Source organism: Phodopus roborovskii, unplaced genomic scaffold (assembly GCF_943737965.1).
Source record: "Phodopus roborovskii unplaced genomic scaffold, PHOROB, whole genome shotgun sequence".
In the NCBI taxonomy this organism is placed as follows: Eukaryota; Metazoa; Chordata; class Mammalia; order Rodentia; family Cricetidae; genus Phodopus; species Phodopus roborovskii.
Genome location: NW_026126433.1, coordinates 8,977,808 through 9,049,896, shown reverse-complemented (window position 1 = coordinate 9,049,896; position 72,089 = coordinate 8,977,808).

Here is a 72,089-nt window from a genome sequence, read left to right as displayed (position 1 = left end):
TAATAAGGCACCACAATCTAAGCTGCTTAAAGCGGAAGAAATGTATTGTCTTGCAGTTCTGCAGAGCAGAGATCTAAAATCAAGTTGCTAGTAGGACTGTGCTGTCTTGGAGTACATCCATATTCAAACTAATGACAATGACACACTCCCCATAAAGTTAGTCACAGGTACCCAGGGCTATGACTTTAATATACCATTTTGGGAGGATATAGATCAACTCACAGCAATAATTATAATTGTCAGGGTTTGTTTTATTTTAAAATGTTATTTTTATTTTTATGTGTATGTCTATGGTTTTGTGCAGATACCTGCAGAGGCCAGAAGAGAGAGGGTATTGGATCCTTTGGAGCAGAAGTTTTAGGCGGCTGTGAGCCACTGGCCTGAGTACTGGAAACCAAGCGCTAAAGAGCAGCAAGCATTCCTAACCACTGAGCCATCTTCTTCTCAAATCAGCACATTTTAGAATAGATACCCAATGCTTGTAAAAGTGTCAGTTTTTGTCCTGGACAGACCATCAGAGCTGGTCTGTATTAATTTCTGACAGAAACTAGTTTGGATGCCAGGCTTAAAGAAACATAAAATCTGCCAGAGTAAAAGATGGAGAAAGGATTTAATTTGTGAAGAAATTGCAAAATTAACAAATTCTGCTCTCTTGTTTCCATTATGGAAGCTGTAAGAGAAAGGGTCTGTCAGTAGGATGGCTTGACTGTTTATTTCTGAGTACTCTGCATTTGTACGGTCTAGCCCTTCAAAACCTTCTTAAGGGTGAGGTAACAGAACCGGAGTAAAACCAGAACTGCTGCAGCTCCATGTCATTAGGCTGCAGCTGAGACTCTCTAGGACTATTTCTCTTCATAGTATATTCAGAAGAAGCTAGGATGAGTAGAATGCACACATATGTACCTAAGGCCACAAATGTAAGACATGCACACATTTATGCAAAGGATGAGTCCTTATCAGGATCCTGAATTGACATCTCAGTGTCATTGGTAATATAAATATAGGTAGACAAATGATTATTTGTTCAAGAAAAATGAGGTCCTGACTTTCTTTTATACTTCCTTAATGAAAACAAGAGAGTGGCATTGTTGGGTTGATTTTGTAATTGCTTCACAAATTAAAAAGAAAATTTGATTAGAAACCACCTCGTTCTGATGTATATGAAGTTCTTTCCCATTGGCTCCCCCAAATTAGTCATTTCTCTGCCTGTTGTCCTTGTCATAACTATCCTAAGATCACAATGATTTCCATGGCAACCAGAAATCTTGTTACATCACTGCCATCAATGACTGATAGGGTCTTCCTTTCAAGCCTGTGAGGTTTGGGCTGCTGATTATTCCCCTGTGAGGCATCTCGAACACTATGATGCTGCCAGGATCTCAAATAATAGTGCTTTTCTCTGCTGTTATTCAGCCTCTTGCACATGGAGGGCAGATTCTAGATCTAATTGAGTTAATGTAATAAGTGCACTTTCCATGAAAGCAATCTCCCTGGCGGCTCGCTGCTTTCCTTCTGAGCAAGAATCACAGGATATGAAATCTATAAATAACAAAACAAAATTTCTTACGCATCTGCAGGAGGAAAAATACTTTGTTATGTCTTATTTCAGATTCAAACTGCCTGTAGTGAAAGTAAGATATGTTTTTAATTGTTTTCTTTCTTAAAATTTGTTTTTGTTTATGTGTGTAGGTGTTCTTGGAGACTAGAGAAGGTGTTGGATTCCCTGACACTGAAATCACAGGTGATTGTCAGCCACCTAACGTGGGTGTTGGGAACTGAACTCAGGTCTTCTGGAATAGCAGCCAACACTCTTAACCACTGAGATCTCACCATCCTCTATTTTCCAAATTAAATTTAAAAAAGGGGGGGTGTTATTAGTTTATGGTGGAGAGTGAGCAGGCTCTGGAGGTCAGAGGACAGTGGGATCCACCCTTGGGTCTGAGGCTCCAACTCAAGTCACCAGGCTTTCAGTGAAAATGCTTCTCACCGGCTGAGCCATCTCCTGGGCCCTTAATCTTTTTTTTTTTTTTTTTTTTAATTATTAAATAGTGTATTTTTCTCATACTGTGTTGAGGTTAAAAATAAGACAAGTCAACAACAACCAAGTCCCAATCAGATAGCAAGAGGTAGTTCTGGGTGCCATCCAGCTTTGGGGAGATTATACAGGAGTTTTCATCAGAGCATTTCACACTAAGCTTCTCCTATTTTCTTTCTTTTTTGATGGTAATGGTTTACCCCTTTCTGGTCTTTCTCCTTAAACTGAAGCAGCGGCAGTGACTGGCAGGATGATTCCATTCCCCCTTTGTCTCCTGAAATACCTTCTAGTCATTCTCGCCCCTGTTCTGCCTGTGCTTGTGTTGAGTTGAGAGGGTGGGCTGCCCCCCTGTCCCAGAGTCTAGGGGAGCCAGGCATTCTGATCCCACCTGTGGTACTTTACAGGCTCCCCAAAGATGACACCCAGCTTTCCCTATCCTTCCCAGGTGCCTGAAGACCCTGCAATTAATTGTGTTCATCCCAGACCCTGCTTTAGATGACAAGTCCCAAATGTGCTGCTCTTATCCTTACCTCCTAACTCTTGCAGTAAACCCCTAACATCCCAGTAAGCCAACTGTGGTCCCACGGAATTGAATCTGAAGGGACTGTTTTAGTCAGATGTCTGTCTTCACAATTGGTTTTATATAACTACCCAAAAAGTCAAGGGTGAAAAACTATGGCTCTGATTAGCTCCTTTCCATAATTTATAACCAACCCTTTCTGTGGATACAATAATTCTTTTTCTTTTTATAAAAATGAATTTAGTTTTTTTTTTGTCATACAATATATTCTGATCATGGTTTCCCCTCCCTCATCTCCTAGAAGATCCTCCCTCTCTCCCCATGCCATCCACTCAATCCCATGCCTTCTTTGTCTCTCTCCTTAGGAAACTAATAGGATTATAAAGTCAGTGGGGATGGAAGATAGCAAGGAAACAAAGCCTTTCAGACACAGTAGAACTGAGCAAGTACAAGCCAGATCAAGTCCCAGCACTAAAAGGGAGATGTGGACATGAGCTCTCATTCCTAACCAAGAAGCTGTCTCCAACTGACAACTAACACATTGGGTATGCAAGCCTCACTCAAGGGTAGCAGTAGATAGTCAATTCAGTGGTGATTGGGGAGATTTTCTTTTTAATCTCATAAGTCTTTTTTGTTTGTTCCTTTTGTTTTTGTTTGGGTTTTGTTGTTTTGAGTCAGGGTTTTTCTGTGTAGCCCTGGCTATCCTAGACCTCACTCTGTAGACCAGCCTGGCCTCAAACTCAACAGAGATCCACCTGCCTCTGCCTCCCAAGTACTGGGATTAAAGAAATGTACCACTATACCACTATGCCTGGTTTACCTCTAGGCTTTTTTTTTTTTTTTATGGTTTCTAATTTTGTGTTTGTATGGGTTTTCTGTGTGGGCATGTGTCTCTGGGTGTGTATGTGCTTCTCTTGCCACTTTGTTTCTTTTATCTTTTTTCTTTTTGACACTGCTCAAGGACCTGGGAATAGATTGGTCACAGACCTAGGAGAAAACCCAGTACTACCCTTCTGCCAAAGAAATGTAGCAATACAATGACTCCTAATGACATTCTGCTGTACCTACCCATAGATCAGTGTACTCCACCACCATCAGAGAAACTTCTCCAGCAGTTGATGGGAGCAAATACAGAGAACCTAAATAGGATGTCTCCATCAACCCTCCTACCTCAGGGTTCAAGGAACTTTGCAGAAGAGGAGGCAGAATGATTATAAGGACATAGTAGTTTTTGAGAGTGGCTGATGCCACCTAGAACCTGAGCTCTGTATTTTGCTCTGTACACTTAATCCCTCCCCAGCTGTGCCATTAGCAGAAAGAGGAGTAGCCTGTGACTCTACAAAACCAGGAGTGGTGGTATGTGCCTGTATTTCAGTGCTTGAGAGGTGAAGGCAAGTTGCTACATAGTAGATTCCAGGCCAGCACAGGATACATGAGATCTTTTTTTTCAACCATTTCTCCCAATAATAAGTAAGTAAGTAAGTAAATAACTCAGTCAAGTCATTCACTAAATGACTCCGAGATGGTCCAGCAGTTAAGAGCACTGACTGCTCTTGAGGAGGACCTGGTTTGGTTTCCAGTACCCAAGTGGTGGCTCACAACCATCTGTTATTCAAGTTCCAGGTAATCTGACTCTTGTGGCCTCTTCAAACTCCTACACACACACACACACACACACACACACACACACACACACACCGCACGCACACGCACACGCACGCACGCACGCACACGCACACACACTGCACATAAACTCATGCAGGCACATACACATTAAAAAAAAAAAAAAAGACCCTACTATTATGTGCTAGGGTGGGCACAGAAAGCTGACTTAGAAGGTATTTGGAGTTGAAGTGTTATAAGAGCAAAGTCTCAGCAAACCCTCTGAAATCCCTTCTCTTTAAGTACGAGTAATTGACCTTCTACTCCAACTATTTTCCAATTCTCCTCCTTCCTCCCCACATTTTCCTGGAGGATGCAGGTAGTCTTAATTGGTACCACACCCTGAGTGACTGACATGGCATGGGAGGAGGAACAGCCTTCCTCATAACATTTCCCAGCTGCCATTTATAAAGCAAAGCAAACAAATCCATGGGCCAGGCCTTGCATGTTAGTTACAACGTAGACTGTAGCCAGGCAAGGCTGGACCCAAATCCAGGCTTTCCTACTGGCCAGGGCATGTGGCTTTGGGGAAGGGTTAGGTCTTTCCTGTTGGTGGAATATTCTGTGCCACAAGCCAGATGCCAAACAACCACATGGATACTTCTTATTAATTATAAATGCGTGGCTAGTAGCTTACGCTTGTTACTAACTAGCTCTTACAACTTAAATTAATCCATTTTTCTCAATCTACAAGTTGCCACATAACTCATGGCATTTACCCATCTTGTATATTTTGCTCCCTCTCCATCTGGCTGGTGACTCTTTCTTCTTCCCAGAATTCTGTCTGGCTCTCCTGCCAGTATTGCCTCCTGCCTAGCTATTGGCCATTTAGCTCTTAAATTAAACCAATGAGAGAGAGCAGCATATCTTCACAGCGTACAAAAAGATTTTCCATATACTTTCCTTACAGTTTTAAGTTCATTTCCTACCCTATGACTAACAATAGGGCTTACAGTTGTTTACTATGCAAATTAATGCAAGCATGTGGCAAGGAGCCAAAGAGAAAACTTCTCCAACAGCACTCCAACAGGGACACTAGTTTCTCAGGCTCCTGGGACCCATGTGGGCCTTTCTGATTCAGGGCTAGAATTCTTGATTTCAATCGTTTTCCTCACTTGGCATCCCCTGTCACATGCTTTGTCACCTACCGACCACATCATGAGAGTATGCTCCGCTAGGACCTAGCCAGAAGTGCTTGCTCTTGGAACAATCCACACCTTTCCAACATGGGCAGAAGCCTTTGTGGGGAGAGCTGAGACTCGTTCAGTGCCAGTCTCCTTCAAGTTCCTCCCAGCTGGCCACAGGCACTTTGCAGCCCACACAATAAGGTATCATTTTATTGATTACAATTTTAAATGTATTTCAGTTTCATAAATATTAAGAATGATGTGTAGAAATGGCATGGTGGCTCAGGCCTGTCAACCCAGCACTCAGGAAGCTGAGGCATACAGATTACAAGTTGAAGAGCAGCCTACACTTTTTGCTGAGTTTGAAATGGACAGCCCCAGCAGCATAGTGAACTCTGTCCTAACTATACAAAAGGCAAAACAAACTGTGTCATAATCACAAGCATTATGGCTTGTGTTATTTAAGTACCCGATTTGATGAAAATAATTCAAGTGAGCACTGCTAGGTTGCAGTGTTTCCTTCCCTTTAAAAGGATATGTTTGGTTTTTCAATTTGCAAAAAGTCGTTTTTTTAAGAAGCCAAAGTTTGGGCTGAAGAGGTGGTTCAGTGGGTAAAGCACCTGGCATGAGGATCTGAGTTTGAGTCCCACAACCCACACAAAAGCCTGCCATAGTGACACATATCTGTAGGTTATAACCATGGCACTCCCAGAAGAGATGGGAGGCAGAAGCAGGAGGACCTCCTGCAGCGCCAGGACCAGACAGCTTGTTATGCAGCAGTGAACAGCAAGAGGCTGCTTCAAACAGGCTAGGCAACGCACACCAAAGGTTGCCCCTGTGGCATGCAGATGTCCATGCTCACATGTAAACACACATACACACTCTCACACACAGAATGATGTGAGGGCTTTGTTGGTCTTTTCAAGACAGGGCTTCTCTGGCTATGGCTGTCCTAGAACAAGCTTTGAAGATCAGGGTTTGAAGCTTCAAACTCAGAGATTAAAGGTATGCACCACCACATCCGGGGGAAAATGATTTTTTTGAAAAAGAATTAAAGTTCTACTTCAAATCTTGTTTACAAAATGTGTTGCACATGAAGTTGTACTATATCAATATTTATGCAATTACTTTATTGGATTATTTTGAACAGAAATGAGATTATAATTGTTTACATTTTATTTTTACTGATATTTTTGTACATAGTGTTGAATTCAAAATAAACTTCAAGTGTATCGTGTACTTTGCTCATATGGATAACCCATATCCACCTTCCTTCTCTCTCTTCCCTTTCCTCTAGTTTTAACATACACATATGTACATGTAAATATACATATATATGTAATCATACACCATACATAAGTACCATATATTTTAAAATTAAGATATATATGCAGGTGTAATAGTTTCATGTATCTATATAAGTCCAGGATGCATAAATGATAGAAAATATGATTTTTTTAAAAAAAATATAGCTTATTTCATATAATATGAGCATGTACATGTTCCAGAAAATACTATAATTTCTTTCTTCCTTCTAGGAAAATCCTGCTAGGTAGTAGAATATGATTTCTGTCTTCAGTTGTCTGTGAATAGCACCAAGGCTGATTCTATAACTCAGCTCTTTTGAATGGGACCATGACATACACAAATACCAGTGTCTCTCTGGTATATTGGCTTGGAGTCCTTGGGTTATGTGCCCAGGTCTGGAATAGCTGGGTCATGTGATAGTGCTATTTTTAGTTTTTTGGAGGCATCTTCATGTTAATTTGCATATTGGCTACACCAGTTTAACTCCATGATACCCATGGTGCTTTGAGTTGAAGCTGTAGATTCTAGCCCATAGCTATCCATCTTACTGTGCTGTTCAGGGCCCAGGACAAACAAATCAGATGACCTATGATGCACTCAGACTCCAGGACTCATGCTTCCTGACAGCCAACAGTTCTTAATGATAAGAGCATTCTGGGGGGAATAGTAGAGTTGCCAATCTTGGAATATTTGTACATGTTTTATGATCAGATTATAGACAGTTTCAATTATGGTTTACCAAAGGGAAGACATGTTATGCCTTATCCCCATAATTGACCATGAAGTGATACAGGTGAGGTGTCCTCACCAGAACTGAGCCAACACCTTCTAAAACAGCTATCTAAATAAGCCTCTTCAAAAAAAAAACTCTGCCTCAAGTATTTTGTTATAGTAACATAACACTAACTAGTAAAAATCAATGCAAAAACATCCAGGATCCCATTAGATGAAATTATCAATGTCTGGCTTCTAATAAATTATACATCATACTTCTTTCTCAATTCATGTTCTCAGCTCTAGTCCATTTACTATGCATTACTATTTCCAGGTACACTGTAGACATCAATGTACTTCATTAACCTCTGCCAAGTCCCGAGTTTTCAGTTGCTTCCACTAGGTCATGAAGTTACTTTCCTGACACTTGGAGACTCTGAGACAGTATCTACACCTTCCTTCTTCCCTCCCTCCCTCCTTCCCTCTCTCCCTCCCTCCTTTCCTCCCTCCCTCTCTCCCTCCTTCCCTCCCTCCCTCCTTCCCTCCCTCCCTCCCTTCCTCCCTCCCTTCCTTCCTCCCTCTTTCTTGCCTGCTTCAAGACCTGAAACCACCATTTTAAAAAGCAGCAAAATATCACATCTCTCACTAGGCTTCCAGATAGTTCCTTTTAAATTTTTTGAGAGGTGCTAAATACTCATTGTTTGATATTATCCATAAACCAAACTAAACTTCCTTTCAGAAATAAAAGGTAGTGTCCTTTGACATAAGGGATTAAGGGATTCTTCTTCTGGTTTTTTTTTTTTTTTTTTTTTTTTTTTTTGAGCCAGGGTTTCTCTGTGTAGCTTTGGAGCCTATCCTGGCACTCACTCTCTAGCTCAGGCTGTCCTTGAACTCACAAAGATCTACCTGCCAGGATTAAAGGCAAAAGCCACCACACCACCACCGCCAGGCCACATAGGGATTCTAATTAAGTTGGCATCATCAAGAACAGACAGTTGCTTCCTGATGTTTAATCATCACCTGTAATGGGCCAAGGAATACAAGTTCAAATACAGATGTCTTCTGTTTGGTTCTGAAACAGCCTTTGAGGTGCTTTATTGTAGAATATTAGATGAAGATGTTTTACATTTGTTTATTTGGTGGAACTGTGAAACTGTGCAATTTCGCCTGCATAAAACACCTGATTGGTCTAATAAAGAGCTGAACAGCCAGTAGCTAGGCAAGAGAAAGGATAGGCAGGGCTGTCAGGCAGAGAAAATAGATAGAAGGAGAAGAGCTAAGAGGGGGGAGCAGAAAGGAACAAGGAAAGGAGGAGAGGAGGGTGCCAGGGGTGGCCACCCAGCCACACAGCCAGACAGGGAATAAGAAGGAAGGAAAAGATATACAGAAAGAGAAAAAGGTAAAAGCCAAAAAGCAAAAGGTAGATGGGATAATTTACGTTAGGAAAAGCTGGCTGGAAACAAGCTAAGGCTGGTCACAAGAAAGAATAGGACACCTTGTGATTGTTTGGGAGCTGGGTGGTGGGCCCCAAAGAGTAAAGAGTAAAAAAACAGACAAACCAACAACAGTGGCACCATCATCTCTATGGAAAGTCGACCATTGCTAATTAAGTGTAATGAAGTCTTTCCTATCTCAAGCAATGGGAAGCAGCAGCAGCAGTACCTACAGGAACCAGAGATGTTAACATGCAAAGATCTTCCCAATGCAATAAACCAGTTTTACTGAAACCAGTAATCTCCAACAATAACATCGCTGGGCGTCTGTGATCTGAATTCTTGCATATGAATCAAATCATGGTTCACACTAAAAGCTATGAGACGCTATTTTGTAACAAGTAGGGCAAACACTATTTACTCGCTAGGTGCCCTTTCTCCAGTCTTAATGCCATCAAAGATCATTTTGTTCTAGGATGTGATTGTTGGAATTCCCTGCCAGTGTGTTCTCTCCCCAGGCGATGCCCTTGTTCTGTTGGCTTCTCTGTCCAGAGGCCTGACCCTTCTTTCACCCAAGGAGACCATGGAGATCTGATCCAATAGTGCCCTTGCCTCCCTGCCACATTTTATCTTCTTGCCTTTCTCAATAGCACCCATTTTATTTTGCTCTTTCGATGCCCACACTTTGAATGTTGTGTATTGAAGCTAGACACACTGATGCCTTCCTTATATAGTCTTCTTAAAAAATTATAATTGTGTGTGTGTGTGTGTGTGTTGTGTAACACAACATGCCATTGTGTGCATGTGGAGCTTTATGGACTTTGTTCTTTTCTTTACACAGGTTCAAAGAATTGAACTCAGGTCTTGAGATATGCATAGCAAGCATCCTCACCTGATGAACTGTCTCCCCAACTCTCTTAGATGTTTCCTCATGATTCAGTTACTCAAAGCTGTTTCTTTGGGAAAGGGTGCTAAGGTTTCTCTGACAACTTTTTGATACTATGATGTCACTCAAACAAACCCCCACCAGTTGAATAACAAAATTTGCATTCTGGGTGGTCTTTGAGCAAATGTCTTCAAAGACACAGGGAGCTTAAGGTTCAAATACAGAAAGATAAAAAAAAAATGTGTCTCAGTCAGAGGTAAGCAGGATCAAAAACATATAGTTCAAAACATAAGCTCTAAAAACACTCACACCCTCACATGAAGTGTTTTCTTCTTGTGTAGTTAAACCATGCATTGTAGGTGTGTTTCAGAAATCCTCTTGGTTTATCCTTGAGGAAAAGCTATCCAGTTCTAAGATCTGTGTTCCCTTCTCTCAAATTCCTCTGCAGCAGTTTCAACCCCTGAGCCTTAGAATGTGGCCTAATTGGAGTAGAGGCTGTTTGAATGTAGCCAAATTAAAATAAAGCCACTAAAGTGGCTCACACAGTGACTGGTGACATCACCCAAAGAGGAACATGTAGACAGAGATGTAGAAGGTGGACACTGTGAGCAGACATAGAGACAAAGCTCTGACAATCAATGCACAAAGTCCCTCCCACCCCTCAAAAGGGGGCCTGTGTCACAGCCCCACCTCCTGTTTCCAGCTTCTAGAACTGTTTCTGCAGTTTCCTTTTCCCATTTCCTTGTGTGTGCATGAGCATGCGTATTTGTGTGCTCGATTTCATGTTAGTAATCATCCTCCATTGGTTTTCTACCTTATCTACTTAGGCATGGTCTCTCAGTTGAACCCAGGGCTCACCAACGTGACTAGTCTTGCTTGCCAGATTGCTTTAGGTTTCCTGTCTCCCTGATTCCAAAGCTGGAACTACAGCCGGGTAGCCACGCCCACTCAGCATATATTTGAGACAGGGTCTCATTCTGTGACACCAGCTGGCCTAGAACTTGCTACGTAGACCAGGCTAGCCTCAGATTTACAGAGATCTGCCTGCCTCTGCATCCACAATGCTGGAGTTAAAGGTGTGTGACACTAGGCACAGGGCATCCAACATCTACGTGTGTCCCAAGGATCTGAACTCTGGTCCTTCCACTTGGGCTTTAACCCCTGGTCCATCTCTCCAGCCCAAGTGCAGATCACTGCACTGGCCTCTGTGTCTGTTCAGTTGTGTGTTTCAGTCTATCTGTTCCTTCAATCCATTTTTATACCCCACTTCCCTCCCTCCCACCCTTCCACTCTCCCTCCCTCTCTTCCTCCTTCCCTTCTTCCTTCCTACTACTCTATAAGCTAATTAAAAATACTCTTAAGAGTTTGAATGGAGACATGCTACCTGAAGATAATACCTGTCTCAGATGTCATGGGTGATCAAACAAAACTCCCAGTGCTGCTCCAGGACACCTCTCTATGAGTTGTAAATCAGGAAGTCTCCAGCAGCTCTGAAAACAAGACAAAACCATTGCCATTGCTCTTGGTTGCCTACCAAGAGTGGATGGTAAGATCCTGTTTCTGAAGGTACCACAAACCTTAGCTACAGGAGAAGTCATGCTGAAACTGAACTGGAAACTCCCTGCTGTCTAGTGTATGTAGTACCAGGAGGTGCTTAATGAGCTGCTAGAGATGGAGGAGAGGTGAAGGGTCTGTGAATCCTACCATCTATAACACCAACCGTCAGACAACATGTGCCCCCTGGAACAATAGTGGCATGACTGTATGGAGGTAACCAACTCCTCACCTCTACAACAGGAAATCATGCTTGTTACTCTTTCCCCCCCCACATTTCTTTACTTTTATTGAAAACAATTTAATTGAGGTATACACTTCCCCCACTCCCCTTCCCTCCTCCCCTCTCCACTTCCAGCCTCGCTGTCCCAACACTCTCAATATACTGAGGCGATCTTGTCTTTTTCCCCTTCCCTAGGTAGATCCATGTTTGTCTCTCAGGATCCTCTTTGTTACCTAGGTTCTCTGGGGCTGTGGCCTGTGGGCTGGTTGTCCTTTGCCTTATGTCTAATAATCATTTATGAGTGAGTATATACTATATTTGTCTCTCTGGGTTACCTCACTCAGGATGGCATCCTCTAGTTCAGTCCATTTGCCTGCAAATTGCAAGATGTTATTGTTATGCTTGTTACTCTTAACTTGGGCAAAACCCATGGCTGGGGAGGTCATAAGCCCAGGTAGGAACTTCACTGTTGTTTCGCTATATTTATATCATATACAATTATAAACATATATATGTACATATATATATGTTTATAATCATAGACAAATAGTTTCCAGTGAGATCCCACTACCCTGCAAAACCTTCTGAAGTTCCAGCCCAGCCCTCGTCCTCTTCTGCCAGCTATTGGCCAGAGGTGAGTCTGGGCCCAATCAGGGCTGCCTGTCCCCTTCAACCTCTTTTCCCCCCCTCCCCCCGCCTGAACTCCCTGGATTGGCCCCTGATCCTGCTGCTCCTGTCTCCGGTCCCCTTTGAGAGCACCCTTGGAGCTCTGATACACCCCCACCCATCCCAACCTCCAGCCTACCCCCCCTACCCTGTGCCCTACCCCACCTACGGTCCTGCCGCTCTGGTTGAGCACTGGGACAGAGGGTGGAGCCAACAGTCCACCCTACTTCGGAGACCTCTCGGAGCAACTCCGAACAAAGGAGACCTGACTATCCACTTGGGACCACCTGTAATTTCCACCGGCTTGGTCCCTGACCCCGCCTCCAGTCCTCTGCTGGAGTCCCAGGCCCCTCCCAGAGATCTGCCTATCTCTGCGGGTCCACTTGGAGTTCCTGCAGGCAAGATCCTTGACCCCCAAATCCGGGCCCCTGCCCAAAAAAAAGGGGAAAGGGGAGAGCGCGCGAGTAGATAGAGAGACCACCACCACCAAAAAACATTCTAATCTACCACCCAACCCCTCCCCCTCTTCTCCGCCATTAGGCCGCGAGGAGCCACCCCAGAAAGCTTGGACCACACAAAAAGAAAAAAATTTAATTTTTTTTCCAACCAAGCCCCCTCGGGGGGGGCCCACAGAGGGGGGGGGAGACACCACCAACACCTACAGGAAGAAACTATGGGAAGAAGGCAATACAAGAGAACACCTAACAACAGAAAGACAAACATGACACCACCAGAATCTAGGGAATCTACACCAACTAGAATGGAACACAACAACAAAGCAGAGGAAGCAGAAGGGTACGACTTAAAAATCACCATCATAAAAATGATAGAGGCCCTCAAAGAAGATATGAGAAAATCCCTTAAAGAAATAGAGGAAAAAACAAACAAAAAAGTGGAAGAAATGAACAAATTCCTTAAGGAAAGTACAGAAAGCCAAGAAAAAACAATTAACCAGGTGAAGGAAACGGTTCAAGATTTGAAAACCGAAATTGAGAAAATAAAGGCAACACAAATGGAAGGAAAGCTGGAAATTGAAAAGCTGGGCAAAAAATCGGAAACCACGGACACAAGCATAACCAATAGAATTCAAGAGATGGAAGAGAGAATCTCAGGCGCAGAAGATAAACTAGAAGAAATAGATTCATCGACCAAAGAAAACCATAAATCCAACAAATCCTTAACACACAATATCCAGGAAATGTGGGACACCATGAAAAGGCCAAACCTAAGAATAATAGGCATAGAGGAAGGTGAGGAAGCCCAGCTCAAAGGTGCTGAAAACATATTCAACAAAATCATCGAGGAAAACTTTCCAAATCTGAAGAAGGACATTCCCATGAAAGTACAAGAAGCATACCGAACCCCAAATAGGCTGGACCAAAGAAAAAAGACCCCTCGACATATAATAATCAAAACACCTAGCATACAGAATAAAGAAAGAATATTAAGAGCAGCGAAGGAAAAAGGACAGGTAACATATAAAGGCAGACCTATCAAAATTACACCTGACTTCTCCATGGAAACCCTCAAGGCCAGACGGTCCTGGATAGATGTTCTAAAAGTATTAAGAGAACACGGATGCCAGCCTAGGCTACTATATCCAGCAAAACTCTCAGTCAATATAGATGGAGAGAACAAGATATTCAATGACAAAACCAGATTTTCCCAATATGTATCTACAAATCCAGCCCTACAGAAAGTATTGGAAGGAAAATTCCAACCCAAGGAAGGTAACTACGCCCACAAAAATGTAGGCAACAGATAATCCAACTACACCAGAAACCTAGGGTGAAGCAGAACAAATATATTCACAATACCACTGCCAACAACAAACCTAAATCAAACAACCATCAACAATCAATGGTCCTTACTCACCCTCAACATTAATGGTCTTAACTCACCTATAAAAAGACACAGATTAACAGAATGGATACGAAGACAGAATCCATCCTTCTGCTGCATACAAGAAACACATCTTAGCTCCAAAGATAGACATTACCTCAGGGTAAAGGGTTGGGAAAAGATTTTCCAATCAAATGGAAATAAGAAGCAAGCAGGCGTAGCTATCCTAATATCTAACAAGCTAGACTTCAAACCAAAACTAGTCAAAAGAGATGAAGACGGTCATTTCATATTCATCTCAGGAGAAATCCATCAACACAAAGTCTCAATTCTGAACATCTATGCCCCTAATACAAAGCCACCCACATTCGTAAAAGAAACACTACTAAAACTCAAAGCTCATATAAAACCTCACACACTTATAGTGGGAGACTTCAATACACCACTCTCAACACTAGACAGGACCACAAATCAGAAACTCAACAAAGAAACAAAAGAATTAACAGAAGTTATGTCTCAACTGGGGCTAACAGACATCTATAGAACATTCCATCCAAAGACAAAAGAATATACCTTCTTCTCTGCTCCACATGGAACCTTCTCTAAAATCGACCACATACTAGGAGACATAACAAACCTCAACAGATACAAGAGAATAGAAATAGTCCCCTGTATCTTATCGGACCACCATGCTTTAAAAATGGAATTCAACAACAATACAAATAGCAGAAAACCTGCAAACTCATGGAAACTTAACAATGTGCAATTGCACCACTCCTGGGTCAAAGAAGAAATAAAGAAAGAAATTAAAGACTTTCTAATATTCAACGAGAATGAGGATACAACATACCCGAACTTATGGGACACCTTGAAAGCAGTGCTACGAGGGAAGTTCATTGCACTAAGTGCCCATATGAAGAAAACAGAGGATAGTCACATAAATGAATTAACAGCACAACTGAAAACCTTAGAACAGAGAGAAGCGAATTCACCCCGCAGGAGCAGACGCCAGGAAATAATCAACTTGAGGGCTGAAATCAACAAAATAGAAACCAGGAAAACAATACAAAAAATCAATGCAACAAAGAGTTGGTTTTTTGAGAAAATCAACAAGATTGATAAACCTTTATCCAAATTAACAAAAAAGCAGAGACAGAACATGCAAATTAACAAAATCAGAAACGAAATGGGGAACATAACAACAGACACAGAGGAAATCCAGACAATTTTCAGGTCATACTTCGAAAATCTGTATTCCACAAAAATTGAAAATTCAAAGGAAATGGACAAGTTTCTGGATAACTATCACTTACCAAAATTAAATCAAGAACAGACAAACAACTTAAATAGACCTATAACCCGAAATGAAATAGAAGCAGTCATCGAAAGCCTTCCAACGAAAAAAAGTCCAGGGCCAGATGGATTCAGTGCAGAATTCTACCAGACATTCAAGGAAGAACTAATACCACTACTCCTCAAACTGTTCCACAAGATAGAAACAGAAGGTTTATTGCCAATCTCTTTTTATGAGGCCACAATAACTTTGGTACCCAAACCTCACAAAGACACAACTAAGAAAGAAAACTACAGACCAATATCCCTGATGAACATCGATGCAAAAATACTCAATAAAATAATGGCAAACCGAATTCAAAAATACATCAGAGAAATCATCCACCATGATCAAGTAGGCTTCATACCTGGATTGCAGGGATGGTTTAACATACGAAAATCTATCAACGTGATCCACCATATAAACAAACGGAAAAAGAAAAACCATATGATTATCTCCCTAGATGCAGAAAAAGCCTTCGATAAAATTCAACACCCTTTCATGATAAAGGTATTAGAGAGGTCAGGGATAACAGGAACATACCTAAACATAATAAGAGCAATATACAGCAAACCAACTGCCAACATCAAACTGAATGGAGAGAAACTTAAGCCAATTCCTCTAAAATCAGGAACAAGACAAGGCTGTCCTCTCTCTCCATATCTCTTCAATATCGTACTAGAAGTTCTAGCTAATGCTATAAGACAACAAAAGGAGATCAAGGGCATCCAAATTGGAAAGGAAGAAGTCAAACTGTCTCTATTTGCAGATGATATGATAGTTTACATAAGCGACCCAATAAACTCTACCAGGGAACTCCTACAGCTGATAAACACCTTCAGCAAACTAGCAGGATACAAGATAAACTCAAAAAAATCAGTAGCCCTATTTTTTTCAGACGACAAAGAGGCAGAGAAAGAAATCAGAGAAACATCACCCTTTACAATAGCCACAAGCAACATAAAGTATCTTGGTGTAACGCTTACCAAACAAGTAAAAGATCTATATAATAAGAACTTTGTGACTCTAAAGAAAGAAATTAAAGAAGATACCAGAAAATGGAAAGACCTCCCATGCTCTTGGATAGGTAGGATAAACATAGTAAAAATGGCAATCTTACCAAAAGCCATCTACAGATTCAATGCAATCCCCATTAAAATCCCACCACAATTCTTCATCGACCTTGAAAGGATAATAATCAACTTTATATGGAAAAACAAAAGACCCAGGATAGCCAAAACAACCCTATACAATAAAAGAACATCAGGAGGCATCACCATTCCTGACTTTAAGCTCTACTACAGAGCTATAGTTCTGAAAACAGCCTGGTATTGGCATAAAAATAGACAGGTAGACCAATGGAATCGAATTGAAAATCCTGATATTAATCCACGCACCTATGAACACCTGATTTTTGACAAAACAGCTAAAATTATACAATGGGGCAAAGACAGCATCTTCAACAAATGGTGCTGGCACAATTGGATGAGGGTGTGTAGAAGACTGCAGATAGACCCATGTCTGTCGCCATGCACAAAACTCAAGTCCAAATGGATCAAAGACCTCAACATCAATCCAGCCACATTGAACCTCTTAGAAGAGAAAGTAGGAGGTACCCTTGAACAAATTGGTATAGGAGACCGCTTCTTGAACATAACTCCAGGGGCACAGACACTGAAAGAAACAATTAATAAATGGGACCTCTTCAAACTTAGAAGCTTCTGTAAGGCAAAGGACACAGTTGACAAGACCAAAAGGCAGCCCACTGACTGGGAAAAGATTTTCACTAATCCTATATCCGACAAAGGGCTGATCTCCAAAATATACAAAGAACTCAAGAAACTAGTCAACAAAACACCAAATAACCCTATTAAAAAATGGGGTACAGAACTGAAGAAAGAATTCTCAATGGAGGAAATCAAAAAGGCTGAAAGACACTTAAGAAAATGCTCCACATCCTTAGCTATCAGGGAAATGCAAATCAAAACAACTTTGAGATACCATCTTACCCCTGCCAGAATGGCTAAAATTAGAAACACCAGTGATGACTTATGTTGGAGAGGATGTGGAGAAAGTGGAACACTCCTCCACTGCTGGTGGGAGTGCAAACTCATACAGCCACTTTGGAGATCAGTATGGCGGTTCCTCAGGAAAATGGGAATTAGTTTACCACAGGACCCGGCAATCCCCCTCTTAGGCATATACCCAAAGGATTCACATCAATGCAACAAAGACATCTGTTCAACTATGTTCATAGCAGCACTATTTGTAATAGCAAGAACCTGGAAGCAACCTAGGTGCCCTTCAATTGAAGAATGGTTAATGAAGATGTGGCACATCTACACAATGGAATACTACTCTGCAGAAAAAAATAATGGTATCTTGAAATTCGCAGGCAAGTGGATGGCACTTGAAGAAACCATCCTGAATGAGGTAACCCAGTCACAAAAGAGGAACACAGTATGTACTCACTCATATATGGATTTTAGACCTAGATCAAATGATCACCAGCCTATAATTCACATCACCAGAGGAACTAGGATACAAGTTGTATTCTAAGAGATTCATATAAAGTCCCTCACAGAACTGGGAAGGGACAAGTCCCCCAGACCTCAGGTATAGTGGGGGAGGACAGCTAATGGAGAGAGAAGTAGGAAAAAATGAGAGGGAGGAGAGGAAGGCATGTGCGACCAGGAGGATTGAGCCTGGTTAGGAATGGAAAATAGGAAAGAGAGACAGAGACAGAGAGAGAGAACATAAAAGAGGGAGCCAATATTGGTTTGAAGATAAAGTTGAACACAAAGAAAGGTCGAGGGAACTACAAGACTGCTCCCAACTAACAATCTCAGCTTCCGTGGAAAGGCTATCATAAATGCCCTTCCTGGAGAGTGAGATCAACAACTAACTTCTCCATGGAGTCCTCAACTAATGCCTGTTGAAAACAGGAGCAAACACCCATACATAAACACTGAGTCAAACTAGAACCCAGAAGCAGATGGAGAGGACAAGACCATGCGGTAGAAGTACATAGAGACAGCTTACCTGAACAAGGAGGAGCTAAGGGCCACTAGACTGATAGCTGGGAAGCCAACAGGGGTCTGACTCGGACCCCCCCTGAATATGGGTCTCAGCCAGAAGGTCTGAGCAGCCTAAGAGACCTCAGACAGTGGAGCCAGGATGTATCCCTGGTGCACAAAAGGACTTTGCAAACATATCCCCCATGGAGGGATAACTGCCTTATTCTAGAGATAGGAGAGAAGCCCTAGTCCCTACTTCACAGGAACTGTCAGATCTACATGACCCCAACTGGATGGCATTCCCCTACATATTGTATTGTGGTGGGGGGTTGGGAGGGGAGGGTGTTTAGAGTGCATGGGAGAGGGTAGAGAGGGCAAAAGGGAGGGAAGGAGGGAGGGAGGGCTTGGGGGGAGGGAGGGAGGGAGGGAGAGGGAACTGGGATCGACATGTAAAATAAAAAAAAAAAAAAAAAAAAAAAACGCTTTGACTCCAAAATTTAAGTTGAAAAAAAAAATATTTTAGGGGAAAATTTTTTTTTTTTTTTTTTCCAAAAAAAAAAAAAAGTTGTTTCTTTCTTACAAATTTATTTTTTTGAACACACCCGACCCCAAAAAAAAAAAAAAACGCTCCTCCCATACAACAAAAAGGGGGAAACAACCCCCCCAAACACAACAGCGAGATTATCTATTTCTTTTCAACCCCCCCAAGGCGGCCCCCCAACCAGGGGGGAAGTTTTTGGGAAAAACCACCCCCAAATTCCCAAAATTTTGTATATAATTTTTTTTTTTTTTTTTTTGGGTTTTTTTATATAAAATTAAATAAAAAATACTCTATATGCATAAAAAAAAAGGAAAGGAAAATTGTACAAAAATGGATGGTAAAACTCTAAGATGAGATAAGCAAGCTTAGAATAACTTTTAAAAAACAGAAAATTGATAGGGCCGGCGAGATGGCTCTGTAGTTAAGAATGCTTAGTGGTCTTACAGAGGACCCTAGTTGAATGCCAGTACCCACATGAGGACGCTCACCACCTATAATTTCAGCTCTTAGGATCTGAGGACTCTGGCCCCTCCAGGCATTGGCACTGGACATGCCGCATGTACGTAAACAAACATACACATAATTGAAAATAATAAAATGCATATTTAAAAAGTCAAAAGAATGAGTGATGTCAGACAATATTTACAACCTGATCTCATCTGTAATTTAGATCTACTAAGGTTTACAAATTCATTCAGTACACCTATACTACAATGGCAAGAGCTTGGAGTTTTCATATATTACTGGTTTAAAAAATAAAATTCTTTTAAAATTTTTGCCTTCTAAAAAAAAATAATAATCATAGACAAATACTATTATTAGCCCAACCAGAGAAATTTCTCTTTGCAGTAAGTGGTGATGAATGCAGACACTTGTGGTTACTGAAGATGCTGACAATAAGTATGCCATAGTGCTCAACCTTAAACAAGACATTCCTACCACTACCTCTGAAGCTCAGGGAATGCTGCAGAAGAGTCTGATGATGGAGAAAAGCTCTGAAACTCTGTAGTGTGCTCATGACACAGGGGGGTGGGCATTGTGATTACAAACTCATAGCAGCTGCAGTGGCCTGCACTGGGACTGTCAAAGTTGGTCAAGAATGGGGAAGGGGCTTGTGGGATCCTACCATCCCTCCGCCCCTGGTGAACTACTGGTTATTGGTGGATGCTGGGTGTGAGTGTAGGGCACTGTTGTTTTCAGTTATTGTCCTTGGTAAGCTCCAATGGATAGTCTTCCAGCTCTGGACACACAGATAGCTTTGGTTAAATGTAGTGGATTCAGATTGTAGGAAAGGTGTTTGTAAGAGAAGGAGGTTTTTCATGGAGGCAAGAAGCAGATAAGAGAGGCTACAAGTAGGAATCTGTCAAAGGAAAGGTTTAGTTAAAAAATGAAAATAAGGAAGATCTTCAAAAGCTTACCAAATCGCAGTTCTTTTGGTGATGGGGTGAGGGAGTTCAGACTGTGCCAAGGGCCAGCCCCAGAGTTTGACAGGTTCCTGAAAGGGAGCAAGGAGTAGGTGAGGGAACTATGGAACCAGGCTATGACAGTGGCAAGAATCTCAGAGCCTGACTGATTAGCAGAGTGCTAATTCAGTACGGAAGGAGAGATTCATGTTGCTCCAAAACATAGATCATATCATTTTTGTTTCCAGACATGTGTTTAACTTTTTCTTAAATATCTTAAATATCAGTCATCACTGATATGCCATGAAAGAACGGAGTTAAGTTTTACAATCAGTTTTACTCATCAACCCCATAACCCAGTTTTAAAGAATCCAGAGGCATATGACAGCCTGTTGTTAGGATGCCAGCCAGCACTTGCAGCTTCAAGGACACTAGACAAAAATTAAATCTCCAAGCCAATACAGGCAGACTGCCCTATGCTGAGCAGTGTATCATTAACTCTTAATGGTTAGAGTGGCCAAGAAAAATCCTTGGGCCAAAGATGCTGCAGTTATTATTCAAATTCTGTCATAATAGAACCTTTACATTTTATATCTTTGTAGAATTTGTTTATATGTCTAATCCTGGCATTCTTTTGTTCTTTGGCATATGACATCACAGTGGCTCAGCTTGTGCTAACTTTTCTAAGAAAGGGAGGTCTTGACACCTCACTCTTTTATCATCTTTCTACACCATTTGTTGTCCATCAATGTAAGCCCCTGTGTAGGGCAGTGATAACTCCATCTAATCTAACTTTGTTGGTTTATATGCCATGTACTCGCCTGAGCATATAGTAGGAAGAGGCTTTTAATCTGTTTGTTGTCAACTTCTCTAGCCAATCTTGTTGACCTTTTAAGCTTACTTTGTTTTGATTATCTTGTTCCTGAGCAAGTACAAAGACAGATGTTTCAAGAATATCTCAGTGTTACAAGCACTTTCCAGATAGCCTGGTCCAACAGCCACATCAGCCTCAAATAACACCCAGAGGCACTGTATTAATTATGAAAGTGTTGGCCAGTTATTAGCGTTTCTTATTGACTATCTCTGTCTGAAATATTAACTCATTTCTATCAATCTACCAGAGAGAGGATCCAGACCTCTTACTTCTCTCACATCCTACATTTTGACTCTTCCCTACTACATCTTTCAGAATCTAACTTGTCTCCTAGTCTCACATATCTTGCTTTCCTATTGGCCAACAGGGCTTTATTTATTAATCAATAAGAGAAAAATATATACAGAATGATATCTCCCATTATCACAGAGCCTCATAAAGAGACCTCTGGCTTCCTTATGTGTGTCATAATCTCCAAGGCATAGGGAATACCTTCAAATAGATAAGGAAATCTCCCTAGAAGCAGGAGAGGTATTAGGTTCAGTATGTTCCCAGGGAAGCTTGGAAGCAGTACTCCTCAGTACTCCTGGGAGAAGGTATAAATGATTCATAAGAAATATTCCATCAATCCAATATCCCCAAGTTGTGCAAGTATTAAAAGCCCCCCAACCATGCAACATGTGGATATCAAAACCAAAAGTGGCACAGTGGCCAACTTGTGGCTCAGCTTTGCTGGATCTTTTTCAAGCAGCTATGCTGGCTTTTTGACTTTTGCTGTTCCCATCAGATATGGCTTCACCAAGGTTGCCCTCAAACTCACAGAGCTCCACCTGCCTCTGCTTCCCTGAGTGCTGGGATTAAAGACATGGGCCACCACCACCCAGCCCAAATCACAGTTCTTAAAATTGTAAAATGAATATGAATTAAAGATTGCATCTGTCTCACTCATTGAGCGAACCCACCAGATGTTCTAACTGGCTTAAAAGAGAAGTCAAAGAACACAAAAACACTAGTGGCCTCAATTGGCTAGCTTAAAAATGCTTGGAATTCATCTGTCTCTGTATTGCCATCATTCCTTAAACAATATACAGCATAACAACTATTCAATAGCACTTATATGAAGTGTCACTATGAATATTCTGGAGATGACTCAAATTAAATGTGATGATATGTCCATGTTGTGTGCAAACACTGAACCCGTCACTGCTTGACTCTCGTAGAAGACACAGTGAGAAGAGTGTCTGAATTTTTAGGAGTAAAGATGTCAAAAAAAAAAAAAAAAAAAAGAGAGAAGAAAAAAAAAAAAAAAAAAAAAAAAGAGTACCAACCATCAACCATCTTTTCCTTGGTGCCTGGAAGAGCTGCCCTTCCTTTGAACACAGTTCACCATTGAGAAGCAGCTGTCTTGTCTTGCCAAGAATCACCTACAATTTACAGAATAGAAAGATGTGTGGACTCAAAAGTAATTGACCCAAAAGGCTGGGCGTGGAGACAGAGCTTTCCACTGAAGTGGGACTTTTTCATACATTTAAAATGACTATTTCTGGTCCCAGAATTCATTTTCTACAGTCTTCATTGAGTGGCTTGGGTTATACCAAACATCTTAAGTGTATATCATCTAGGCAGAATTAATAGCAACTCCCTTCAACCATGTAAAAACTGTCCCTGAAGATACCATCTTATGTTGTTCTTGTCACAAATTGCATTCTCACACATTTTGTCAAGAAGGAAACAGGTCTAATTGCAAGTAGCTTTGCAGCTGGCCACACAACTCTCCAGGAGCTAAATCTGACCCTGTCAGATTAATCTTGTCTGACAATGGATTTAAAGCCAGAGACTCAAACTGGTAGTTGTAGGAAGAATCAGGAGGCCTACTATCTCCTCCAAGGTTTCCAGATAAATGAGTGTGCTGTGTCTGAGTGTTTCCTTGTCTGCAAAACGAGACAGACAAGATGGTCTTGTGGCTTTTTTTTTTTTTTTTTTTTTTTTTTTCTCAGTTCCTATGATTCTGAGTATGCCAGTGAGATGTCTTATTTACATTTCATCAAAGTCTCATCTATGTCAGGCTACTATACTCTGATATATAGTCAAATATTATTCTGGATGTTCCTATGAAGGTATTTTCAGAACAATATTAACACTTAAGTGGGAAAAGCTGATTATAGCCTTGTCCAATCAGCTGAAAGCTTTCATAGAATGATGATTGATAGTCTTGTACAATCAGCTGAAAGCTTTCATAGAATGAAGATTGATGGGTTGGTCCTGATGAGCAGGAGTTTGGGGGGGGCAGCAAGATGGCTGAGTGGGTAAAGGTGCTTGCTGGCAAGCCTGAGGAACTGAGTTTGATCCCTGTACCCCACATAGTGGAAGAAGAGAGATAACTCCCTTCAATTTGTCCTCTGACCTCCACATTCACACTGTGGCACAAGCACACACACACACACACACACACACACACACACAAATAGTAAATAAATTATAAATGTAACTTTTAAAACAATTTAGTGAGTTCATCCAGGAGCCCCAAGCCTCCAACCTGTTGGTTCATTCCTCAGATTCTCAGGTCTTCAGGTCTCTCTTATAATGTGCACCAATTCCTAAAAGCCCCTCTCTTCTGGTCACTCTGTGTTTCTGGAGAATCCTGGTAAAATTAGACTTCCCCAGAAGCTTCTGAAGTCTGGTAAAGCCTGTGGCTTCCTTCCTATCTGGACAGACAGTATCGAATATAGTCACTAAAAACTGCTTTCCAAAACATTCTGTAAAGTTCAGCATATTTATTGAGTAGGAAGAGGAAAAGAATGAGATTTAAAGGCAGAGGCAGTCACAGTCTTGACATTCAGGTGAAACTGATAAAAGACCCGGGAGTCTGGACTCCTGCCTCAGCTTCCAATTTGGTGGAGCCTGGGTTTCCTGGGCCACACATCTGTGTGAGGCAGAAGGGGGGATCATTAAAGCTGAAAATACCCATTTGAATTGTGGGTTTATTAAAGCCCAGATGGGATGTGGCTGAAGGGGCTAGTGGTAGACTGGGTATGACTCTTCCTGACAAAACAACCATCATCAAGACCATTTGAGTCACTACACCAAATCCACCAGTGGCCTGTGAAGAAGCAAATTGTGCTCCAGTTTTGCTTTTTAAGCATTAAAAAGCAAATGTCCTGATGCCACTGAGGTCCTTTACAGTACCAGGCTCTGTTCATGATTATTGATAACATCTTCTGGTCACTTCTCTGCTGCTGTGATAAGATACCCTGACAGGAGAAGGGAAGAATTGTCTCTGCTTTTAGTTCCAGAGGGGACATAGTCCAACATGATGGGGAAGGGCTGGACAGGTGGAGCTTGAGGCTGACCTGGAGTCAGAAATACCATCCCCAGGGAGGGAGCCGAGAGAAACACACACACAAAGAGAGAGAGAGACAGACAGACAGACAGACAGAGAGAGAGACAGATACAGACAGAGACACATACAGAGAGACAGAGACAGACAGAGAGAGACAGAGACAGAGAGAGACAGAGAACAAGAGACCCCAGTGACGTACCTCCAGCATATTTCACCAAGTGCAGGTTAAGTATTCAAATACATGAGCCTGTGGGGAACATTTCTCATTCAAATTACATCTTCTAATACCTTTTTATTTTCTCTTAATAAATAAGAACACTGATGTAGTCCAGGCAGTGGTAGCCCACACTTTTAATGCAAGCACTGGGGAGGCAAAGGCAGGTGCATCTATGTGGATCAGGTGCTAGAGCTATACAAAGAATCCGGTGCTCAAAACAAAAAAAACCCCGCCAAAACACTACAGTAATTGCCCAGTAAAATGGCCGCAAAGCCAGCCAAGAACAGAGACAGAGATGTAAGCCAGGTACTCTAGCTGTGGGGAGAGATGTGGGACTGGATATTTGGTAGGGAAAGGGCCACAAGATGTGACCAGAGCACAGACAAGAGAGGATAGTAGAAGACAACACTGTCCTAGGGGTTTGTTTTAAGATGAGGAGTGTGAGGCGGTTTTCTTATGATTCTCAGCTTCTTGCTCTTCCTTCTAGCCCCAGAATTATTTTCAGCCATTGCCATGGAACCTTCAGGGCCTCCTATAGGAAGTGTGTCAGTATATGCTTTGTTGCCATTTTTCTTACCACAGTGGAGTTGTATTCAGGAATGAAAAAGAACAAAATTATGACATTTACACAGAGGTGGGTGGAACTGGAAATCATGTTAAGCAAATGAGCCAGACTCAAGATGATAAATACCACAATCCTTCTTCATGTGCAGATTCCAGATTCAAAACACAAGAGTAGGAAAAGTAAAAGCAGGATGGGGGGAAGGATGGGAACAATCAGAACAGGAGGCAGTAGGGGGAGGAAGACAGATACTGTGTTGTCTGTCATGTGGAATATAGATTTAAAATTATGAGTGTGTATCTATGCACGCGTCCAGCCACCATCGTCAACCCATGAGACATTGAAAGTGGAAATGGGACTGCTTGGGAGGAGATGGGACTCCTGGGAATGCAGAGGTCGTAGTGCAGGCCGAATATGAGTAACATACAGTGGTGCACATATGTGAAAATGCCAGAACAAAACCATGTCAGAGATCCTATTGCTTCTGCTGAGCTAGACAGTGAACCAGACCTATGGAACACCCTATGGCTGAACCCACAGCAACCCACTGTGACCTACCTTGACCCACAGCAACCCACAGAGACACACCACGACCCACTGTGACCCACAGCAACCCATAAGGACCCACAGTGACCCACGGTGACCCCAAAGCAACCACAGTGACCCACAGCTGAACCTACAGCAACCCATAATAACCCACGGTGACCCACAGTGACCTACCATGACCCACAGCTGAACCCACAGTGACCCACAAACTGTTATCAGTGAGAAAGATACTTTGTTTTTTAAAAGTAATTGACATTTTAGGGTCACTTCTTCCACTGGAAAAGCTAGCTGATGGATGGTTTTGGCTTAATTCTGGAGACAGTGAATTTTGTATATTTTAGGGTCCACTTTCATCTCTGGATTCCAAGGAATCTTAGTAGTGAACAAAACCTAATTTTAGTTTCTGACTCTTCATGTTCCATACCAGAAGCATTCTGAGAGAATAGAATAACACTCATCTAATTACACTCTGCAGCTGCTGGATCAGATTCACCTTGTCCATGGGAGTCCAATAAACACGCTATGGGCATCCAACACTTTGTAGCTGATGGCAGCAGGGACATCACTCCCTTCCAAGCATTTTGGGTAGGTAGCACTGACATGCCACATAAGAGAAAGGTCTCAAACTTGTATGGAAGCTTTACTTTTCCAGGAATGGAATATTCCATTAGGGCTTAGCAAAGAAATACAAACACAGATGTTTCGTGCTGGAAAAGGCCACTGGAGAGATGGCTGTGTGCACTCACGTTGAGAATCTATGCTCTATCAATGTAGATTTAAGGAGACTTAACCTTCCTAAGGTTAAGGAAAAAAAATTAGACAGTACATGTCTTACTTTAATTCCTTATGTTCTGCTTGGAAAAACTCAACAAGAGTTATTATTTGTCATGTAATAGAAGAGAAAACATGACTGGTGGAGAATGCCCAGACTGCTAATAGTTGTGTTCATTAGGTTTCTGTTGTTGTAACAAAATATGTGACATCATTGACTTAGAAAGAAGTTTTGTTTTGTTTTCTCTTGGTTCACAGTTTTGAAGATTCAGACCATGGTTAGGTGACTGTGGTGACCCAGTACTTTCCAGCAGGCACATAGGCAATAGGAGAGGAAGAGAGGAGGTTGAGTTCCCAGCATACCTTTCATGAGCAAACTTTCAAGGGTCTTCTACCATTCCCTATATACCCAGGATCCCACACTTCCTGTGGTGTCACATGCTATAGGCCAAGCATTTAACACATAGCCTTTGAGGGACAGTCAACCCAAACCATAGCACCAGTGATGGTGATGATAAAAAAAAAAGTAGAAGGAAAAAAATGGCTCCAAAGTAGTGAATACACAATTACCAGAACAGTTTGTGACTCTCTACATGAAGGTAAGGGAGAGACACGTCTTACAATCTCTGAGTTTCCTCATGTGTGGGCAGATTAATGCCTCTCCACTAATGAAAGGACAATTGGCATGTGGTAGTCTCTAGTTGTTTTTTATTTTACATTTTGCTCTTTGGGGGCCTGCCACCTAGCTCCCATATAAATACATGGAGACATATTGTTTCTTATAAATGCCTGGCTTTGGCTTGGCTTGTTTCTAGCCAGGTTTTCTTAACTTAAATTATCCTGTCCACCTTTTGCTTCTTGGCTTTTACCTTTTTTCTCCCCCCACCCCCATTCTATTGCTTTCCTTCTTACTCTGTGGCTGGCTATGTTTCTGGGTGGCTGGCTCTGATGTCCTTCTCTCCTTGTTCTCTTTTTCTCCTCCTATTTATTCTCTCTGCCTGGCAGCCCCGCCCATCCTTTCTCCTGCCTTGCTATTGGCCATCCAGCTCTAAGTTTTAGACAGGCAAAGTAACACAGCTTCACAGAGTTAGACAAATTAACATAAAAGAATGGAACACATCTTTACATCATTAAACAAATGTTCCACAGCACAAACAAATGTAACACGTCTTAATATAATATTCTACAACAGGGGCCAAATGGAATACCTGGCTTAGACAGTCAAGTTGTGCTTTCCATTACTGAGGACCAAGCTCAGAATTCTACCCCTCACCCAGGGATTTGTTTGGGGCATAAGATGGAGGACCAGAGTTCAGATCCTCAGAGCCCATGTAAAAGGTTGGATGTGGTGTGCATGCCTGTAATCCTAGCCCCAGGAGGTGGAGACAAGGGGACCCCTGGAGATCACTGGCCAGTCAGTCTAACTGTATCTGGAAGCTCTGGGTTCAGAAGACCCTGGCTCAAAAAAATAAGAAGAGCAATTGTGAAGCCACTCAGAGTTAACCTCTGACCCCCCCACACACATACACATATGCATGCAAGTGTGTACATGTGCGCACGTGTGTGTGTGTGTGTGTGTGTGTGTGTGTGTGTGTGTGCGTGCGCGCGCGCGCAAGAATTCCATGGCACTCAACAGTTTGTGACTTCTGAAAGTGGGAACACAGACTTTGTGGTTTTGCACCTCGCCTGGTGAATAAGGACAGCAGTTAGTTTCATATCTGCACCTCACAATGGCCTTGTTATGTTATAGTCATTTTCAGAGTGGCAGACACTCTCTAAAAGGAATAAAATGGGCTATTTTATAAAAACTGCCTAAAATGAAAGCTGTGCTTCTTTGGTGGAGGGGGATTCACAGAGACCTTTACACAGAAACTTCAAAGGTGTAAAAAGAATGAATTGTCACATCTGTTTTATGTAAGTGAGATTATGACTCCTGAATCCCACCAGATTGCTAAATACTTTGGCTGCAAACTACCACATATTTGAGGAACCAGCATTAGAGGCAAGCTCAGCCAAATAACAGAAAGAAAACACTTTGTGGGTCATGGACTGAAAGGATGAAAATAAATCAAAATTAAATAAATAAATAAGGTAATCCTTGGCAAATGACATTCACTGCCTACCCTGGAGTCAATCAAATCTAATCCCATAGAGAAGCTTGGAGAAGGAAGGGAAATCATGGCATAAGTTACTACTCTGCCAAGAGCCTATTTCCTCTCCACATCCCTTGCCCAGCAGTGTTCAGGGAGGAAGCAGGAACATCCTCCCACTTCCGTAAGTCACATTTCCTGACTGAGCACACAGTCACACTATGCACTCAGGAGGGTCCAGGTATCAAAGGTGTCAAGGTGTCAAAGGCACCCAGCTCACACGTTTTATTATCTTCAGTCTGTCTTCTGGGTCCCATACAGCAGTTCTCATAACCCATAGCCTTAAATGCATGTGTCTAGCCTGAGCCACATTATTTATAGAGCAAAAGAGCCAGCCAAAGAAACTCAGCACTGGCTCTGAACCCAGAGCCAGTGAAAGAATCACACCCTGGATCTGAAACCTGAGCCAGTGCAAGAAACACTTTAGCCCCGAACCCAGAACCAAAGAAAAACACCCTGGCTCTGAAACTAGAGCCAAAGAAACACACTTTGGCCCTGGAACCAGAGTCAGTGAAAGAAAATATGCCCTAGCCCTGAAAATAGAGCAAAAAAAGCTGAAAAGTTCCAGTGAAAGAAACACAGTTTGGCCCTGAAAACAGAGCCAGCTCTGCCCCCACCAACTAAACTAACCAGTCCCTGAGCAGGAAAACTAACCAATTCCCTAAGCAGAAAATCTTCTCCCTGGGAAAAACTCTGCCCCTATATAAGCCCCTCTGCCTGTTCAGTTGCTGGCTGTCCTTTTCCACCACCTAGCAGAGGCAGCCACTCTCCTGGATTCCTCTTTCCCAAATAAACCTCTTTTTCAAAGAGTCTTGGGTGAAGGTTTTCATTTGCAGTTGCAGAAGAGAAGAACTTTGCTGAGATGTTCCCTTAGTGCGGCTGAGCAACGCTGAGCAGAAAAAAGTGAGAATTTTTTGGCGAAGCCAGGGGAGATGGCTACATTTCTGTGCCGGCTTCCCCTTTAGCAGAGTGCCCAGAAGAAGCAATATCATGGGCCACAGAGAAATGGAGTCGGCAGGGAAGCGCTCTTAAAGCTGGAGAGCAAAGCTCAGCTGTAATGGCTCTCTCTAGAAGAGGGGCAGAATTGCTACATCCTGTGGGGAGACCATGCCCCACCACACCCCAACTTCAGGTATCACCCTACGTCCCAACGAGTTAGGATACCTTTCCCTCCAGGGCTGAGCTGTCCTATTGCAGCTCTGGGTATAGCCTGGCTACTGGCTAAGTCAAGATACCTTTCCCTCAAAAACACTTACACTTGCTAGCATCCCAGCAGTCAGTGTCATGCAGGATAGGAGGTCTGCATCTCTCCTCATTGGTCTATGTCTGCCCCTTCCCCTAACTCACTCAGCTTTTTTCTCACTACCCTGCACAGTTGCATCTCATTCAAAGTTCTGCTACTTCTGTGTCTTTCTTTCAAATCAGGTTTTGTACCAATGTAGACTGATTCCCCACTAAGAAACCTGCCTCGCAACTGATTTTAAAACTTTTTTTCTGGCTATAGTTCTCAGGATGGGGTTCAAAACCCTTGGCTCAGTAGTAGTCCAGGCCCCAGTTGGATACCTAACTAGTTTACAATCATGATAGCCTATCTTTCTTCCCCTTGCTCTCCCAAGAAAGACTGTCCCCAAATACAATCCTTACATCTGTGTTCACTCTGAATGCCCTGTCCTACTCTCTAGGTTCTGTTTTCTCAAAGCCCAAGGGCATTGTCCCGTCTCCCCACCCAGGCTTCACATTTTGTCTTGTTTCTCCCTCTGTTTATACCCCCAGATGCACCACCAACCCTGCCCATCTTGCTCCCCCATTTTGTATCTCAGGAGTGAAGTGCAGTGATGGCTCCTTACTCTCAAATACTGAACCCACTGTGGCTTTCTTCCACAAACACCACTCATATAAACAGCTTTTAATTTGGCATCATTATTTTGCCTGTGTATGCATGTATGAGAGTATGCCGTGCTCACCCGTGGGTGTCGGCTCTCTCCTTCCACCATGTGTGTCCCAGGATTGACCTCAGGTTCTCAGGTTTGGTGACAAGTGCCTTGACTTGCAGAGACATCGCACCAGCCTGTAACCTTTCACTTGCTTCAAGCCGGGATTCTAATAAGTTCGCACCCCTTTCTTTCATGTATTGCTTCAACTCTTCCTGGACCATGTGGAAAGCTGCTTAGGAGGGAACAAGAGACGAAACTAGAAAGACTCCCAAGGTCTCACTATTTTCTTTATTTTGGAAATGAAAAGGCCTAATTTCTCCTATCTGTTCTCCTATATGTAAAATAAGGATGATGTCCCTGCTATTTCTACCTCACTGGGTTCATATAAGGAATAATCAAGTTCAGTACTTTGGAAATACAAAATATGGTACTTTATGCATATAAGCAGTTGTCACTGTTTGTTAGGATCCTAACAGCTGCCCTATTGTCTGATGGACGAACACCACTCTGAAGGGAGGCAATGGCAATGAGGCTATGGCATCTGAAAAAATAGTAAGGAAAGATACCTGAAAATGTAAAGAATTATCAATAGACAGGAACATTCGGAGTGATTGTGTTGCTGTGCAAAGAATGTCCAAGGGCCAGCAGGATGGCTCAGTGGCTAAAAGAGCTTGCCTTGAGAGCCTACAACCCAGAACCCCTGCGAAGGCAGAGGGAGAGAACTGACCCCCAAAGCTGTCGTCTGACTTCAGTGTGCACACAACCGTACACTAGAGTCTGCACACGCATACACTCACGTGCACACACATAATGATGACGATGATAAGAAAATATAAAATAAAAGAATACTTACATTCATTTTAAATGCAAATCTTGGTAAAATCTTGAAAGCACACAGTTGGGAATGTCCAGTTCTGGTGTTGTTAATGGGGGAGGCATGCCACATGCAACTTGTAGGAGTTAGTTTTCCCCTTCCACTGTGTGAATATCACAGTTGACAACAGTGTATGGTACCCTCTGCGTGCCAGTATTTTGGTCCTGTTCAGCCTTGCTCAGAACTGAAGAACTAAGTGTAATGGCCTCTGCTTGCTTACTTCCTGACTCACAGGGGTCACTACAAAGGGATATGTCAGCTTTCAGGATGTGACTTAGAAAGAGTTTCTATGGGGACTGAAAAAATGACTTACTAGTGTTCTAACAGGTAGACATACTGTCTGAAGTTTTGTGTAAATATAGAGGACCTAGCTCAGTGGCTTCATGTTGTTCAGTGGGGTAGAAGTCCCCTTCATCTTCAGGTGCATGTAGCTTACATACAGCTCATTTACTATGTAGATTTACATTTGGATGCTTAACTATGAACATAATGCGTAAGTAATATGTAGCAGCAATATAATATGCATTTTACTTTGGAAACTTAAAATACATATTTTTAAATCATATAAATTTAAATTATAATATCTATATTTTAAATTATATACATTTAAATTATAATAAGTATGTCATACATTGAAGACAACTTCCATTTTCAATTCAGAAGAAAAAGAATTCCTGCCTAAAACAATTTGATGGGAAATTAAATGCAATCCATAAATGTCTCTGTGGTTCACGTGAACTGCAGGTATATGGTGTATGGGAAGTATTGAGTATTTAATTCTTTTGGCATTATAGTTATCGACAAGTGCCTATTCTCTGTAGACTTTAGAAATATGTTTTAAGAAGAAAAATCATAGTCAGTTGACAAGAAAAGACTATAAATAGCCAGTCAAAATGTATCTTGATTTTCTTTTTTTATATATATTTTTTGTTTTTATTTTACATATCGATCCCAGTTCCCTCTCCCTCCCTCCCTCTTTCCCTCTCTTCCACTCTCTTATGCCTCCTCCCACCCTTCTCTGCCACCACCCCCCACTCCACATGTATGGAAATGCCCTCCAGGAGGGGTCATCTAAATCTGTCAATTTCATTTGAAGTAGGGAATAGGACTTTTCTCCTGTCTCTAGGTTAAGGGAGTATCTCTCCATAGGGGATATGCCCCCAAATTCCTTTTGTGCACTAGGAATACATCCTGGTTCCACTGTCTGAGGTCCCTTAGACTGCTCAGGCCTTCTAGCTGAGACCCACGTTTAGGGGGTCTGAGTCAGTCCAATGCTGGATTCCCAGCTATCAGGCTGGGGGCCTTTAGCGCCTTCTTGTTCAGGTCAGCTGTCTCTATGTGTTTCTGCAGCCTGGTCTTGTCCTCCCTCTCTGCATCTGGATTCCAGTTCGGCTCAGTGTTTAGCTATGGGTGTTTGCTTCTGTTTCCATCAGCTACTAGATGAGGGCTCCATGATGGTGGATAAGTTAGTCATTGATTTCATTATCAGGGAAGGGCATTTATGGTAGCCTTTCTACTGTTGCACAAATTGTTAGTTGGGGTCAGTCTTGTAGACCTCTAGGTTCAGTTTTCTCTTCAAACCTATAATGGCTCCCTCTTTTAAGGTCTCTCTCTCTCTCTCTCTCTCTCTCTCTCTCTCTCTCTCTCTCTCTCTCCTGTCTTCTATTCCTCCCCTGACTCAATCTTCCTAGTCCCACGTGCTTTCCTCTGCTCCCCTTCTCTTTCTCCTAGCTTCCTCTCCACTTACTGCCCTCCCGCCACTCCCCATATGCCCTGGAGATCTTGTCCCTTTCCCCTTCTGTGAGGGACCTTATATGAATCTTTTAGAATCCTCCTTGTATCCTAGTTTCTCTGGCGGTGTGAATTATAGGCTGGTGAGTGTCTTGATTTTCTTGTACAAAGCTTATGGAGTGGGAAAATGAGCTCTGTGTCTCACTACGCCCAGCTGTCATTTGGAATCATGCATTCTCCCATTTCCCCTTCTCTGCTCCGTTCCCTGCTTGTCTTCTCTGCTTCTTTTTGCCTGGACTCTGCTTCTTCATAGTTCTACTGGTCTTCCTCCCTCTCTACATCCGGGGTGTTCCAAAGTGGACATCTGACGCAGGCTCAGTAGGTGTCCAGTAACGATGTGTGTTGGGCTGAGCTCTACAGTCAGTTCATCAATAGCATCACACTGTAATTGACTGAGATGATCTAGGCTCTGCTTCACCTTGTACATGGTACCTTATCTGAGGAGTCTCTCAGCCTACCCTGTGAGCAAAGCTAACTGCCAGAGAATACAACCACCCCAAGTCATGATGTCAGAGTCACCTTTAATTATAAGAGCCTGTGAGTGCCAACTTAAGATGAGATCCAACTAGCTGGGGTTTTGTGATTACTGTATCAGGTGTTTTCACACATATCATTTTATTTATTTCTTGTAACAAACCAAGAAGCATTTTGCCATGGTTCACTAACTTGGGATTAATTATAAACCAAACCACTATTTTATGTACCACTAAGACTGAAAGAAAACTTCCAATTCCGTTTTGACAGAATATATATTCTTTTTTTTTTTTTTTTTTTTTTTTTTTTGAGTGGGTTCTCTGTGGCTTTGGAGTCTGTCCTGGAACTAGCTCTTGTAAACCAGACTGGTCTCAAACTAATAGAGATATGCCTGCTTCTGCTTCCCAAGTGCTAAGACTAAAGGCATGTGCCAATGCCTGACTCGACAGAATATTCTTATCACTTGGGTATTTTTTGTTGTTGTTGTTGTGCATGTAACAAAGGAACCTTCTTAAACTACAAAGGCTCATCATATATCATTCCTGTACATGGGGTATAAGGAAAATTAATTCACTAGGATATTCTGAGCATTCTTTACCTTTAGAATCTGGCCCATGGGAGTGGTTTTCTACCAAGTTGTTCAAAGGTGCCCGAGTCTTTTCACTTTCTATCTCAGGGCCTTCTACGTCACTGCTGGCTCTTCCATGGCCTCTGAAAGATTCCACAGTTGTCTCTGATCTTCTATTAAAGTTTTAATTTCTACAATATGTTTTTTATCTTATCAGAGGTTACAGAAAATTTTCCACTGACAATCAAGAATCCCATCCCCTCCTCAAAATATTCTTAAATGATCATGAAGACAAATTGGTCTTTATAGAATAATGATATATTTACATATGTGTGAGCACTGAGTGGACACTGTGAGACACCACCAACTGCAAGGTATTAGGATGGCAGAACCAAGTCTTCCAATCAACTGAAACGGGCACCATCTAGATCAGCAGATGAGGCTCAAGCTATCTTACCAGATTCTCTGGGAGAGAAAAGGGAAGGGAATTAATTCACTGAGCATTCACTTGCTTTGGTGTCTGAGGCATTGTGTTACGTTGCATTACAACTAATGCCCAAGAAAAGTTGGTATGATTTTGTACACTTGTGTGTGCATATGTGGAGGGAAGGGAGAGTGTACAGGCACTTTGGCACATGTGGAGGTAGAGGTCAGAGGTTCATCTTGGTGCTGCCTTAGTTACTTCTGTATTGCTGTGATAGAGCATGATGGACATGACCAACAGCAACTAGGGATCCCTCATCCTCTCTCCCTCCTCATTGCAGGGATTGTAGATCTGTTCTTTGCCTAGTTTTTGCATTAAGTGTAACACAAATAGAGTGTCTCAGACACTGTAGCAACTGAATGGTTGCTAGGAGTTCAAACTGAAGTTCTCATGGTAACAAAGCAAGCACTTAACCAGGACCCTCCATCTCTCCAGCTCAGGCACAACCCTTTGAAATGCATTTCATTACAGATGAGAGAACTGAGGTTTAGAAGATTAAATTATTCGTCTGTCACCATAGATTACTAAAGGCAGAGCCAGCACCTAGGTATCTGTCTTAGTTATGTTTTCTATTGCTGTGAAGAGACACCCTGACCACAGCAACTCTTATAAAGGAAAACATTTAATTGGGGCTGGCTTACAGTTCAGAAGTTCGGTCCATTATCATCATAGCAGGGATCTTGGCAGCATGCAGGCAGACATGGTTCAGGAGAAGGAGCTAAAAGTTCTTACATTTTGACCCAAAGGCAGTAGGAAGTGGTCTGAACATAGCTGGAACATATGTGAGACCTCAAAACTTATCTTCACTGTGACACACCTCTTTCAACAGGGCCATAGCCACAACAAAGCCACACCTCCTAATAATGCTATTCCCTATGTGCTTATGGGGTCAATTACATTCAGATGATCACCGTGTCTTCTTCTGAGATAGACTAGTCCATCAAAGTTGGAAAGAAAGGTAACTAAGACATGGAGGAAGCATTCTTTAACCGAACAGCATAGGGATGCACATGCATGTGTGGGTTCAGTTCTCTGTCTGAGGTCTGATGAACAATGGAATCCAGACTCTAGCTTGTTGCCTTTCACCCCAGGCAAGAGGTCAGCCAAGATAATTCCATAGCTCTGCATGAGATTCAAGTGTTTGTTTGATGAGGTTCACTTTCCAGCTCCTCACACCCAGATGTTCCCAAGGTATAGCTGTAGGAAGCTGGGACATTTGCCTTTTCCCCTAAGTCCCAGCAGACAGTGCCCAGCTTTATACTATATCCTTGTAATGGGAGCTGTGTAAGGATGAGGCTGTCCACACTGGCCAAGCCTCCCTTCCCTGCTCTGGGAGACCCCCTCAGGCAGCTTTAAGCAACTGTGAGGAGCTACCACATATGGAAAAAGAGCCAATAGTGGGATGGTTCCACATGTCATTTTGTTTAGTTCAGTGAAATATTTTGTTTCCCCAATTCTAATGAGGATCCTGAGAGTTGAAGTCTAAGTGACACAACAGTAGTGTTCATATAGTGAGCTCACGGCAGCTGAATGAGGTTTGATGGTGTGCAGACTTCTGTCTGTCAGACAGTGAGTGTATGTACCTTACTACTGGGATACGGGGACACCTAAGGCTGGGTCATATATGCTGTAATGGCCAAAGATCCCTTCTTAACCCAAGGTCAACCTTAGGGATGCTGTTCCTAAGGCAAGGTCCACCTTTTAAAAAACTGTTACATTTATTATTTTTATCTGGGGAGCTATGCCTACCACAGTGTGTGTGTATGTGTGTGTATGAGGTTGCTGGACACTTTTTGGAGTCAGTTCTCCTCTTCTACCACCTAAGTCCCAGAGATTAAACCCAGGTTGCCACACTTGCTGGCAGGTGCTCTTACTTCTGAGCCATCTCACCTGCCAGCCCGCTATCTTTTTCTCTTTTTTTATTTTTTTGATGATACTTGTTTATTTGTTGTTTTGAGGATAGGGTCTCTCTTTGTGGTTTGAAACTTGCCAAGAAGGTGAGAATGGCTGACCAGCAACCCCAGGAATCTCCCTTCTCTGCCTCTCCACTGCTGGAATTACAATCATGTGCCACCCGATCTGATTCTTCATGTAACTTCTGGGAACCGAACTCAGTCTGTTGTGCTTACAAAACAAGTACTGACTAAACTATCTCCTCAGCCCTGAGTCATATAAATTTTTGCTTGGTTGGTTTTGAGACAAAGTCATTCATATATACCTGGTACATCTTTCCTGATAGGGGACTAGTGGGCTTGGACTGTAAAAGAAAGGTAGCTGAGCAAGCCAGAGGGAACAAGCCAGTAAGCAATCTTCCTCCTAGCTGGTCAAGAACTCCCCAGCTTGGCTAAAGCTTTCAGTCTGTATACCACAACATTCCCAGTGCTAGAATTCTTACACGTGTGTGCCACCATGCCTGGCAGGAAAGTCAGATATTAAAAAAAAAAAATCAGATGATCTACCAAAACCAAGAGAGCTGGCTTTGGCTTTGCCTCTGAGATCATTTGCCTGGGATTCATTCTTGATACTAAATAAACCCTTCCTGTTCATCCACGGCCTTCTTCATGACCAGCTGCTGCAGCAGCGAACCAATCCAGACTGTCTGGAGCCCGGGCTGATGCCCCAGTTCACTGTTACTCACACCAAGTGTTCTGGTGAGTAGAGTAGCACACAAGGCAGCTGGCAAGCTGAAACAAGTGCCGAGGCGCCTGTACAAAGGCAGGGCCCTCTCACTTCCAGACACCACACCCTGGGGCTTCCCTCAGGCGGCTTTGTCACCTGCCTTCACACTCTCATTGACTCCTATGCAAGGACTGTTGCTGTTGTTTTCCCAAGCATAGGCCCCTAAGCACATCATGTTCTACCATGAAGTCTATCCCAGCCCCTGTTATTTGAAACAGGGTCTTCTTCCTGTGTAGCTCAAACTGGCCTGGAATTCACTATTGTACTGTGCAAGAAATTCTGTTTGAGGGCCAGTGAGATGGTTCAGCAGGTAAATTTGCAAGCCTGTCAATCCAAGTTCTATTCCTGGAAACACAATGGGAGGAGAGAACTCCCCAAAAGTTGTCCTTTGACTTCCATGCATACTCTGTGACACATGGGTCATCCCATGTATCCAACTTTGTTAAATAAAATACAATTTAAAAAGAAGAAATTCTGCTTGAAATAATTAAGCTCTGTGTTTCTGGTCACTCTGTTATAACCCCAAATTGTTGCTAGGCAACTGTTATCGTGAGGGAGCATGTGCCTGGCAGTTGTTACCTGTGAAAGCTTAGTTCACTGCTACAGTTCTGAGCCAAGCAAGGCAGGAATCCATCCTTCTACCCATCTTCCTATGTACTCTGTCCCTGCTCAGTGAATGCTGATACAGAGTTATCCAGTAGTTCTTCTTTTAGGTAATTGATCTTCAAGGACTGGCTGAGGATTTTCGGGAGGTGAAAAATAGTTACAAGTTATGGAACCATCGGGAATTTGTTGGGTCAAAACAACATTATTTTTAGCATTAAGCATCATTTTGAGGACTTACTGTCTCTCAAGCACTGAATCCAGTAGGTAATTTTCTTCTAAGCTATTCAATAGCCATATGTAGATATTAATATTTCATTTCAAAGATGAAGACAACGTAGTTTACAGAGGTTAGGAGTCCAGAGCTACATAGCAAGGAATCAGTATCAGGATTCTAGGATTCTTGTCATAGTAGCTCAGCACTCATTTTCTGTTTTCTGGGTTTTTTGTTTGTTTGTTTGTTTGTTTGCTTTACCTCTCATAACCCAACTTATTATAGGGAAGAAACATGAATTCTGATGGTTATTTGGAAGGTATAATGTATATAGGAGGTGGTTTACTGAGGCATGTCATAGCTTCAGCTGTCAACATGACACAAACCAAGTCATGTGGGAATAGGGAACTGATGGGGGATGTCCTTCTTTATGCTGTGAATATAAATTTCTCTTATTGTTTGATGAATAAAGCTGTTTCGGCCGATGGACAGGCAGGATTTAGCCAGGTGTGAAATCAAACAAAGATAGAGAAAGGTAGTAGGCAGAGTCAGAGAGACACCACATAGTTGCCAAGGAAGCAAGAGGCCTGGGCATCACCAGTGGGCCAACACCACAGGAAGATAACAGATTAATATAAATGGATTAATAATTAAGAATGAACTAGCCAATAGGAAGCCTGAATCATCTACCAAACAATTTATAATTATTAAAAGATTCTGTGTGTTTATTTGGGACTGACTGCTGCAGAACTGGGCAGGACAGAAACTTCTATCTACAGGGAACTGAAGAATTACTCAGTTTGGCCTATGACCATGTATTTGGGGACATTTTATGAATTGCCAATTGATGCAGGAGGGCCCAGCCCAGATGCCTGGAGTACACACACACACACACACACACACACACACACACACACACACACACGGGACAAGCAGGCTGGGGCTGTATAAGAAAGGTAGCTGAGAAAACAAGTGAGCAGTGTTCCTCCATGGTCATTGCTTATGTTCCTGCCTTGGCTTGCCTCAATGATAGATTATAACTGGAAGCCAAATGAAAATTTTCCTCCCCAAGTATCTTCTGGTCAATATTTTATCGCAGACAACTAAATAAGACTGGTATAGGTCATTGTCTATGACCTAACTCCTAAACTTATGAAATAGTATCTTGATTTCTACTTTTGTTGACTGACTTGGGTACTAGCAGTTGAGCCCAGGGCTATCCCTCCAATGCCTGTTCTTTATTTTCATAATCCAGATACTTCCTACCCATTCTATTATTTCAGAAAGTCCTTTCCATTACAAAACGGGCAGAATCAGAACTGATCATAAGATTTTTAAGGTTTCCTAGTTAGTGTTTCTATTGCTGTGATAAGCACCATGACTTAAAGCATGTGGAGGAGAGAGTTTCTTTCAACTCATAACTTACAGTCCATCATTCAGGGAACTCAGGGCAGGAGCTCCAGGAAGGAACCTGGAGGCAGGAACTGATGCACAGGCCATGGAGGAGTGCTGCTTACTGGCTTGCTGGGTATGAGTTTCTTACCCTGCTTTCTTAATGCACCCAGGACTACCTGCCCCCACAGTTGGCACTGCACACTTCCCATATCATTCACTAATTTAAAAAACTCCCCACAAGTTTGTCTACAGGCCAATCTTATGGAAGTTAGATTGTGATTCTCTCTTCTCAGATAATTCTAGCTGTGTCAAGTTGATGAGAGAGGAAATGGGGGGGCAACCAGGATATAAAATAATCCCAAAGATAGCAAGTTATTAAAAAGACTGAACAGAGATGCAGTCAACTTCTGGGCTCTACTCTGACACTGTGGAAACAGAATTTAAAGTCAAATACTTCCTTAAACTTGATGTTCACCACACATATCCAAAGAACACATATAACAACAACATTGTAGCCATAGCAATATGATTTATTTCCAGGAAAATTGTTCAAATTCAAAACAATTGTCTTCTCTCATTAATAGAAACAAGTAAAAAAATCCCATCAGTGTTTGTTTTTCACTGGTCATAATGCTTGGTTACAGCAGAGCAACAGCAATTCCAGCATGGACCAAAGAGAAGTACTGCCATCATAGACAGTCTGAAAGCAAATGGGTTCCTGTTGACCTAGAGGAACACAGCACAGAGGATACTACCTGTCATATGAGCTGTGCCAAGCAAGACTGAAGTGGAAGCCTGCCTCCTGCAGGTCTGTGTGATGGTGCAGCATCAACCAGAATATTATATGCTAAAGAAGGTCATGCCAGTGTGTGTGACACTATTGCTGGGGAGAGGTGATGTCTACTCAACCTTAGATAGGGAACAGACAACAGACCAAGTAACAATATCACCAAAGTCCAAATTGATGAACCAATGAGTTTAGAGGGGTTACTTCCAGGAGTGTGGAGGGGGGTTACTTCCAGGAGTGTGGACGGGGGTGGGGGTTACTCCAGAAGTGTGGATTGGGGGTTACTTCCCGGAGTGTGGATGGGGTGGGGGGAGTTACTTCCAGGAGTGTGGATGAGGGGTTACTTCCCGGAGTGTGGATGGGGTGGGGGGAGTTACTTCCAGGAGTGTGGATGAGGGGTTACTTCCAGAAGTATGGATGGGGGGGTTACTTCTTGGAGTGTGGATGGGGGGGTTACTTCCAGAAGTGTGGATGGGGGTTACTTCCTGGAGTGTGGATGGGGGGTTACTTCCCGGAGTGTGGATGAGGGGGTTACTTCCAGGAGTATGGATGAGGGTTATTTCCAGGAGTATGAGCAACTCAAGGCAACAGCATCACCAAAAGTCACCCTGCATGACTGATGACTCACAAAAGTTGGACCACTGGCACCCTGCACCACTTGCAGGCAGCCTTATAGGTGGCCCCTCTCTACACTTTGTTTGATCAGTCTTCTCCCCCAGCAGTTATTTCCCTTAGACCAAGGATAGGGCAGCTCTTTAGTCCTCCAAAATCTTAACTGCCTCAGATACATAAAGTTTGTCTCTTGGGTCTCTTGAGTCCCCATTGTTTCTGGGAAGGAATAGTGTAATTCAGAAAAACATTGCTAAATAACACCAGTCTTACTCAAATGTAGAATAGTTCTGGAGGCAGAGAGATTGCATCACTAGGCATTCAATGAGACAGAAAGGCCAGAACTAGAAGACAATAGCAAACTGAAAAGTCAACACTATTCCCTGCAAGAATAATCTCAGTTGCTGTCCATCCCCAAGAGCAGCATGCTCACTCTCCCTTACACACAGACATGAAAACTGAGGCTCAGGGGTGAAACATCTCACTCGTGGAAGCAAAGTTCTGAAAATCTAACCCCAGACTCTGTCTTTCGAACTGCTCTGCTGCACAGATCAACCATTCAAAGGGCACAGATTCTTATTCAAGTTCCCACATTGTCCTGAGTGACCCAACTTGGGTTCCTGGGTTACAGGTTCAATGAGGTTTCCATTCTACCAGGCTGGCTCTGTCTGACAGGAAGGGTCAGAGGAAATTAAGATGATTGACACATCTTTTTTAAAAAGATACATGTATGTATGTGCATGCACGCGCACGTGTGTGTGTGTGTGTGTGTGTGTGTGTGTGTGTGTGTGTGTGTGTGTTTTCACAGAAGTCAGAAGAAATACCCAGGAGTTGCAGTTAGATACAGGGAACTGTGATGCTCTACAAGCAGTAACGTCTAAGCCCACTTTCCAGCCCTCCAAAGGCATCTCTTAAAATAAGCACACTTTAAGTCCAAATTAAAAGCTTCCTCAAAACTCTTCCCATTGGGGCAAACCCCACAAAACACTTGAAGGATGTATCTAGGCTTTGATGGGGTTGTAATTTGAGCTAGTTACTTGCTAGAGCTCAAAGTTAGCCCTAGAACTCTTCTGAATGCAGATCACTGAGACTGGAAACAAGGATTGATGTATACTCCTTCTAATGTAATCAAAGAATAATAAGGATATAAAATGACTACATTCCTTATACCAGTTCTCTTTGCTGGCCTTGTAGATAAAAATATTTAGATTTAAAACAGATGTTTGGGCAGATACCTGCTGAAGACACAACTCAGAAAGTTCTGTGAGCTGGGATATAAACATAAATGCTGGACCAGAGAGATGGCTCAGTGGTTAAGAGCACTGGGTACACTCCAAAGGAACCAGGTTCATTTCCTAGAATCTACATGGCAGCTCACAACCATCTGTAAATCCAGTTCCAGGGGTTCTGACACCATTTTCTAAACAAAAACTCTAGGGTCAGCTTTGATGGCATCACTGTTTCAGCAGGATTAAACCTCAGTTCGTACACCTGCTGGGTCAGCAAGCTTGAGCAGGTCATGTGACCATTATGAGTCTCGTTCTCATCTAAAATGGTGCCTATAGGGGCCTCAACCCTGGCTGAAGTTATTACAGTGGATGACTTCTGGGGGTGGAGAGTTAGTCTTCTTTAACAGTGTGACCCCTTGTAGATCAGTCATCTCCAGTGAGAAGCCCTGCATCCATGAGTATATGGGTAGCACAAGACAGATTTAGTGGATTATAAAAAAGAAAGAAGAGCTTGCAAATCTGGGAAGGGGTGGGAAGAGAGTGTGACAAGTTAGGGGGAGGACTGGTGTTAGGAGTAGGTTTCCCCCTGCCGGCCCAGCCCCCAATAACACACAGAGACGCTGTACTAAATATAATTCTGTTGGCCAGTTACTAGGTTCTTATCGGCTAGCTCTGTTTTAAGTATTAACCCATTTCTATTAATCTAAGTACTTCCACGTGGTCTTATCGTACCGGAGAGAGGGGCTGGCATTCTTCTCTCTCTGTCCTCCATCTTGTATCTCCCCCCTACTCCTTCCTCTCTCCTCCTAGTCTCCTAGCCTTGCCTATCTTTCTTTCCTATTGGCCAACAGTGCCAATGCGAGAAATGTATTTACAGAATGACATTTCCCATCAGAGTGGGGAGTGGATGTAATCAAATACATTGTATGCATGTACATAATTCTCAAAGAGTTAGTTACAACATTGTATTAACAATGGGCTGATGTTTCACTGGCCAAGCTGTAGAGGATGGAGTCTGGTGCTCTCTTGGCCCTCCAGCCCTGTTTCTGCTTTTCCTGTGCTAACGCCTCTTAAGTTTTTGAAGCTTCCCAAACATCCTATAAGTATTTCCTCACTTTCCTAGAATGATATTCCCTATTTCTTCCCTAGAAAGAAAAACAAACAAACAAAAACCGATAAGCCCACCCTCATTCTTCCTTGACTGGGTATTACTTTCCCGAGCAGTCTTCCACGTTTCCTCTATGCTCCCCATTGCTTCTAGCGGTCCACTGCTAGAGTGCTCATTAATTTTCCTGATAAGCCAACATATTTTTCTCCTCACTCAGCTCTTTGAATGTATATAAGTACTTGGTGTCCATCACAGAGCCTGTCACGTGATAGACAGTTAGTAATTGTTGAATTGATGAACTAGCAAATAATGAATTCCAATATAAATTCTAAGCTATGCTCAAGAAAGTCTTCTAGAGGCTGAGGATATAGCTGGGTAGTAGAATGCTTGCCTTTCACATGACCTTAGATCAATACCTGTAATTCTAGCACTTGAGAGTCAGAGGCAACAGGATTAGAAATTCAAGGCCTTTAAAGCTTTGGAATTATAGTCCAAGGAGAATTAGACACAAAGGTGAATATAGATCATTCTGTGATGGAAAGAGATTCTTAAGGCCAGTAGAAGGAGACCAGGGAATGCCCCAGCTTGCACTAGGGAAATTCTATGCAATTTGAATGCTGACTTAATGTCTCAAGTTCTCACTGATAATTTGTCATGTAGTAATATTTGGATAGAATGTGCTAGGAGATATGCTCATGTGAAAGCATGAAGAATAACTCTTGGGTACTCTTCTTTTTATACCTCACACACTAGACCAAGTGTCTGTGGGAACACATTCCTTTCGTGGTTCATAAGGAACATCCAATCCTCAAGTAACTAACTCCCTGTAGTGGAAACAGCTAAGAGCTGAATATGGAAATCAGCCCACTCACCTAGTTCAAAGCTCCTCAGGCCTGGAATGTGCTGGTGGGCACACAGCAAGGTGCATGACAGAGCTGGAACCCATTTGGTACCTGTGTGTTGTTCTAGCTGAGAACTGGCTTGAATGTAAGGAAAGGCCAAGCCTTTGTTCCATATTCATGGCAAGTCTACCCCTGCATCAATACCTAATTAAGCATGATAGAAACAGGGCCACCTTGCAGGTGGCCACACCAGGAGCTGGCACAGCATAGGCTAGAACACTTTTTCCCTAAGATTCTGTAACTGTGCACTCCCTTAGTAATAGCTCAGAGTATATAATCATTTCTCCACCATACAAAATGGGGCAATTTTGTGCCCCTTATTCTGAGTTTAGCAAGAGGCATTTAAATCTGCCTGATACCTGAAGCACCACAAGTGGGTTGCATTGCTTTCCATATTTGAAAAAGAAAAGGCAGGGGAGTGTCTTTGTTAAGGTTTTTATTGCTGTGAAGGGGCACCATTACCACAGCAACTCTTTTAAGTTTCAGAGGTTTAGTTCTTATCATCATGACAGGATATGGCAGCGTGCAAGCAGACATGGTGCTGGAGCTGAGAGTTCTTACATCTTGATCCACAGGCAACAGGAAGTGAACTGAGGCACTGTGCATGGCTTGAGCACGGGACCTCAAAGCTACCCCCACAGTAACAAACTTCCTCCAATAAGGTCACACCTCCTAATAGTGCCACTCCCTATGGGGAACATTTTCTTTCAAACCACCACTGGGGGATCCTGAGCTCTTTCCCAGAGAGTGTATGGAACACTATAAATCCTGTGCATGGCATTTAGTGTAGTGTAATGCACAGTGGTGGCATCCTGATGTTACTTTATTGCAGGCAGGGTGCAGATACACCATATGGCAGGAAGTGGGAGGGTGGAGTGGGTGCAGAGGGCAGCTTCATTGATCCCTTTCTCTTTCCTCAGACTAAGGTGTACTTATTGGTTTGCCTTGTTCCTTTCAGCATTCTTGACCTCCCACCCTGCAATTCTCTCCCATTCTGGGTTTTCCTTAAACACCATTATTCTTGCAGTATTTGGGACTGTAAACAGCAGTGTACAGAGACAGACCTTTACTCTCCTGGGTGGATTTTTAGAATATCTTTGATGTACCTGTATTATTTACATTTTATGCTTATGAAATGTGCTTTTTAAAGCATACATATACTATTTCATTTAGTAAACACATTTGTCATAATCTATTAACAAGATATTGGATTTTATATATATATATATAAATATATATATCCTTCCAATTGTTTCATGAATATCTAGATGCAGAAGTTCTTGCTCTGATAGGACTGGAAATATGGCTCAGCAGTTAAGATTCATCATGTTCAGGTCCTAGCACCACATCTGGCTAATCAAACTGTCTATCACTCTGTCTCCAGGAGATCTAATGCCCTTTCTGGTTTCTTGCAGACACCTGCATCTACATGGCATACATGCACACAAACACAAATACATACACATATATAAAAATAAATCCTTAAAAGAGCTCACCACTGTTCAGATTATTTGACGTTCAAAAGGTGTCTGTATGCATATTCTAGAAAACGCTGCCTTAGTTTTGTGTGTAGAAGGAGGAAATCTGGATCTAGTACTAAATACTTTGCAGATATTCCAGTCCTGGTAAGAAACGCTGGGCATGTCTTCATTTTCAATCCAATCTTCCTCACTCATTACCTCTTCCCTCAATTCTTTCCCCATTTCAGGTACTTGGCAAATCTGTCTCTTAGGCTGTGATCTCCAAAAAGAACCCCAAGACAAGAATTCAATATTCATGTCTTGTCTGGGGAGGAACTAATTTTTCCCCCATTTTTTAATTTAAATTTGAAACAAGGTTGTTTTACATATCAATCCCAGTTCCCTCACCATCCCATCCTCCCCTGTCACCCCCACCAAACACCAGCCCATCCCCTTACTACTCCCCAGGGAGGGTGAGGCCTTCTATGGGAAATATTTAAGGTCTGCTGTATCCTTTGGGACAGGGCCTAGGGCCTCCCCCATGTGTCTAGGCAGAAAGAGTACCCCTCTATGTGGGATGGTCTCCCAAAGTCCATTCATATACTAGAGATAAATACTGATCCGTTACTAGAGGCCCAGAGACTGCCCAGTCCTCCTAACTAACACCCACATTCAGGGGTTCTGGGTCAGTCCTATACTAGTTTTCCAGCTATCAGACTGGGGTGCATGAGCTCCCTCTTGGTCAGATCAGTTGATTCTGTGGGGTTCTCCAGCCTGGTCTTGACTCCTTTGCTCATCACTCCTCCTTCTCTGTAACTGGATTCCAGGAGTTTGGCTCAGTGTTTAGCTGTCTCTGCTTCTGCTTCCATCAGATACTAGATGAAGGCTCTAGGATTTCATCATTCTCATTATCATGGAAGGATATTAAAAGTAGCCTCTCCACTATTGCTTAGATTGTTAGTTGGGGTCATCCTTGTAGATCTCTGGGCATTTTCCTAGTGCCTGATTTCTCCTTATATCTATAATGGCTCCCTCTATTATGGTATCTCCTTTCTTGTTCTCCTCTATTTCTTCCCTGTCTCAATCTCTTGAGGGGAAGTAATAAGAGATAAGATTGAAAAGGAGAGTGGTTATGGGTTTACTAAGCCAGCTGTCAGTATGGGTTAACTGGGATCTGATCTCCCAGAAGAACCAGTTACAGCCAGTATAAGTATGTATCTCAGAGCTATCCCATCTCACCTATAGGGAAGCCCTGACTGAGTGAAATCCTGAGAGAATGGGTATTGTTGACATGGGCATAATTGTGACAAGGACCATAGCAATTGTCCTATGGAGGAATGGCATTTTGGAAGTGTATAGAGAAAATGTCCACCATAGCTTTCTCCTCATGGATATTTATGGCCCGAAGACTGCTCCTGAACAGAGACTGTTATTAGACACAGATAACAAGGGGGAATGTTATTACACACAGGTAAACAAGGGGTCAGTTTATTATGCACAGATAAACAGGAAGGCAGGGTTATTGCATGCAGCTGAGCAAGGGGGACAGGGTTTATGGTATAGCTTGATCAAGGGGGTTTAGTAGGAGAGTCTCTCCTCTTCCAGGCCCACAAACAAACAACAGAGTATGAAGGCAATTTGACACAATCCCTGCTTTTATTTTATTGTATTTATTCTATCTCAGATCAGAAGACAGGAACAGAGAGCAGAGGCATCTGCACAGCATGCTAGGGCAGGGATGGCCTCAGAGAGCCTCAGAGATTTCCAAAGCCAAGTATAATCATGGTAGATATGGGTCCTAAGCAATGATGAGAGTTCTTGGATGAAAACCATGTGCCAAAGAGGCAAGGGTGCAGCACACTGTTAGCATGCAGGGAATTTTCTTGTGGGACTGAAGAGTGCTGGACAAGACCAAAAATAGACATGATGATGGCTGAGTGAGCGGGCCAGGCCTAGTGTTGACAGAACAGCCAAGTGGACTAGATGTCTCCCACAGACACCCTAAGCTGTCTGAGAGCTAGGAAGGGACCACAGAAACAAGCAGGCATATTGTTTGGATTAAAAGTTTACCTTGGTAACAAAACGAAGTAAAAGGAGTAAAAATAGGAAAGGGAAAAGTCACAAGTATGCCTATTTTGCTGGTGATAAGCTTCTATGCACAAGACACTAAAAACTCCACCGGAAAACTCTGAGAGCTGATAAACACATTTAGTAAAGTATCAGGATGCAAAACCAACATGGAGAAATTAGCAACCTTTCTATTCAGACAAATATTGAATTTTCAAGGAAAAAAATACAGGGAGAAATCCCATTAATTTCAACAAGCAAACAAACACCTAGTCAGAGATGGGAGACCAGTATCATGAAAACTTTACAACACCAGGAGATAGAAGGACCTCTTGTGCTCACAGACTAGAAAAACTAATATTTTAAAAGCTGTTACATTACCAAGAACAAGTTACACTTTCAACACAATTCCCATCAAAAGTTCAGTTACATTCTTTACAGAACTATAAAACCCCCAAATTCATACGAAAATGCAAAGGATTTCAAATGGCCCAAGAAATCTATGCATAAAGAACAATATTTGAGGAAGCAGAACACCTGATCTCAAACTGTACTACAGAGCCAAAATAACACAAGCAACACGGTATTGGCACACAATGTATGCATGCACATGCACACACACACACACACACACACACACACACACACATCAGACACAAAACATCAATAAAATAGAAGAGGGGATTCAGAAATAAACTCGCACATCTCCAGAGGTCTAATTTTCAAGAAATGTACTAAATTGTACATTAGAAAGAACTTCAACAGCACACTAGGAAAACAGGATGTCAACACGCAAAAGACAAACTCGACCACATTTTTCATCCTGGGCAAAATTCAACTGAAAATATGCCAAAGCCCTGAGACCTAGACGAAAGGAAAACCTAGAAAAATTATCTCCAAGCCTTAATACATGAGCATTCTTTCACACAATGAGGTCTATCATAGAATTACACTGAATTATGGAAAATGAAGACAGGCTGAGAAGATGGGCAATGTTTGCTGACTCACAAGGATGAGGACTGGATGGATCTCAGATCCCCAGAAGTCTGTAAAGCCAGAGGAGGTAGCATGTACACAACTGTAACACTGAAGTCCTGCGGTGAGAGGAGAGGTGGAGACAGGAATGTTCCTGGAAGGTCATGGACCAGCTGGCCTGGAGTGAACAGGAGAGATGAGAACTGACCCCTGAGGTTGTTCTCTAAACACACACACACACACACACACACACAGAGAGAGAGAGAGAGAGAGAGAGAGAGAGAGAGAGAGAGAGAGAGAGAGAGAGAGAGAGAGAGAGAGGACATCTTTATTGTGTTGGAGTGTATTAGTCAAGAGCTCTTCCAGTTCCCAGCATTTCTCTTACACTGTGAAAGAAAAACCATAGGATGGTGACATCAGGCAGATGTAGTTTTAGAATCAAACAGACTATGATTACATACCAACTTAATTCTAGTTCCTAGACTAACTATGACTATGGGAAAACTGACTGCTTTAAATCCTTTTGCATTTCAGTTTCCTTATCTGTATGGCAGTAAGAAAAAAGAGTATAAGCAGAGCCCAATGATACAGACACACAAAAACAGTGAAGTGCACTGTCTTGGGATTCCTATTGCTGTGATAGAACGGCTGCACCAAAAGCAACCTGGGGAGGAAAGGGTTTATTTCAGCTTACATTTTGTAGTCTATCATCCAGAGAAGTTAGGGCAGAAACTCAAGGTCAGACCCTTAAGGCAGGAGCTGATGCAGAAGCCAGGAAAAGTGCTGCTTACTGGCCTGTTCTCCATGGCTTATTCAGCTTGCTTTCCAATTTACCCAGGACCATCATCCCAAGGGTGGCACCACCCAGAATGGGCTGGGCCCTCCCACATCAGTCACCAATCAAGAAAATGCCCTACATGTTTGCCTACAGGACAATCCTAGCAGGCATCTTCTCAACTAAGATTCCTTCTTCCCAGATGACCCTAGCTTATGTCAAGTTAGTATAAAACCCAGCTATCACCTACATTATTGTATGCTAATTTAAACTTTAATTGGAGCCTTCCCCATAAATAAATAAACACACTTTATTTAGGGTCAAAACATGATAGAAAATTACTGTTTCTTTTTTTTTTTTTAATGTGTTTACTTGGTAAGTTTTCACTCTAATGTCTACTGTATGTTAAGCATCCTACTCCTCCCCCCGCCATTTCCCTTTCAGTTGTCAACTTGATAAGATTTAGAATCACCTGAGAAACAGGCCTCTTGGTGGCACTAAAGGGACTATCTAATCTAATCAAGGTTGGAAAACTTGTTCACTCTGGGTGGCTCCACTCCCTAGGCTGGGATCCTGGACTGTACACAAGGGAGAAAACTGAACTGAGCACATTGTTCATGCTATTCCTGGTTACAGATGTGATGTGATCATCTGCTTCAATATCCTGTGGCCTTGACTTCTGTGCCACGGCAAACCATGCCCTGAAACTATGAACCACAGTGAACCCCCTCCCCCTTACATTGCTTTTTTGTTTAAATTCTGCATTTTTACCGCTGCTATAGGACACTAATCTTTTCTCATCTCCCCTTCCTCACTGAGGACTTTGATAAGGGCTGTTTCTTAGGAGGTAATGGTGAGAAGACTTTCCTGGGCTGAAGGTGGCTTCCAGTGATGTCACCATGGCTTGCAGGCAGAAGGAACCGAAACTGATGGGTGGTCCAAATGACGTCATCCAGAAGACATTGTGAAGACTTTGGATAACAAAGGGACACTGTAGACATACAGGGGAGGGGCTCGGAGAATAGTTGGTGGAGAGTCAACTCCTCAGCAAAGTAAGTAACTGTGTTGCCACCTCCTTTGCATTCTGCAAATGCAAGTATGTCAGCTTCAAGGATGACAGAATCTTCCCCAAGCATTTGCAAAGGATAAAAACTGCATTTTCCCTGGCAGTTCTAAGATGATGAGTGAACACTGTATATCCTGAATCTCATAATGTGAAAAACTAAATAGAAGGTGTTTTTGTAGGTATGCTCATATGCCGAAAGTTTCAGGGTTATAGAACATGGTGTTTATTCTTTTTAGGGTACATGTAGATGCTTTAACCTATGGAAAACAGTGCTTTCTTCAACTGATTTGCAAAATGTATTTGTATAAAATGCAAGGTTTGTATGCAGGATGCATTTATACTAAATTGTTTTAAATTACAACATTTCAAAAATTGTTCATTTTTATCACAAATAACAGTCTACAAGTTATTTTTCTGTTATTTTTTTCCTTTGAAGTCAATTGCCCAAATTTCAGAAATATTGCTGGCCATGGACAATATATATCTTGGAAATTTTAGAAATAATTTACCACTATAATATATAAGAATATTACAAGTGCCGGGCATATGGTTAGTGTTCAATGAAAGTTAGCTTTGTCCTTCACTCACTGCATTGCCCGGGCCATCTAGAAAAAAACCTTCACCTTTCCCTCGTCCTTGCCTTGGTATCCCCATCCCTCTCCACATCATATCCTCCATGTCAAGTCTCCCTCAAGTCATGGTATACTTCAGCTAGCTGTCTTAGTCACTGCTGTATTGCTGTGAAGAATCACCATAAGCAAGGCAACTTTTATAAAGGAAAGTAATTGGGGGATTGCTTATAGTTTCAGAGACTTAGTCCATTATCATTATGGTGGAGAGCATGGTGGCTCTCAGGCAGCCATGCTGCTAGAGAAGTAGGTGAGAGCTTTATATCCTGATCCTTAGGCAGCAGGCAGAGAGAGGGACAGAGAGAGAAAGAGGGAGAGAGGGAGAGAGAGGGAGAGAGGATCTGACATGGCTTTTGAAACCTCAAAGCCCATCCCTAGTGACACACTTCCTCCAACAAGGCCACACCTTCTAATCTTTCTCAAACAGTTGACCAACTGGGGACTATGCATACAAATGTTTTAGCCCATGGGGGCCATTCTCATTCTAGTCACAATAATAGTTCTGTTTCAAGTGAACCAGGAAGTAGCAGTGCAGTGTAGACCAAATCCTTTCCCTGAGAAACTCAGTGCAGAGAGGGAGAAAGGCAGTCCATACCTGCATAGATTCAGCTTCATGTATTTAAGTCGACAATTCTGTTTTTAGTCTTGTTTCCCTTCACTAAACTTTGGAAGAACTGAATGGAGCCAACAAAACTGCATCCCTGTTGCCCTCCCCAGCCAGGAGCCCCTGTCTATTCACAATGCAAAACCAAGAAAAGCAATGCTGCGGCATCGCACACTCCTGTGTCCATGTGTGGAAAGTGCTTCAATATGGAAGTTTCTGAGCTTCTCTCTGTGTCCATAATAACTCCTTCTTAAGACCCAGAACATCCCATAATTTGTAATGAATTCCCATCATTAACAACAAAATTGTTACAACTGTCAGTGTGAAAGCATAAAATACTATAGGATATTTGCTTGTTTCCTATAGGTTTTTTTTTAAAAAAAAAAACTGTCAATCATGTTATTTTGTGCTGAATTCTGTCTAGTTTTAAACTTTTACTTTTATGAATGAGGGAGGTGTGTATATGTTGGTGCTCACATCTGTGGAAGCCAGAGGAGGACATCAGGTGTCCTGCTCTGTCACTTTCTATCTTACCCCTTGAGACAGGGTCTCTTAGTGAACTTGGGGCTAGACTGGCAGCACTCAAGCCCCAAGGGAGCCTCCTGTCTCCTCACCTGGTGGTACTGGGGCAATGTGCTTACAGTGACCATATCTGGCCTTTTACTTAGATTAAGGGATCTGAACTCAGGTCCTCAGGTTTACAAAGCAAGCACTCTTACCTGTTAAACCATTTATCCAGCCTCTGAATTCTACTTAGTGAGGAAGATGCCTCACTTCTTCTACTCAGCCAGACCCAGGTTCTGGGCTTCTCCAGCTTCCCAGAGGTTACTCTCTTGTGGATGTTTTATTCCAATGCCACTTCCATCCCACAAACCATAAGGTCAGTTTCTGAGTCACACAGGGCAGTGGTAACTTGAAAAGGGTGACATGCCTCACATCTTAGTTCCTGAGTGGAAACAGGCAATTCCTCAGCTCCTCAGCAAACCAACTTTTCAGCATGAAAAGCAACAGGTCTGGTGGATGGAACGTCGGAAGACAAGAGAAATGAAGAGGTCACCACCAGGACCAAAGCTGGCAGCTGGGGGCAGGGGCACACTAACCCTCCATGCACCAAAGAACAATTCTAGAGCTAGATTCTGCCGAGACAAAGCCCCTTCCATTTTCTGAGGTGTCCTTAGGAATGCTGAACGTGGAGTACAGAAGACAGATGGAGACCTGGGTCTCAAGTGCCTATACGGCTTCTGCAAGAAGAATGCAAACCTTCAGATTCTGTTTTCACGCCACTGGGGGAGCCAAGTGAGAAAGTGGCTAATTCCCAGTGCCAAGACCATTGTTCTTGCAGCAAGGGGAACCAACTCCAGCACACTGAGAGTGCACATTTTACCATGTCAGCTAAAGCAACCCTCCCCACTCTACTCTAAATGTCTACAGAATCAAATTCCTATTTCCTTCAACAATGAACTATGAGAGCTGGCCTCCTGATAGCTAGTCCTTGCCCAGTGCCTGTGTAGGGTCTGGCCCAGGCAGGAACTTATCCATGTGTATGAATAGTTTGAGAGAGAAAAAGGGCACATCCCTTACTAGCATTTAGACACTGAGCAGGTAACTGCCATTGCTACCCAGAGCCACTGTTTTCAAACAATCTCCCTCTTCAGTTCCTCCATTTATGATGGCTTTTCTAGGACTCTGCCAAACCTACAGTTTGGAAGACCTCCTGGGAACAGTTTTGACTTAAGGGGTGACTTTAAGTCATTCATCAGAGCCAAGTGGGGAGCCACTCAGGGATGGCCATTGCTATTAGAACTCTACTACCTCAAATGCAGAGGTAAGGATCTCAGAGACTAAAGACTACTCAACCAGAAAGGGGAGAGATTGGGACAGAAGGGAGCTTTGTTTACAGGAAGATAGGAAAAAGAAAACACACGAAGGTATTTGTTCCTGTAAGTTTTGCTGTTTAAGAACAGTGCTTTGTTTGCATATATTATGGTTTCCAATTTTGTGTCTTTATGAGATTTCTGTGTTTAAGTGTGTGTGTCTATGCATCAATATGTTTCTTGTGCTTTTTCTTTAGTTCTTTCCCCCCCTCTTTTGTTTGTTTTGTCCCATCCTGGTTTTGTTTTTTTGTTTTTGTTTTTTTTTGTTGTTGTTTTTTTGTTTGTTTTCTGTTTTCAAATGAGAGAGAGAAAGAAAAGATGTGGATTGGATAGGTGGGTTGAGGGGAAACTGCTCAGAACATATTTTATGAAAAAGTTAAATCATATAAAGAATAGTGTGTTGATATCTAGTGTACTCTGATGGTCTTTTTCTCCAAGCTGGCCTCCAACTCAGTATGTAGCCACGATGACCTTGAACTTCTGATTTCCTTGCCTCCTCCCCGCCCCCAAGTTCTGGAATCACAGGTTTGCACCACCATGCCAGGTTTGTGTGGTACTAAAGATGGAACCCAGGGTTCCATGCACACTAGGTATGCACTCTACATCCCCAGCCCTTATGTCTATTTTTTTTTTAAGATTTATTCATTCACTCTATATGCATTGGTGGTTTGCCTTCATGTATGTCTGTGTGAGGGTGTGAGATCCCCTGGAAGTGGAGTAACAGACTATTGCTGTTAAATAAGGATCAGGATAAACAAATAGATGTTTATTCAGGGAAAAATGATGAATGCCAGCAAGTTCCACCGGATGCTCTCCTGTCCGAGTCCCGCCAGCAAGAGAGCTTTTCCCGGCTCTTCCTCCGACCTTCTTCCACAGGTCACTTCTGCCCATGGCTCCAACCCCCAATGGGGTGTGGTCAGTGCCACAGAAGGACTATCTCACTACAATTTTCCTTTTAGTCTAAAGAAAAGATTTAGGCTTAATACATAACTATATACAAAACAGTGAATAACAAATGTGCTCTAAGAAAAGGAAAATTGAGAACAAAATGACCTACATATCTAGTCCTAGGGTGAAGGCATAACGGAGTTTACAATAGAGTTGTCCTAAGCTGGAAAACGTAAGTCTAGTACCTAATATATCTAACTAGGAAGAGAGAATAATAGTTGTGATAGTTTAATCTTTAACCTCATCAAGACCTGAGAAGGAAAATAATGATACTAGGGTAGACAGGAAGTGTGGATGGGCAACTTCCAAAGGGTGCAGCAAGGACAGAAACAGCAAGCCACCTGGACAGTCACTCTAGGTCTCACAGCAATGTTGGTACACCCAGTTTTGGCTAAGGCCAAGAGAACTTGACAGACCACAACAACAGCAGGGAGGTAGAATGGCTGTCTTACCCTGACTTGGCATGTAGGTGCTAGGAATTGATCCCCAGTCCTTTGGAAGATCTGCCAGTGCTTTTAACCACTAAGCCATCTCTCCAGCCCCTCTATTCTTTAAAGATTGTATTTTATATTACCACTGGGCAGAGAAACAGGGTTTCTTTCTCAGTTTCCTTGTTTGCAGGTCAGACTCTTTGGGCACATGGAGAAAACTCAGGTGACCTCTGCTTATTATACCCAGACTATAGGAACATTCCACAATGGAGAATTTTTACATCTAAATATAAAATGACTAAAGGAACTCAACAAATGCCAATCTAAGTGACATGTCAAACTTAAAGTAATCAAAAAGACTCAAAGTTGAACTTAAAACATTACTAGAAATCTATCCCTTCTGAGCTCTGAGTGTGAGAGACACAAAGCCACCTGTAGGAATTGTTCTGGAGGTGAAATATGGAATTCTGATGAATCATCAGAGCTAGAATCAAAGCCAAAGCAGTCTCTAAGAAACATGGAACCCTCAGGCAGACAGCATAACATTATTTTTTTAAAAGGGAGATGGGATGTATGTGCAGAGAATTCAAAAGCAAAAGCTGGATTCATCTTTTGGAATTTTCCATATCTTAAAAGAGATTTCATGGCAAGAAACTGGCACTACTTTCTCTTGCTCTTGTAGATCCATGTGCTTAAAATCCAGCACCTTTCCCTGAAGCCCAAAGCAGCCTAAGCAGAGAAACTATGGCACAGAGCACAAGCCTACACCCGGGGATCCAGCCAACTTAACCCAGCTAAAGGTATTGTTAGCAGCATCAACTGCCAGACACACTGTGTGGAGATACTTCTGGCTGATGCCAGCAGCAGACAGTTAAACCTTCCCAGATGAGATGCCTCAGACTTGTGTAACAGCCATAAGCTGTCCTTATCCTGTGCCACTGAAATAAACTTGTTGACACTTGTGAGTCATAATAAAATAAGCAAAACATACAGTTTTGGGCTGGTGTATCACATAATAATAACTGCAAAAGCATGTGTGTCTGCTCTATTCACAGAGAACATCTCTTCAGCCTTCAGCCAAGACCCAGAAATGTAGCCCTTTGGGTTTGAGGAGAGGCTCTTGGGGTTTAAAGTTCCTTTTGCCTTGTTTTTGTCTTGTTGTTTTGACAAAGGGTATCTTGTATCCCAGACCTGCTGTGTAGCTGAGGCTGTCTTTGAAGCCCTTATGCCCCTGCCTCTAAGGCACTGGCAACAGAGATCTGTGATAGCACACCCAGCTTTCAAATGCCTCTTTAAAGTACTTTCAGTCTTGTCTTAATCACACACACACACACACACACACACACACACACACACACACACACAGAGAGAGAGAGAGAGAGAGAGAGAGAGAGAGACAGACAGACAGACAGAGAGACACAGAGAGACACAGAGAGAGACAGAGAGAGACAGAGACTTTGGGAGCTTTCTAGCTTTCTGGACATTATTTTCTCACTTTTCTCCTCTTCCACTCAGGATTTTGCCTTCTCGACCATGTTGAAGTCACCTACCATTCCTTCCTTTAGTATTCCAGCTTCCAAAGGCTGTTTTTATTTTATCTTCATTTTTTTTTCTTGTGAATTTGTGATTCAAACTTTTTTCATTGCTGTTTTAATAGGATTTGTGGGAGAAGTGACATATTCAATTTGCCATTTCTAATTGGAACTTGACCTTGACTTTTAGTATCTTTCCCAAATTTGTGTGTGTGTATGTGGCACACACCATGGCATATATGCAAAGGGCAGAGGGCAGCCTTGCCTGCAGTGTTGGTCCTCACCTTTAGTCTTGTTTGAGACAGGGTCTCTTTTTCTTTCATGGTTGCTGCTACTCACTATTACTACAGGCTAGCTGTTTTCAAGCTTCTGGGAACTCTCCTGTAGCTACCGGCCACCTCCTTAAAGGCACACATTACAGACATTCTATTGTGCCTGGCTCTGTGTGAGTCCTGGAGATTCAAAGTGAGTCCCTCATGCTTGCGCAGCACTGAGCAACCTCCCCAGTCCATTCCAGGATATTTTTACTTAGGGTCCTTTTACTTCTTAAATTACTCAAGCCTGAATGCAGAAAGGTTTAAAACACATCATCAACAGAAAGCTGCCCGCACCATCTTCTGTGACTCTAATGTCTGAGACTCTGAAAGCTCCTCTCCAAACTTGTCTGTGCTAACCAACCATTGTCACCATGGAACTCTGTTCATTGTCGATGTGGCAAAGAGCTATGGAAGAGCAGGGCTCACCTGAAAGGAGAAAACAGCATAGCTATGGAAGACAACCCAGAGAAGATATAAAAACTCTCCAAGAGCTGGCCAGATTGTAAACAATGTGCAGCCAGAATGAAATGTTTGATCACCAGTGGGTTGAGTAGATGGTTTGGGTCACAGGTAAGGAGACTCAACAGTTAAAGGTTCAGTGATATGCCCTCTCTGCCTCTTCAGGCAGGTCCTGTGACTGTTCTGAAGATAGAAGAGTCACCCTGTCTTATTGTCTCTGCTCTAAGAGAGGGCCATGGGTTTCTCCCCATGGTGCACTCTCCTCTAACCGCCCCCTCCCCCGGTCTGAGTAACAGGCTTCTTGTCACCTACTTGCATCAGTTGCCCTCAGTTTCTCTACCAGATCCTCCCCAAACCATAGCCACAGCTATACTTCAGAACCTGCTAATGCTGGCCAGCAATTCTGCTGTATTCCTACCACCCCTAATAAATCCCCCCTTCTCCCTCCATCCCTAACTCATCCTCCCCTTCTTCCCCCTCCCTCCCTAACTCATGCCCCTGTAGCTGGAGCTTCCAGAAGCCATTTGACCCCAAATAAACACATGGATGCTATATTAATTATGGAACTGTTGACCGATGGCTTGGGCTTCTTATTGGCTAGCTCTCTCTAAATTATTAACCCATATCTGCTAATCTATGTATTGCCTTGAGGCTGTGGCTTACCTGTAATGGGACATGTTACTGCTTCTGCAGCATGGTGATTCTTTCTGGTGGGCTTTCTCTGTCTACTTTTCCCAGAATTCTCCTCGTCCTAGACCTGTCTATCTTCCTGACTCAGATAGTGTTTTATTCATCAACCTAAGCAGCCATTCATTGCTCACCTCTACATTTGACCAAGTCATCTCTGTGACAATTAAGTAAATGAGTTTACCTAACTAGTGTAGACCATCAGCTCCTACAAACCCAAAGGCTAAGATTGTCATACAACAACTGAGACCAATAGCAGAGCTCCACCTGCCTGACTTTCAATCTGCCTGCCTGGTGTTTCCACCAATGTATTTTAAAGGTGCTTGGATCCATGGCTCTCTCTGCTCTGCTGCAGTAAAAATGTCAAGGAATTGTCACCATACTGGAACCAAACTTTAGGTAACCCGAATCTGTGCCTCTTAGCCATGGTCACTCAATATTTGGCTTTCAGAGTAAAGCATCCCTTATTCCCATTGCAAAGAAACTTTGAAGGGACCAGACCCTCACCCAGCCCCTGCTTTAGCAGCCATGACAGGCTGCAGAAAAGATACAGCAAGATGTAGGCCTCTGACTCAGCATATGTCTTACCATGCCGGACCTGCCCTAGTCACTAGGAGGTCAGACACCCTCCACATGGCAAGGACCACTCAGAAGTTAGCTGGCAGGACTCTGGAGGTGCTTTACAGTAATGGTGACATGCAGAACATTGCAACCACCCTACAGGCCATAACAACCAGTTGGCCAATCAACACAGGACAGGTCATCCAAGCCTGGAAGTGCACCAGTCCTGAAACTGTTGTACCCCTAGATACTTCCCTTGCTCTCCCAACACAGCCCCTTCAGGTCCTTCTCAGACAAACTGCTGTGTTAGATGGATGAAGGAATTGAGTTAAGACAGTTAACTCATTTAAGCAATAAAATACTCTTTGCTTTTGCATCAGAATGGGTCTCTGGTGATTTGGGGGTTTAGAATTTGGGCACAACAACTTGTGTTTTTACATTGACACCTTCCATTCTTTTTCTATATACTTACAGAAGAGTGAGAACGCACTTTTGTTAGGCAAAGTAAAATCCTCCCAAGCATGTCTGATGTTCCCTGAGCTGATAGTCTCTGCCTTCTAGGGCAAAATCCCTAGAATAAGTTATCAGAGCAAAGAAGAATTAAAACTGTTAATCAGTTGACTTAAAATAGAAAGATCATGTTGAGTCACCTATGTGGGCCCAATGCAATTACAAAAGTCTTCAAATGTGGGTGAATGAGGCACAATGTGAGCCCAACTGATGTGAGAAAGACGTCACTGTCACCTTAACTATGAAAACAAAGGGGTCCACGGCCAAGGAAAACATCTGTAGAAGCTGGAAAGACACTTACAAAACAACATTCCAGAACCTCCAGGAAGTAACAAAACCCAGAAGGCAGGATAATTTTATTCCAGGTGCACGGCTAGAGTACCAAGCTTGGCAGAGGGTGTCGGACTGAACACTTAACAGATCAGCATGAGAAGTAAGAGGAAGCTGCTGCCCTTTATTACAGAGAGTAATGGGCTTATATATCCAAGCCAGGGGATAGGCTAAGCATAGGAGGAAATCATGCACCACCCTTGTTTGATCAACCTTGAGAGCACGGGATTTCTACAGTTGAGTGGGGAGGAAGAGAGCTGTAAGGGACAAGTACTTAAATTTCCCAACAGGTCCTCCTTTTTTATTTGTTAAATGAAGCAATCCCTGTCTTAGGCCAGCTGGGGAACAAATACCTTACCCATCATGGGGAAATGCTCTCATTCCCTGTCTTAGGCGGCATTGATCCCACTAGGAGTTTTCCGTCATTGGTTATTGCTTCTCCAGCATCTGTAGCCTTACTTAGGCTGATTCAGGTTACACTGCCAAGGCCATGAATGCCTGTTGGGTGACACTTGTCTGTGGATTGTACTGGTTGCGGAATCCAGATGCAGGCACTGATACCCAGGACCCTGAGTAGGGATAACACAATAGACTCTGACCAGTGCTGTACCCATTCCCCCCACACGGGACATGAAATTTCATCAATCACTAGCTTTCACAGGATCCACAGGAGTGGCATTAATCACCTTAATAGCGTGACTCAACCTGGTAGTGAATTTGACAAAGGTAACATTCCATCAGAAGCATTAACAACATTTCCAGGAGTCACACAAACAGAATGATAGTAAGACAATTGTTGATGAGTCTCTAAAACCCCTTTTTCAGTCACTTTTCTCTGTAAACAATATTTGGGAATTTGGGCATTGTTCTTTCGAAACTGCTTCCTGCTACTAGGGGACGCTGTCATGGGGATCCTAAGAAGATGCAGAAATCCTGGCTGTAATGGTCTGCAAGACTGTCTTGTCCCAGCTGTTTTGAGTGTTGGATCACCTGGGACACTGTTTCAGGGGGTCTTGCTTGATCAAACCATGTTAGTCTGGAAGGAATCCACAGCTTTTTATTTTCTGTGGAAACAAAAACAGAAATCCTTTCCCTCCTTTCCCCCAGTAATCTGTCCTTTTACTTAAATTTTGAAGTCAAAGTATTTTTAAAATATATAAATTAAATTAATCCAGCAGCATTTCTTTTAAGAGTTATTTCCTTAGCAGTCAAACAATTTAAAGACAATACTATAGCATACAGTATCCAGACCTTGGTGTGCTTTCCATCTTCACAGGGCTTTTCTATTACTCCATTTCTTTTACTTTTATATAGTCATTTTTTTGAGACAAGGTTTCTCTGTGTAACTTTGGCTGCCCTGGAATTTACTCTGTACATCAGGCTCACTCTGAAATCACAGAGTTCTGCTTGCCTCTGTCTCCAGAGTGCTGGAATTAAAAGCATGTGCCACCATATCCAGCTGCTCATATACACCATTGAATTGTTAGCAGCGCTTCCTAAACGCCGTGCAGTTTTTTGCCACTTATGCTGAGTACGTACCTTGTTTACCACAATACGCTCCTGCCAGCTACAGAGCAACCCCATCCACGATTCCTCACTTTCCAAATCTCGGTGGGACCTACACTTGCTGCAGCCATGTGGCCAGAGCACTGAGCTTGGCAGAGGGTGTCAGGATTGAAGCACTCAACAGACCACCACGAGAAGTGAAGAGGAAGCTGCTGCCTTTTATTACAGAGAGTAATGGGCTTATATACCCAAGCCAGGGGATAGGCTAAGAAAAGGAGGAAATCATGCACCACCCACACCTGGGGTCAAGGCACAGGCACTGCACACCAGAAAGTTATGAGAACAACCATGTTTGATCAACCTTGATCAAACAGCTGGGTGGGGAGGAAGAGAGCTGTAAAGGACAAGTACTTAAATTTCCCAACATCTGGGGAGGCTTGCTTAGGACTTCTCACCCTGATAACTACAGATATATTTAAGCCATTTTATTAGGCGCTAAATCTGTGCTATTTGTTACAGTGGTCATAGGAACTCATACTGACCCTGGGGTTCAGATGTAAGTCTCTGACCCTGTTTACCCAACAGTGAAGGCACACACCCACACTCCAGTTAGCTCTTTCTTCCACTTACTACCAAGAGCCATCAGGCAGAGAGCCACAGAATCTCACAAAGTCTCAGGCATGAAAGGCAGAAAAAAATAAACGTTCGAAGGCTTGATGTGGGCAAATATGAAAGAATTCTCCTCCATGAAGGAAGCCCAACTTGCCTTTTTCCAATCATAATACTAATATGAGTTTCCTGTTTCCTTCCTGTTCAGAAAATGACCTGAGTTTTCATGTTTAGATTCTCTTCCACCTATCTGTAATGAGCTTAAGCTGATAGTATCAGCCTTCTAGGGCACATATAGGCCATACATACACACATACATTATATTATATATAATTTATATATTATATATCATATATATATATATATATATATATATATATATATATAAATTCTTCCCAATCATGGATAATTCTAGCCTCCAGGGTTTGGGAGGAGGAAGTTGATGCCTACAAAATTTATTTGAAAAAGTAATTGTCAACTTAACAGAAACTAGAATCACCTAGGTTATGAGCCTCTGCACATGCCTGTGAGGGATTGTGTGTGTGTGTGTGTGTGTGTGTGTGTGTGTGTGTGTGTGTGTGTTGGGGTCCAAGCACTAGCATGTTAACATTTACTTTTGCTCTCTGTACCTGATTATGGATGAGGTACAACCAGCTTCCTCAAACTCCTGCTGCTGTGACCTCCCCCCTGCAATGGATTGTGACCTGGACCTTTTTCCGGTAAGTTGTTTCCATCCTGGTGTTACATCACAGCGCCAAAAGAAATTAAGACAAGTAAGCTCAAACTCCAAGAGCAAAGAAGATCAGCATTTCCACCAGCGCTGTGCCTTTCCCATCAGCAGGTGTGTCTTTCTGTCTATGTTCCTGACGTTCCCTCCTCTCTCCAGGCTCCAGAATTTCTATTGGAAAGTTCTGCATTGCCTGGGCAGACTGACCTTTGCACAGAAGCAACCTGAGACCTCTAATCACAGTTCTGGGGTCAACATCTGGAGCAACTTTCATTAGGGCAGTTGCCGTAGCTTGCCCTCTGGCTCCGGTCCAGGGGTAGAGTGGAGTGCTATTTACAAGGCCTTCATTCCAAACAGAAGCTTGATGTTTTTCCTCCAGCCTCCAGGGGGTGCCACACGTGAACCTTAGGCAGTGGTTAGAGTCCCCTGGAGGAGACTTCTTAATCAAAGTTCCTTCAGCTCCATCTAACAACAGGGGTGTGTTGAATAAAACCCCCAGAGTGAAGTGCTGGTCCTGCCTCCCTGAAAGGAAAACAGCAGACAGGAAAGGCATCCCACTGAGATAAAAGCTATGCTAACAAGTGACAGCATTTCCAAAACAAACCCCTGGAAAGAGAGAGTGTGAGAGAAGAGCACAAGATGAACTGGGAAGGCCGGGGCTGAGGGGGAAACTTTGATAGAAGATTTGTGTTTCTCACAGTTTTTCTGAAGCCATGCCACATGTTTCCCTCCCACTCTCTATTTACTCCACACTTGCCCTCCCCCCCCCAAAAAAAGGTGCACGCTGAGAGGCCTTGTTAGTTAGGCTTTGATTCAGTGTCAAAAATTATTTTCACTTTTTTTTTTTTTTTTTTTTTTTTTTGCCTACTGCAATATTCCACTAGAGAGAAACACGGAGCTGGTTGAGAAGTTGAAACCTCCCCACTGTCACCTCAGCCTGGCTGAGGAGTGATGAGGAGAGCCACAAAACCGGAAAAACAAAAGCTTTTGGATAGTGGGGCCAAGATCAACCCTATATCTCTTCCTTCTATATCACTGTTGACAAGGCACAGTACTCCGTCTCAGAGTGGGTGTGTGAAATAAACAGAGGGTGGTAGGTGTACAGCAGGGAGCCTTCGAAGTGTAGACTTTCTTAGTACTTTCCCTGTGACAGGATGCATCACATCATCTTGTAAATAGAATGGACAGACAAGGGCATGTGACTAACCAGCTTGTCTCCATCTTAGGCTTGAAAGACTTCTTATTGTAAAGACTAGGTTCGTTCCCATTCATGATTATACATCTGTTTCTCAAGGTTTGAGCTATGTGCCATCTGTAATCTTAACTACAAATGGTTCTATACTATATTTTCCAGGAATAGCAATCATGACTTTGTTACAAAAAAGTTGTTAGTAACCATCTTTCAACCCTACCTTTGTTCCAAAAGGGTATATGACCACCTATGACTACCTTGTTAAGAACACCTGTTGTTATGATTGCCTTGTTATACCCATCTTGCAACCGTGCCTTTGTTTTAGGAGGTCAGTTCCCAGGCTCAAAATTAACTGTAACTCCAGCTCTGTGGGACCCGTTCACCTTCTCTGACCTTCACAGAGGTCCCCTACACCTACCCCAACACATATACACATGTTGAAAATTACTTTAAAATGTATTGGTGCAGTGTGTGAGAGGAAACATAAAATGTCAGGAAACCTGACTCCAGATAAGATGGTTTACATCTTTCACATATATATTTGCCCACTGCATAAGCAGAACTAAACTTTGGCTTTCATTAAACAAGTCTTGACTTTATTTTGTGGGTTCTAGCTCTGTGTAAAGATAGATATTCTATCTTGGTTGCCCTGAACTCACTCTGTTGACCACACTGGCTTCAAACTTACAGAGATCCATCTGTCTCTGCCTTCTGAGTGCTGGGATTAAAGGAGTGCACCACCACACACAGCCTTACGTAAGTTTTGTTATTTTGGTTTTGTTTTTAATCTGGAAAATATAGGCGGGCATTTCTAGCTCCTTTGCACACACAGCCACCAGAGGAAGTGGGGCTCCTTTGTTATTCAAGGTGTGTATATTCTCCAAGTGTTGGTTGGTTTCTGTCAACTTGACATACGCTAGGGTCTTTGGAAAAGAGGAAACTTTAATTGAGAAAATGCCTCAATAAGACTGGCCTGTAGACAAGTCTGGCGGGCATTTTCTTGATTAATGATTGACATCAGAGAGTTGTGCCGCCCTTGGGCAAGTGTCCTGAGGTGTATAAAGAAGCAGGATGAGTGACCCATGAGAAGAAAGCCAGCTTCAGTTCCTGTCCCTAGGTTCCTGCCCTGACTTCCCTCAGGAATAGGGTGTCCTGAGAGGTGTATTAAACCCTGAAGAAAACCCTTCCTCCCTGTTACTTCCAGCCAGGACATTTTATCACAACCCTAACAAGACACTGAGATAGTTTAAAATCCCCAGTTCTCCTTCTTATTTCTCTTCAGCACCTCCCCCCCTGAGCCCAGAGCCATGGGATATGGAGCCTGGCAGAAGTGATGGCCTTCCTTATCATGTCTCACTACCCCCAGGGAGTCCAGTTTAGTTGTGCTGGGCTAGGATGTAATCTACACATTCAGGTTTAAGGTCCCTTACAAGTGAGGTCACTGCCCTCACACAGCAGAATCCCTCCTCAGACCACCAGGAAGAGGCTCCTCCAATTAGTGTGATTCTTCTAAACTGGCCTGCCCTGAGAGCTTAGTCAAAAGAAAGACATCCTTGATTGTCACTCTAGGAGCTTTGAGAAAAATCTGGGCTGATGCTACAGACACAGTGACAGTGAACTTGGACTCGATGCATTGTCAACAGCCCCATAACAATCTGCTTTCCTTTGCTTGCTATTTTGGCACAGATTAAAAAAAATTCAATATAAAAATAGCTTACTATGAGGGCTATATCTTTAAGACTTAAACCATTTCACTATTTAAAAGCACTCAAGCCCGGGTGATAATTTACACAAAAACTATAAAATTAAATTGCAAAATTATACTGCTTATTGTAAGTAATTATTACGTTTGCAGAGGCCTTTTGCTAATGGATCTACCGGAAGAAGCTGCTCAGAGGCCGAAAGGAGGTGAGGATCCCTGAGCTTGGAGGGGCTTCCCAGACCCTCATCACTGTCCTCAGGGAAATGGAGGCAAAGCCCTGAGTCTGTCAGTCTGGCGTCACCAAATACCTGTGGGGCCATAGCCTCCCCCTGCTCCTCAGTCTTTGCTTTGAAAGACATTGAGTAGCAACCCAGAAGAACATTCAGAAAAAGAACAAGGTCTCTGCTTCCATACAGGAGCTAAGACAATTAATATAAATTAAGGGTGGGATGATACAATGATGCAGAAGGTACTGCCAGTAGTCACTTGTGTTGTCCTCCTGATCCCTTCGCAGTATGGTGGCATTTGTTTTTAAACGAACTAAAAGGCTTAGAAACAAAGCCATCTTCTACTTCTCTAGTGATGAGTCAATGTTTTTGTTTGTTTGTTTGTTGTTGTTGTTGTTGTTGTTGTTGAGAAGGGTTTCTCCATGTACCCCTGGTTGTCCTGGAACTCACTCTGTAGACCAGTCAGAGAGATCCACCTGCCTCTGCCTCCGAGTGCTGGGACTAAAAGCGTGTGCCACCACCACCACTTGATAATGCAAGGTTTTACATAGGATAATAGCTTCCATTCATTTACCAAATAAAATCCTTCACTGGAGCCTTGGCTCATCCATGCCCATGGGTGTCAGAAGGACATCTCTCACTTGGCTCAGGACAACAGATTCTCAAGAATCCCAGCATGGAAGCTTGTGTTCCCTGGGGCGCTTGTGCTGCTGAGGCCATCCACCTACTGCAGACACCAAGGAAGATCCTTCCAGAAGCTTTCCAAGGAGAAGAGGGACTCAAAGTGGCAAACACCCACAAAACAACCCTAGACGGTGCTGTTGGTACCCCAGAATTATGCTGAAACTGTACTTTCTCATTGGCCATGACTCTGCAGACTCCACTCAACCACACTCCCATGCGTTCTCTTTCCAAGCAGCTGCTGGAGTGACAGGATAGGCTCAGCATACATCTCTCCCTATTGTGGGTCTCCCTTTCCTCGTGGTCTGCTAGCCACCAAGCTACGGGGACTAAGGGAACAGAAGCAGCAGCAGGTAGGGCTTTGTATGGCCTGTGAGTATGACAGAAATAGCCTTCCAGGAGGCAGCTTCTGTGAGACAGATCAACTTTATTTCAGAGTAAGGGGAATATGTAGGATGGGACCATAGCTGGAGCATCATCTAATATGCATTTGGCAGCACAGTCCTATCACACAACTGGAGCACAGCACCTTGTTGTCCTGGGGGTGGTGGAGAGGGGCCCGGGGTGGGGGGGGAGCATTTGTAGGGAACTGTGTCAAAGGCCACTTAAGATGAGTCAGGCCTCCAAACTCAGGGATTTCCCCACTGCCACCATTCCTTTAAAATGTCCTGGCGGAAGATCTTCAATACTGACTCTCCGGAACAAACTTGCTCAGAGGGCTTCCACGGTGCTGGGAGTGTGGATGCTATCTAGGATGACATGGGGCTCCCTGTGACTCTTCTACCTCCGTCTTCACTGATGACTTCAAAAGAGGGTGTGTTGGGTACCTTATCACTGCCATTTTATCTTATAAAATCCAGCTTAAGGGAGAAAGGGCTCTGGCTTAAGAAGGGGTGTAGTCTAGCGAGCTGGGGGGAGGCAGGGCAGCAAGAGTTTGGGGAAGCCGTTCATACTGCATCTACAGTCAAAGAGCAGAGAGCAAACAGGAAGTGAGGCTGCACTTCCAGATGTGAAGGTCTGCTCCAGCAAACCTTCCAGAGCAGCACCGGCAACTGGAAACCAAACAGGCACAGAGCAGTGCTTCAGTCACATAGGGTGGCTTTCCTTAGCCTTGGAAGCACAAAGAAGGGCCCCAGCTCCAACATTTGGAGAACTTTCCAAAGAAAACCTGAATGTAAGGACAGGTGGGCTTGGAGCCGGGAAATGGTTTTGAGTTTCAGGTCTGCCACTAATTTATTGTGTGACCCTGGGCAGCAAGGCACTGCCAGTTAACCATTCATTACCTTCCTAATCATAGAGAAGTCTTTAACTGTCCCCTCTGGCTCTGGCTGAGATCCCCCATAGCTGATCTGAGTGGACCGACTCCAGTTATTTTCATACTGTACATCTGTCTCTGCAGAAACTGACTCGAGGGAAGAAGTCTATAGATTGACACATGACAGACTTAAACAATGACTGCAAGGCAGGATAGGGGAAGGGGCATCTTCTGGAAGCATCATATTCCTTGCTTGGTAAGGCAGAGATCGTGGTCACAAAGTTTGTCCTCAAGTGCTGGAATGGCGTAAGGACACACAGTGTGGGTCCAGGAGAAGAGTGAACCTCAGAGGTCTTCCTTTACTTTTTGCAGGGAATCTGTTCTGTGAGGAGGAAAACAAGAGGCCAAAGACACGTGGAGGACAAGCTTTCAACTGGGATCTAGAAAGTCTTCCAGATGGTCCTTAAATAGAGCCCTAAAATTTGAGCTGGAGCCCACTGTACACATGGGAAGAGGCGACACATTCTGACCAAGAAAAGGGAGAATTAGAAAACCCAGAGTTGTACATCTCTCTGGAAAGAACTGGCTAATGGTCAGTGGCCACAGAATGGAGCTCAAGGAGTTGGGTGCAATGAGAAAATTTATCTGAAGTTGTGCAGAACATGAGAGCCATGTTAAGCCCCAGTTTATGTGACCAATCTGCTCTCCACTCACTCTTTTATCCCTGCCTCCCCTCTGCCCCTTCTCTCCATAGCTGTGTGCAGGTGCATGAGTGCGGGCATGTTAGTGGGCTGTTGTTCCTCAGTCATTACCCACCCTGTTTTTTGAGACAGGTTCTCTCTTTGGCCTGATGCTTACCCAGTAGGCTAGATTGGCTGGCTAAAAATCCCAGGGATTTGTCAGTCTATTCCTCCCCAGCTCTGGAATTACAAGCATATGCCACTACACCCAATCTTTTACAAGGTTTCTGAGGGATCAAATGCAGGTCCTTGTTCTTGCAAGGGAAATAGTTCACCTACTCCATTGTCTCCCAGCCCTAGGTGAAAATTAGAATTGCATAGAGACTTTACATTTCCAATGCCCAGGCTATATCCCAGACCGGCTCTATCAGAATCTCTGAGGATGGGATCCAGGTGTCATCCCCCAAAGACTTGAATAGCTGTATTAGTCACTTTTCTGTTGATATGATAAAACACTGACAAAAAATGACTTATGGAAGACTTTATGTGGGCTAATAGTTCCAGAAGAAAGTTCTATAATGGTGGGCAGGGGAGGCATAGTAGCAGGCTGGTATGGCGGCTGGAGCATAAAGCTGAGAGGCCATCTTCAACTGCAAACATGAAGCAGAGAGAGCAAACTGAAAATGAAGCAAAACTGTCAAAGCCTCCTCTCAGTGCCATACTTCCTCCAGCAAGACCCCACCTCCTGAATGTTCCATAAACTTCCACAGACAGTTCTGCTAAGAACCAAGTGTTCAAATGAATGCATCTATGAGGGAATTTCTCATTCAAGGTAGCTACGTTATACGCTCTAAGGAATGGATGGACTGTATAGCTGCCAGGTCAGCTAACCTGCTACTCTACTTTACCCATACTGCTCTGCGTGTTGTCTCCTTCACCCCTGTACGTGACAGGATAGGCGTCTTTTCTTCCAGGTATGTTTCTTCATTATGCTTGAAGTGGTTATTATATGTAATATATACAATGTATTTTATACTTATTATACCAGAAAAATGGCACAAAGTATAAATCAAAAATATCCACGGTGCACAACTTTGCAGTTACGATAGCCCCCCTCTTTGAGTTAGGAGACTTGTGTGACCCCACCCCTTCCCAGCTCTGGCTGATCCCAGTCAGCTCATTCTTGAATGCCTTTCCAGCTAGGACACTCCACAAACAGGGCGAATGACTTCCCCAAGTCCAAATTAGTATTCTTGATCATAAAGAGGCTTTTTGCTCTTGTTATCTTTGTTTTGATTCATGCATTTATCTAAATTAGAAAACCTTACAAAGGGCATACAAATTAAATCATATTTAGTTGTTTAATGAATTATATTTATTAAAAACAATTATACTGCATGAAGTTAGAATAGTCCTGGAAAATCTACAGCTCTACTCTCCTGTTCCCCATGATGGGACCTGGTCATCCCATACCAACCTGTTCCCTTTGCCTAGGACCTCGCAGTGCACAGACAACTGGTGACTGCTGATGGGAGATGTCATTCTGTAAATATGTTTTTTTTTTTTTTTGATGTTTAATAAGGATCAGGAGAAACAAATAGGCTGAATAGATGTTCATTCAGGGAGAAATAACTCACAACATAGACAGATGAACAACATCAGGTTCCTGGTTCCAAGGATGCCTCCTGATGTTCTGTCCCCATGCTGCAAGCAAGAGAGCTCTCCCAGCCCCCTCCTCAGTCTTAGTTCCCCCAGGTCACGTCTGGCCCTGTCTCCACCCCCAATGGGTGTGGTCTATGCCACAGGTGCAGACAAGATGAATTTCTCACTACAGGCTGCAGTATCCCAGTGGGGACTCAGAGGCTCACAGAACACCCTGGGAGCTCTCCCTTTGTAGCCTCTCATGCACATGGAAGGTAATTGAGAAGGAAGAAGGAGTCCCCTGCAGGGTCTCTACCCACCCTTGGGGACACAGCCATATGTGAACTGGCACACTGATGGCTGAGGAGAGACAAAACTGACAAAGATGACGATGATCACAGTAACCATGAGGCAGCATTTCTCATACAGATAGCCAGAGGCAGAAGATGCACTTTCTGGTGTGGAGGAGTCATGTGGGATGGAGGAGGGCATTTCCTTACCCACAGAAGCCAGAGCAGGACGACCAAACAGAGGACACAGCAACAGCTGTGGAAGCCATCTGTACCCATTTCTTATTGCTGTGAGGAAAGATATAGAATAAGTGCCTTAAGAAAGAAGGATTTATACTGGGACTGTTGTTTAGGGGCCAACTGTCCATTGTGCTAGGGAAGGCACAGGGGCAGGAGAAGCTCACAACTGTGGCACTATGAGGTGGCTGGTTAGAGCTGAAGACAAGGAGAGGTGGGAGGAGTCAGGAGCTGGTGGGCAGTAACCCCTTACAAGTCACCCTCCAGTATCCCACTTCTTCCAGATTATCTCCATCTCCTGAAGGTTCCGCAACCCACCAAAAGGTACACTCCAGCAGGGCACCGAGTGCAAACACCTGGTGAGCCTGTGGCACCATTTAGCAACTAAATCCTAACACTGTTTGGAAGGTACAGAGGAAACATAAGAAAGTGTCTATGACCCCATGCTTTACACTGCATTGTCTGCCCAGAGAGCCAAGAACACAGCAACAGCAGTGATGTTCTGTAAGATAAGACCCAGTACCAGTCTCCATAATAAGTGGCTGTTGACTCTGGGCAAGCCATCTCACCATCTGTATACGTCTGGGTCCACATCTGTGGAAGAAGGGGGAAATAAGGGACCAGGAAGTTCCCTTCCTGTCTAAGAGGCTGTGCCACACAAAGAGGAGACCAGCCGAGGCCACAACAGGTGCGCCCTGAGGCTCTGCCTCCTGCAAGCTAGTGACCCCCAGGAAACTAGTTATGTTATCTGTGCCAGAGAATGACAGGGATGACAGGTTACTTCACACTGTTGCTATGTAAAGTGCTTAACCCAGAACCTAATGCATAAACACAGTTAGTGAGCATTCTCTGTGGAATTGGTAGCCATACGATGGGAGGGAGCTATGTTCTACCCCTGATACACTGTTAATAGTATCTTGTAGCATGAATTCTAGTTGGCCTTAATAATAAAAACTCAGAGACAGATATTGGGATTAAAGCTGAAGATCAGAAAAGCAAAGCAGCCAGCCACTAGAGAGTTCTCACCTCTACCAAAACTCAGAGCAAAAGGGCAATCCCATCCTCAGACTGCATCTCCAAACTGCATCTGTCTCCACCAAATCTCAGACTGCTCTGAGCTCCTGTCTTCTCCAGCCTTAAATCCCTCTCTAGTCTGCTGGCATTAAAGGCGGATCCCAAGAGCTGAGATCACCTTTGTATGATCTCTGTTTCTCTTTTAGACTGGATCAATTTCCTGTAGCTCATGGTGAACATGAATTAACAGAGATCTGTCTGCCTCTGTCTCCCAAGTGGGAAGTCAAGGAAGCCTGGGATGTGCTTCATGGGGAGACCCAGGGAGGTGGGGATAGACTTCACAGGGAGGCCACACAGAAGCCCTGAAACTCTCTGAAGAGGAAGATATGCTGACCACATCTACTTCCCTGGATTCACTGCCATAGTCCAGCTCACTGACTAACAGACCTAGCTGTATGAGATTCCCTAAGCAACAACTACCCCCTGAGTTATACCCAACTGACCCACCAAAATAATGTACTATTTCCAATATTAGGGTTTTTTTTTTCAATGAAACAATAAATAACCTTGACCAACTTCTTGGCAAAGCATGAAAGCCAAGCAAGCCTGACTTATTCAGCACCAATAGTTAGAAACATGCTCAAACAAAAACTTACAAATAGCCATTATTTTTCGTTTACAATAGCAGGCATGTGGGAACAACACAAATACCCACCAACCTCCACATG